A 72089-nucleotide genomic window follows, 5' to 3' on the forward strand; every position below is an offset into this window, starting at 1 on the left:
CTTACTCTGGCTAGTTCACTAGAAGCGATACGCCATTATTTGTTGACCTTAAGACTTTCACAGTACTCCTGCCGGGAGCTGCTCGAGTTTGCCGTTGGAATTCGCCTGTTGACGAGGCATTTGGCTACCTTAAGAGAGTCATAGATACTCCTGCCACTTGCTCCTCGTTTTACCACAGTCGCATCTACAAGCTTACTCTGGCTAGTTCACCAGGAGCGATACGCCATTATTTGTTGACCTTAAGACTTTCACAGTACTCCTTCCGGGAGCTCCTCGGGTTTGCCGATGTAATTCGCCTTTTGACGAGTCATTTGGCAACCCTAAGAGAGTCATAGTTACTCCTGCCACTTGCTCCCCATTTTACCACAGTCACATCTACAAGCTTACTCTGGCTAGTTCACCAGAAGCGATACGCCATTATTTGTTGACCTTAAGACTTTCACAGTACTCCTTCCGGGAGCTGCTCGAGTTTGCCGTTGGAATTCGCCTGTTGACGAGGCATTTGGATACCTTAAGAGAGTCATAGTTACTCCTGCCACTTGCTCCTCGTTTTACCACAGTCGCATCTACAAGCTTACTCTGTCTAGTTCACCAGGAGCGATACGCCATTATTTGTTGACCTTAAGACTTTCACAGTACTCCTTCCGGGAGCTCCTCGGGTTTGCCGATGTAATTCGCCTTTTGACGAGTCATTTGGCAACCCTAAGAGAGTCATAGTTACTCCTGCCACTTGCTCCCCATTTTACCACAGTCACATCTACAAGCTTACTCTGGCTAGTTCACCAGAAGCGATACGCCATTATTTGTTGACCTTAAGACTTTCACAGTACTCCTGCCGGGAGCTGCTCGAGTTTGCCGTTGGAATTCGCCTGTTGACGAGGCATTTGGCTACCTTAAGAGAGTCATAGTTACTCCTGCCACTTGCTCCTCGTTTTACCACAGTCGCATCTACAAGCTTACTCTGGCTAGTTCACCAGGAGCGATACGCCATTATTTGTTGACCTTAAGGCTTTCACAGTACTCCTTCCGGGAGCTCACGAGTTTGCCGATGTAATTCGCCTTTTGACGAGTCATTTGGCAACCCTAAGAGAGTCATAGTTACTCCTGCCACTTGCTCCCCATTTTACCACAGTCACATCTACAAGCTTACTCTGGCTAGTTCACCAGAAGCGATACGCCATTATTTGTTGACCTTAAGACTTTCACAGTACTCCTGCCGGGAGCTGCTCGAGTTTGCCGTTGGAATTCGCCTGTTGACGAGGCATTTGGCTACCTTAAGAGAGTCATAGTTACTCCTGCCACTTGCTCCTCGTTTTACCACAGTCGCATCTACAAGCTTACTCTGGCTAGTTCACCAGGAGCGATACGCCATTATTTGTTGACCTTAAGGCTTTCACAGTACTCCTTCCGGGAGCTGCTCGAGTTTGCCGTTGCAATTCGCCTGTTGACGAGGCATTCGGTTACCTTAAGAGAGTCATAGTTACTCCTGCCACTTGCTCCTCGTTTTACCACAGTCGCATCTACAAGCTTACTCTGGCTAGTTCACCAGAAGCGATACGCCATTATTTGTTGACCTTAAGACTTTCACAGTACTCCTGCCGGGAGCTGCTCGAGTTTGCCGTTGGAATTCGCCTGTTGACGAGGCATTTGGCTACCTTAAGAGAGTCATAGTTACTCCTGCCACTTGCTCCTCGTTTTACCACAGTCGCATCTACAAGCTTACTCTGGCTAGTTCACCAGGAGCGATACGCCATTATTTGTTGACCTTAAGGCTTTCACAGTACTCCTTCCGGGAGCTCCTCGAGTTTGCCGATGTAATTCGCCTTTTGACGAGTCATTTGGCAACCCTAAGAGAGTCATAGTTACTCCTGCCACTTGCTCCCCATTTTACCACAGTCACATCTACAAGCTTACTCTGGCTAGTTCACCAGAAGCGATACGCCATTATTTGTTGACCTTAAGACTTTCACAGTACTCCTGCCGGGAGCTGCTCGAGTTTGCCGTTGGATTTCGCCTGTTGACGAGGCATTTGGCTACCTTAAGAGAGTCATAGTTACTCCTGCCACTTGCTCCTCGTTTTACCACAGTCGCATCTACAAGCTTACTCTGGCTAGTTCACCAGGAGCGATACGCCATTATTTGTTGACCTTAAGACTTTCACAGTACTCCTTCCGGGAGCTCCTCGGGTTTGCCGATGTAATTCGCCTTTTGAAGAGTCATTTGGCAACCCGAAGAGAGTCATAGTTACTCCTGCCACTTGCTCCCCATTTTACCACAGTCACATCTACAAGCTTACTCTGGCTAGTTCACCAGAGGCGATACGCCATTATTTGTTGACCTTAAGACTTTCACAGTACTCCTTCCGGGAGCTGCTCGAGTTTGCCGTTGGAATTCGCCTGTTGACGAGGCATTTGGATACCTTAAGAGAGTCATAGTTACTCCTGCCACTTGCTCCTCGTTTTACCACAGTCGCATCTACAAGCTTACTCTGGCTAGTTCACCAGGAGCGATACACCATTATTTGTTGACCTTAAGACTTTCACAGTACTCCTGCCGGGAGCTCCTCGGGTTTGCCGATGTAATTCGCCTTTTGACGAGTCATTTGGCAACCCTAAGAGAGTCATAGTTACTCCTGCCACTTGCTCCCCATTTTACCACAGTCACATCTACAAGCTTACTCTGGCTAGTTCACCAGAAGCGATACGCCATTATTTGTTGACCTTAAGACTTTCACAGTACTCCTGCCGGGAGCTGCTCGAGTTTGCCGTTGGAATTCGCCTGTTGACGAGGCATTTGGCTACCTTAAGAGAGTCATAGTTACTCCTGCCACTTGCTCCTCGTTTTACCACAGTCGCATCTACAAGCTTACTCTGGCTAGTTCACCAGGAGCGATACGCCATTATTTGTTGACCTTAAGGCTTTCACAGTACTCCTTCCGGGAGCTCCTCGAGTTTGCCGATGTAATTCGCCTTTTGACGAGTCATTTGGCAACCCTAAGAGAGTCATAGTTACTCCTGCCACTTGCTCCCCATTTTACCACAGTCGCATCTACAAGCTTACTCTGGCTAGTTCACCAGGAGCGATACGCCATTATTTGTTGACCTTAAGACTTTCACAGTTCTCCTTCCGGGAGCTCCTCGGGTTTGCCGATGTAATTCGCCTTTTGACGAGTCATTTGGCAACCCTAAGAGAGTCATAGTTACTCCTGCCACTTGCTCCCCATTTTACCTCAGTCACATCTACAAGCTTACTCTGGCTAGTTCACCAGAAGCGATACACCATTATTTGTTGACCTTAAGACTTTCACAGTACTCCTTCCGGGAGCTCCTCGAGAATGCCGATGTTTTTCGCCTGTTGACGAGGCATTTGGCTACCTTAAGAGAGTCATAGCTACTCCTGCCAGTTGCACCCCGTTTCACACAGTCACATCTACAAGCTTACTCTGGCTAGTTCACCAGGAGCGATACGCCATTATTTGTTGACCTTAAGGCTTTCACAGTACTCCTTCCGGGAGCTCCTCGAGTTTGCCGATGTAATTCGCCTTTTGACGAGTCATTTGGCAACCCTAAGAGAGTCATAGTTACTCCTGCCACTTGCTCCCCATTTTACCACAGTCACATCTACAAGCTTACTCTGGCTAGTTCACCAGAAGCGATACGCCATTATTTGTTGACCTTAAGACTTTCACAGTACTCCTGCCGGGAGCTGCTCGAGTTTGCCGTTGGAATTCGCCTGTTGACGAGGCATTTGGCTACCTTAAGAGAGTCATAGTTACTCCTGCCACTTGCTCCTCGTTTTACCACAGTCGCATCTACAAGCTTACTCTGGCTAGTTCACCAGGAGCGATACGCCATTATTTGTTGACCTTAAGACTTTCACAGTACTCCTTCCGGGAGCTCCTCGGGTTTGCCGATGTAATTCGCCTTTTGACGAGTCATTTGGCAACCCTAAGAGAGTCATAGTTACTCCTGCCACTTGCTCCCCATTTTACCACAGTCACATCTACAAGCTTACTCTGGCTAGTTCACCAGACCCTATACGCCATTATTTGTTGACCTTAAGACTTTCACAGTACTCCTTCCGGGAGCTGCTCGAGTTTGCCGTTGGAATTCGCCTGTTGACGAGGCATTTGGATACCTTAAGAGAGTCATAGTTACTCCTGCCACTTGCTCCTCGTTTTACCACAGTCGCATCTACAAGCTTACTCTGGCTAGTTCACCAGGAGCGATACGCCATTATTTGTTGACCTTAAGGCTTTCACAGTACTCCTTCCGGGAGCTCCTCGAGTTTGCCGATGTATTTCGCCTTTTGACGAGTCATTTGGCAACCCTAAGAGAGTCATAGTTACTCCTGCCACTTGCTCCCAATTTTACCACAGTCACATCTACAAGCTTACTCCGGCTAGTTCACCAGAAGCGATACGCCATTATTTGTTGACCTTAAGACTTTCACAGTACTCCTTCCGGGAGCTGCTCGAGTTTGCCGTTGGAATTCGCCTGTTGACGAGGCATTTGGCTACCTTAAGAGAGTCATAGTTACTCCTGCCACTTGCTCCTCGTTTTACCACAGTCGCATCTACAAGCTTACTCTGGCTAGTTCACCAGGAGCGATACGCCATTATTTGTTGACCTTAAGGCTTTCACAGTACTCCTTCCGGGAGCTCCTCGAGTTTGCCGATGTAATTCACCTTTTGACGAGTCATTTGGCAACCCTAAGAGAGTCATAGTTCCTCCTGCCACTTGCTCCCCATTTTACCACAGTCACATCTACAAGCTTACTCTGGCTAGTTCACCAGAAGCGATACGCCATTATTTGTTGACCTTAAGACTTTCACAGTACTCCTGCCGGGAGCTGCTCGAGTTTGCCGTTGGAATTCGCCTGTTGACGAGGCATTTGGCTACCTTAAGAGAGTCATAGTTACTCCTGCCACTTGCTCCTCGTTTTACCACAGTCGCATCTACAAGCTTACTCTGGCTAGTTCACCAGGAGCGATACGCCATTATTTGTTGACCTTAAGACTTTCACAGTACTCCTTCCGGGAGCTCCTCGGGTTTGCCGATGTAATTCGCCTTTTGACGAGTCATTTGGCAACCCTAAGAGAGTCATAGTTAATCCTGCCACTTGCTCCCCATTTTACCACAGTCACATCTACAAGCTTACTCTGGCTAGTTCACCAGAAGCGATACGCCATTATTTGTTGACCTTAAGACTTTCACAGTACTCCTTCCGGGAACTGCTCGAGTTTGCCGTTGGAATTCGCCTGTTGACGAGGCATTTGGATACCTTAAGAGAGTCATAGTTACTCCTGCCACTTGCTCCTCGTTTTACCACAGTCGCATCTACAAGCTTACTCTGGCTAGTTCACCAGGAGCGATACGCCATTATTTGTTGACCTTAAGACTTTCACAGTACTCCTTCCGGGAGCTCCTCGGGTTTGCCGATGTAATTCGCCTTTTGACGAGTCATTTGGCAACCCTAAGAGAGTCATAGTTACTCCTGCCACTTGCTCCCCATTTTACCACAGTCACATCTACAAGCTTACTCTGGCTAGTTCACCAGAAGCGATACGCCATTATTTGTTGACCTTAAGACTTTCACAGTACTCCTGCCGGGAGCTGCTCGAGTTTGCCGTTGGAATTCGCCTGTTGACGAGGCATTTGGCTACCTTAAGAGAGTCATAGTTACTCCTGCCACTTGCTCCTCGTTTTACCACAGTCGCATCTACAAGCTTACTCTGGCTAGTTCACCAGGAGCGATACGCCATTATTTGTTGACCTTAAGGCTTTCACAGTACTCCTTCCGGGAGCTCCTCGAGTTTGCCGATGTAATTCGCCTTTTGACGAGTCATTTGGCAACCCTAAGAGAGTCATAGTTACTCCTGCCACTTGCTCCCCATTTTATCACAGTCACATCTACAAGCTTACTCTGGCTAGTTCACCAGAAGCGATACGCCATTATTTGTTGACCTTAAGACTTTCACAGTACTCCTGCCGGGAGCTGCTCGAGTTTGCCGTTGGAATTCGCCTGTTGACGAGGCATTTGGCTACCTTAAGAGAGTCATAGTTACTCCTGCCACTTGCTCCTCGTTTTACCACAGTCGCATCTACAAGCTTACTCTGGCTAGTTCACCAGGAGCGATACGCCATTATTTGTTGACCTTAAGACTTTCACAGTACTCCTTCCGGGAGCTCCTCGGGTTTGCCGATGTAATTCGCCTTTTGACGAGTCATTTGGCAACCCTAAGAGAGTCATAGTTACTCCTGCCACTTGCTCCCCATTTTACCACAGTCACATCTACAAGCTTACTCTGGCTAGTTCACCAGAAGCGATACGCCATTATTTGTTGACCTTAAGACTTTCACAGTACTCCTTCCAGGAGCTGCTCGAGTTTGCCGTTGGAATTCGCCTGTTGACGAGGCATTTGGATACCTTAAGAGAGTCATAGTTACTCCTGCCACTTGCTCCTCGTTTTACCACAGTCGCATCTACAAGCTTACTCTGGCTAGTTCACCAGGAGCGATACGCCATTATTTGTTGACCTTAAGACTTTCACAGTACTCCTTCCGGGAGCTCCTCGGGTTTGCCGATGTAATTCGCCTTTTGACGAGTCATTTGGCAACCCTAAGAGAGTCATAGTTACTCCTGCCACTTGCTCCCCATTTTACCACAGTCACATCTACAAGCTTACTCTGGCTAGTTCACCAGAAGCGATACGCCATTATTTGTTGACCTTAAGACTTTCACAGTACTCCTGCCGGGAGCTGCTCGAGTTTGCCGTTGGAATTCGCCTGTTGACGAGGCATTTGGCTACCTTAAGAGAGTCATAGTTACTCCTGCCACTTGCTCCTCGTTTTACCACAGTCGCATCTACAAGCTTACTCTGGCTAGTTCACCAGGAGCGATACGCCATTATTTGTTGACCTTAAGGCTTTCACAGTACTCCTTCCGGGAGCTCCTCGAGTTTGCCGATGTAATTCACCTTTTGACGAGTCATTTGGCAACCCTAAGAGAGTCATAGTTCCTCCTGCCACTTGCTCCCCATTTTACCACAGTCACATCTACAAGCTTACTCTGGCTAGTTCACCAGAAGCGATACGCCATTATTTGTTGACCTTAAGACTTTCACAGTACTCCTGCCGCGAGCTGCTCGAGTTTGCCGTTGGAATTCGCCTGTTGACGAGGCATTTGGCTACCTTAAGAGAGTCATAGTTACTCCTGCCACTTGCTCCTCGTTTTACCACAGTCGCATCTACAAGCTTACTCTGGCTAGTTCACCAGGAGCGATACGCCATTATTTGTTGACCTTAAGACTTTCACAGTACTCCTTCCGGGAGCTCCTCGGGTTTGCCGATGTAATTCGCCTTTTGACGAGTCATTTGGCAACCCTAAGAGAGTCATAGTTAATCCTGCCACTTGCTCCCCATTTTACCACAGTCACATCTACAAGCTTACTCTGGCTAGTTCACCAGAAGCGATACGCCATTATTTGTTGACCTTAAGACTTTCACAGTACTCCTTCCGGGAGCTGCTCGAGTTTGCCGTTGGAATTCGCCTGTTGACGAGGCATTTGGATACCTTAAGAGAGTCATAGTTACTCCTGCCACTTGCTCCTCGTTTTACCACAGTCGCATCTACAAGCTTACTCTGGCTAGTTCACCAGGAGCGATACGCCATTATTTGTTGACCTTAAGACTTTCACAGTACTCCTGCCGGGAGCTCCTCGGGTTTGCCGATGTAATTCGCCTTTTGACGAGTCATTTGGCAACCCTAAGAGAGTCATAGTTACTCCTGCCACTTGCTCCCCATTTTACCACAGTCACATCTACAAGCTTACTCTGGCTAGTTCACCAGAAGCGATACGCCATTATTTGTTGACCTTAAGACTTTCACAGTACTCCTGCCGGGAGCTGCTCGAGTTTGCCGTTGGAATTCGCCTGTTGACGAGGCATTTGGCTACCTTAAGAGAGTCATAGTTACTCCTGCCACTTGCTCCTCGTTTTACCACAGTCGCATCTACAAGCTTACTCTGGCTAGTTCATCAGGAGCGATACGCCATTATTTGTTGACCTTAAGGCTTTCACAGTACTCCTTCCGGGAGCTCCTCGAGTTTGCCGATGTAATTCGCCTTTTGACGAGTCATTTGGCAACCCTAAGAGAGTCATAGTTACTCCTGCCACTTGCTCCCCATTTTATCACAGTCACATCTACAAGCTTACTCTGGCTAGTTCACCAGAAGCGATACGCCATTATTTGTTGACCTTAAGACTTTCACAGTACTCCTGCCGGGAGCTGCTCGAGTTTGCCGTTGGAATTCGCCTGTTGACGAGGCATTTGGCTACCTTAAGAGAGTCATAGTTACTCCTGCCACTTGCTCCTCGTTTTACCACAGTCGCATCTACAAGCTTACTCTGGCTAGTTCACCAGGAGCGATACGCCATTATTTGTTGACCTTAAGACTTTCACAGTACTCCTTCCGGGAGCTCCTCGGGTTTGCCGATGTAATTCGCCTTTTGACGAGTCATTTGGCAACCCTAAGAGAGTCATAGTTACTCCTGCCACTTGCTGCCCATTTTACCACAGTCACATCTACAAGCTTACTCTGGCTAGTTCACCAGAAGCGATACGCCATTATTTGTTGACCTTAAGACTTTCACAGTACTCCTGCCGGGAGCTGCTCGAGTTTGCCGTTGGAATTCGCCTGTTGACGAGGCATTTGGCTACCTTAAGAGAGTCATAGTTACTCCTGCCACTTGCTCCTCGTTTTACCACAGTCGCATCTACAAGCTTACTCTGGCTAGTTCACCAGGAGCGATACGCCATTATTTGTTGACCTTAAGACTTTCACAGTACTCCTTCCGGGAGACCCTCGGGTTTGCCGATGTAATTCGCCTTTTGACGAGTCATTTGGCAACCCTAAGAGAGTCATAGTTACTCCTGTCACTTGCTCCCCATTTTACCACAGTCACATCTACAAGCTTACTCTGGCTAGTTCACCAGAAGCGATACGCCATTATTTGTTGACCTTAAGACTTTCACAGTACTCCTTCCGGGAGCTGCTCGAGTTTGCCGTTGGAATTCGCCTGTTGACGAGGCATTTGGATACCTTAAGAGAGTCATAGTTACTCCTGCCACTTGCTCCTCGTTTTACCACAGTCGCATCTACAAGCTTACTCTGGCTAGTTCACCAGAAGCGATACGCCATTATTTGTTGACCTTAAGACTTTCACAGTACTCCTTCCGGGAGCTCCTCGGGTTTGCCGATGTAATTCGCCTTTTGACGAGTCATTTGGCAACCCTAAGAGAGTCATAGTTACTCCTGCCACTTGCTCCCCATTTTACCACAGTCACATCTACAAGCTTACTCTGGCTAGTTCACCAGAAGCGATACACCATTATTTGTTGACCTTAAGACTTTCACAGTACTCCTGCCGGGAGCTCCTCGAGAATGCCGATGTTTTTCGCCTGTTGACGAGGCATTTGGCTACCTTAAGAGAGTCATAGCTACTCCTGCCAGTTGCACCCCGTTTCACACAGTCACATCTACAAGCTTACTCTGGCCAGTTCACCAGGAGCGATACGCCATTATTTGTTGACCTTAAGGCTTTCACAGTACTCCTTCCGGGAGCTGCTCGAGTTTGCCATTGGAATTCGCCTGTTGACGAGGCATTTGGCTACCTTAAGAGAGTCATAGTTACTCCTGCCACTTGCTCCTCGTTTTACCACAGTCGCATCTACAAGCTTACTCTGGCTAGTTCACCAGGAGCGATACGCCATTATTTGTTGACCTTAAGACTTTCACAGTACTCCTTCCGGGAGCTCCTCGGGTTTGCCGATGTAATTCGCCTGTTGACGAGTCATTTGGCAACCCTAAGAGAGTCATAGTTACTCCTGCCACTTGCTCCCCATTTTACCACAGTCACATCTACAAGCTTACTCTGGCTAGTTCACCAGAAGCGATACGCCATTATTTGTTGACCTTAAGACTTTCACAGTACTCCTTCCGGGAGCTGCTCGAGTTTGCCGTTGGAATTCGCCTGTTGACGAGGCATTTGGATACCTTAAGAGAGTCATAGTTACTCCTGCCACTTGCTCCTCGTTTTACCACAGTCGCATCTACAAGCTTACTCTGGCTAGTTCACCAGGAGCGATACGCCATTATTTGTTGACCTTAAGACTTTCACAGTACTCCTTCCGGGAGCTCCTCGGGTTTGCCGATGTAATTCGCCTTTTGACGAGTCATTTGGCAACCCTAAGAGAGTCATAGTTACTCCTGCCACTTGCTCCCCATTTTACCACAGTCACATCTACAAGCTTACTCTGGCTAGTTCACCAGAAGCGATACGCCATTATTTGTTGACCTTAAGACTTTCACAGTACTCCTGCCGGGAGCTGCTCGAGTTTGCCGTTGGAATACGCCTGTTGACGAGGCATTTGGCTACCTTAAGAGAGTCATAGTTACTCCTGCCACTTGCTCCTCGTTTTACCACAGTCGCATCTACAAGCTTACTCTGGCTAGTTCACCAGGAGCGATACGCCATTATTTGTTGACCTTAAGGCTTTCACAGTACTCCTTCCGGGAGCTCCTCGAGTTTGCCGATGTAATTCGCCTTTTGACGAGTCATTTGGCAACCCTAAGAGAGTCATAGTTACTCCTGCCACTTGCTCCCCATTTTACCACAGTCACATCTACAAGCTTACTCTGGCTAGTTCACCAGAAGCGATACGCCATTATTTGTTGACCTTAAGACTTTCACAGTACTCCTGCCGGGAGCTGCTCGAGTTTGCCGTTGGAATTCGCCTGTTGACGAGGCATTTGGCTACCTTAAGAGAGTCATAGTTACTCCTGCCACTTGCTCCTCGTTTTACCACAGTCGCATCTACAAGCTTACTCTGGCTAGTTCACCAGGAGCGATACGCCATTATTTGTTGACCTTAAGGCTTTCACAGTACTCCTTCCGGGAGCTGCTCGAGTTTGCCGTTGCAATTCGCCTGTTGACGAGGCATTTGGCTACCTTAAGAGAGTCATAGTTACTCCTGCCACTTGCTCCTCGTTTTACCACAGTCGCATCTACAAGCTTACTCTGGCTAGTTCACCAGGAGCGATACGCCATTATTTGTTGACCTTAAGGCTTTCACAGTACTCCTTCCGGGAGCTCCTCGAGTTTGCCGATGTAATTCGCCTTTTGACGAGTCATTTGGCAACCCTAAGAGAGTCATAGTTACTCCTGCCACTTGCTCCCCATTTTACCACAGTCACATCTACAAGCTTACTCTGGCTAGTTCACCAGAAGCGATACGCCATTATTTGTTGACCTTAAGACTTTCACAGTACTCCTGCCGGGAGCCGCTCGAGTTTGCCGTTGGAATTCGCCTGTCGACGAGGCATTTGGCTACCTTAAGAGAGTCATAGTTACTCCTGCCACTTGCTCCTCGTTTTACCACAGTCCAATCTACAAGCTTACTCTGGCTAGTTCACCAGGAGCGATACGCCATTATTTGTTGACCTTAAGACTTTCACAGTACTCCTTCCGGGAGCTGCTCGAGTTTGCCGTTGGAATTCGCCTGTTGACGAGGCATTTGGCTACCTTAAGAGAGTCATAGTTACTCCTGCCACTTGCTCCTCGTTTTACCACAGTCACATCTACAAGCTTACTCTGGCTAGTTCACCAGGAGCGATACGCCATTATTTGTTGACCTTAAGACTTTCACAGTACTCCTTCCGGGAGCTCCTCGGGTTTGCCGATGTAATTCGCCTTTTGACGAGTCATTTGGCAACCCTAAGAGAGTCATAGTTACTCCTGCCACTTGCTCCCCATTTTACCACAGTCACATCTACAAGCTTACTCTGGCTAGTTCAGCAGAAGCGATACGCCATTATTTGTTGACCTTAAGACTTTCACAGTACTCCTGCCGGGAGCTGCTCGAGTTTGCCGTTGGAATTCGCCTGTTGACGAGGCATTTGGCTACCTTAAGAGAGTCATAGTTACTCCTGCCACTTGCTCCTCGTTTTACCACAGTCGCATCTACAAGCTTACTCTGGCTAGTTCACCAGATGCGATACGCCATTATTTGTTGACCTTAAGACTTTCACAGTACTCCTTCCGGGAGCTCCTCGGGTTTGCCGATGTAATTCGCCTTTTGACGAGTCATTTGGCAACCCTAAGAGAGTCATAGTTACTCCTGCCACTTGCTCCCCATTTTACCACAGTCACATCTACAAGCTTACTCTGGCTAGTTCACCAGAAGCGATACACCATTATTTGTTGACCTTAAGACTTTCACAGTACTCCTGCCGGGAGCTCCTCGAGAATGCCGATGTTTTTCGCCTGTTGACGAGGCATTTGGCTACCTTAAGAGAGTCATAGTTACCCCTGCCAGTTGCACCCCGTTTCACACAGTCACATCTACAAGCTTACTCTGGCCAGTTCACCAGGAGCGATACGCCATTATTTGTTGACCTTAAGGCTTTCACAGTACTCCTTCCAGGAGCTCCTCGAGTTTGCCGTTGGAATTCGCCTGTTGACAAGGAATTTGGCTACCTTAAGAGAGTCATAGTTACTCCTGCCACTTGCTCCTCGTTTTACCACAGTCGCATCTACAAGCTTACTCTGGCTAGTTCACCAGGAGCGATACGCCATTATTTGTTGACCTTAAGGCTTTCACAGTACTCCTGCCGGGAGCTGCTCGAGTTTGCCGTTGGAATTCGCCTGTTGACGAGGCATTTGGCTACCTTAAGAGAGTCATAGTTACTCCTGCCACTTGCTCCTCGTTTTACCACAGTCGCATCTACAAGCTTACTCTGGCTAGTTCACCAGAAGCGATACGCCATTATTTGTTGACCTTAAGACTTTCACAGTACTCCTTCCGGGAGACCCTCGGGTTTGCCGATGTAATTCGCCTTTTGACGAGTCATTTGGCAACCCTAAGAGAGTCATAGTTACTCCTGTCACTTGCTCCCCATTTTACCACAGTCACATCTACAAGCTTACTCTGGCTAGTTCACCAGAAGCGATACGCCATTATTTGTTGACCTTAAGACTTTCACAGTACTCCTTCCGGGAGCTGCTCGAGTTTGCCGTTGGAATTCGCCTGTTGACGAGGCATTTGGATACCTTAAGAGAGTCATAGTTACTCCTGCCACTTGCTCCTCGTTTTACCACAGTCGCATCTACAAGCTTACTCTGGCTAGTTCACCAGAAGCGATACGCCATTATTTGTTGACCTTAAGACTTTCACAGTACTCCTTCCGGGAGCTCCTCGGGTATGCCGATGTAATTCGCCTTTTGACGAGTCATTTGGCAACCCTAAGACAGTCATAGTTACTCCTGCCACTTGCTCCCCATTTTACCACAGTCACATCTACAAGCTTACTCTGGCTAGTTCACCAGAAGCGATACACCATTATTTGTTGACCTTAAGACTTTCACAGTACTCCTGCCGGGAGCTCCTCGAGAATGCCGATGTTTTTCGCCTGTTGACGAGGCATTTGGCTACCTTAAGAGAGTCATAGTTACTCCTGCCAGTTGCACCCCATTTCACACAGTCACATCTACAAGCTTACTCTGGCCAGTTCACCAGGAGCGATACGCCATTATTTGTTGACCTTAAGGCTTTCACAGTACTCCTTCCGGGAGCTGCTCGAGTTTGCCGTTGGAATTCGCCTGTTGACGAGGCATTTGGCTACCTTAAGAGAGTCATAGTTACTCCTGCCACTTGCTCCTCGTTTTACCACAGTCGCATCTACAAGCTTACTCTGGCTAGTTCACCAGGAGCGATACGCCATTATTTGTTGACCTTAAGACTTTCACAGTAATCCTTCCCGGAGACCCTCGGGTTTGCCGATGTAATTCGCCTTTTGACGAGTCATTTGGCAACCCTAAGAGAGTCATAGTTACTCCTGTCACTTGCTCCCCATTTTACCACAGTCACATCTACAAGCTTACTCTGGCTAGTTCACCAGAAGCGATACGCCATTATTTGTTGACCTTAAGACTTTCACAGTACTCCTTCCGGGAGCTGCTCGAGTTTGCCGTTGGAATTCGCCTGTTGACGAGGCATTTGGATACCTTAAGAGAGTCATAGTTACTCCTGCCACTTGCTCCTCGTTTTACCACAGTCGCATCTACAAGCTTACTCTGGCTAGTTCACCAGAAGCGATACGCCATTATTTGTTGACCTTAAGACTTTCACAGTACTCCTTCCGGGAGCTCCTCGGGTTTGCCGATGTAATTCGCCTTTTGACGAGTCATTTGGCAACCCTAAGAGAGTCATAGTTACTCCTGCCACTTGCTCCCCATTTTACCAAGGTCACATCTACAAGCTTACTCTGGCTAGTTCACCAGAAGCGATACACCATTATTTGTTGACCTTAAGACTTTCACAGTACTCCTGCCGGGAGCTCCTCGAGAATGCCGATGTTTTTCGCCTGTTGACGAGGCATTTGGCTACCTTAAGAGAGTCATAGTTACTCCTGCCAGTTGCACCCCGTTTCACACAGTCACATCTACAAGCTTACTCTGGCCAGTTCACCAGGAGCGATACGCCATTATTTGTTGACCTTAAGGCTTTCACAGTACTCCTTCCGGGAGCTGCTCGAGTTTGCCATTGGAATTCGCCTGTTGACGAGGCATTTGGCTACCTTAAGAGAGTCATAGTTACTCCTGCCACTTGCTCCTCGTTTTACCACAGTCGCATCTACAAGCTTACTCTGGCTAGTTCACCAGGAGCGATACGCCATTATTTGTTGACCTTAAGGCTTTCACAGTACTCCTTCCGGGAGCTCCTCGAGTTTGCCGATGTAATTCACCTTTTGACGAGTCATTTGGCAACCCTAAGAGAGTCATAGTTCCTCCTGCCACTTGCTCCCCATTTTACCACAGTCACATCTACAAGCTTACTCTGGCTAGTTCACCAGAAGCGATACGCCATTATTTGTTGACCTTAAGACTTTCACAGTACTCCTGCCGGGAGCTGCTCGAGTTTGCCGTTGGAATTCGCCTGTTGACGAGGCATTTGGCTACCTTAAGAGAGTCATAGTTACTCCTGCCACTTGCTCCTCGTTTTACCACAGTCGCATCTACAAGCTTACTCTGGCTAGTTCACCAGAAGCGATACGCCATTATTTGTTGACCTTAAGACTTTCACAGTACTCCTTCCGGGAGCTCCTCGGGTTTGCCGATGTAATTCGCCTTTTGACGAGTCATTTGGCAACCCTAAGAGAGTCATAGTTACTCCTGCCACTTGCTCCCCATTTTACCACAGTCACATCTACAAGCTTACTCTGGCTAGTTCACCAGAAGCGATACGCCATTATTTGTTGACCTTAAGACTTTCACAGTACTCCTTCCGGGAGCTGCTCGAGTTTGCCGTTGGAATTCGCCTGTTGACGAGGCATTTGGATACCTTAAGAGAGTCATAGTTACTCCTGCCACTTGCTCCTCGTTTTACCACAGTCGCATCTACAAGCTTACTCTGGCTAGTTCACCAGGAGCGATACGCCATTATTTGTTGACCTTAAGACTTTCACAGTACTCCTTCCGGGAGCTCCTCGGGTTTGCCGATGTAATTCGCCTTTTGACGAGTCATTTGGCAACCCTAAGAGAGTCATAGTTACTCCTGCCACTTGCTCCCCATTTTACCACAGTCACATCTACAAGCTTACTCTGGCTAGTTCACCAGAAGCGATACGCCATTATTTGTTGACCTTAAGACTTTCACAGTACTCCTGCCGGGAGCTGCTCGAGTTTGCCGTTGGAATTCGCCTGTTGACGAGGCATTTGGCTACCTTAAGAGAGTCATAGTTACTCCTGCCACTTGCTCCTCGTTTTACCACAGTCGCATCTACAAGCTTACTCTGGCTAGTTCACCAGGAGCGATACGCCATTATTTGTTGACCTTAAGGCTTTCACAGTACTCCTTCCGGGAGCTCCTCGAGTTTGCCGATGTAATTCGCCTTTTGACGAGTCATTTGGCAACCCTAAGAGAGTCATAGTTACTCCTGCCACTTGCTCCCCATTTTACCACAGTCACATCTACAAGCTTACTCTGGCTAGTTCACCAGAAGCGATACGCCATTATTTGTTGACCTTAAGACTTTCACAGTACTCCTGCCGGGAGCTGCTCGAGTTTGCCGTTGGAATTCGCCTGTTGACGAGGCATTTGGCTACCTTAAGAGAGTCATAGTTACTCCTGCCACTTGCTCCTCGTTTTACCACAGTCGCATCTACAAGCTTACTCTGGCTAGTTCACCAGGAGCGATACGCCACTATTTGTTGACCTTAAGGCTTTCACAGTACTCCTTCCGGGAGCTGCTCGAGTTTGCCGTTGCAATTCGCCTGTTGACGAGGCATTTGGCTACCTTAAGAGAGTCATAGTTACTCCTGCCACTTGCTCCTCGTTTTACCACAGTCGCATCTACAAGCTTACTCTGGCTAGTTCACCAGAAGCGATACGCCATTATTTGTTGACCTTAAGACTTTCACAGTACTCCTGCCGGGAGCTGCTCGAGTTTGCCGTTGGAATTCGCCTGTTGACGAGGCATTTGGCTACCTTAAGAGAGTCATAGTTACTCCTGCCACTTGCTCCTCGTTTTACCACAGTCGCATCTACAAGCTTACTCTGGCTAGTTCACCAGGAGCGATACGCCATTATTTGTTGACCTTAAGGCTTTCACAGTACTCCTTCCGGGAGCTCCTCGGGTATGCCGATGTAATTCGCCTTTTGACGAGTCATTTGGCAACCCTAAGACAGTCCTAGTTACTCCTGCCACTTGCTCCCCATTTTACCACAGTCACATCTACAAGCTTACTCTGGCTAGTTCACCAGAAGCGATACGCCATTATTTGTTGACCTTAAGACTTTCACAGTACTCCTGCCGGGAGCCGCTCGAGTTTGCCGTTGGAATTCGCCTGTCGACGAGGCATTTGGCTACCTTAAGAGAGTCATAGTTACTCCTGCCACTTGCTCCTCGTTTTACCACAGTCGCATCTACAAGCTTACTCTGGCTAGTTCACCAGGAGCGATACGCCATTATTTGTTGACCTTAAGACTTTCACAGTACTCCTTCCGGGAGCTGCTCGAGTTTGCCGTTGGAATTCGCCTGTTGACGAGGCATTTGGCTACCTTAAGAGAGTCATAGTTACTCCTGCCACTTGCTCCTCGTTTTACCACAGTCACATCTACAAGCTTACTCTAGCTAGTTCACCAGAAGCGATACGCCATTATTTGTTGACCTTAAGACTTTCACAGTACTCCTGCCGGGAGCTCCTCGAGTTTGCCGTTGGAATTCGCCTGTTGACGAGGCATTTGGCTACCTTAAGAGAGTCATAGTTACTCCTGCCACTTGCTCCTCGTTTTACCACAGTCGCATCTACAAGCTTACTCTGGCTAGTTCACCAGGAGCGATACGCCATTATTTGTTGACCTTAAGGCTTTCACAGTACTCCTTCCGGGAGCTCCTCGAGTTTGCCGTTGGAATTCGCCTGTTGACGAGGCATTTGGCTACCTTAAGAGAGTCATAGTTACTCCTGCCACTTGCTCCTCGTTTTACCTCAGTCGCATCTACAAGCTTACTCTGGCTAGTTCACCAGAAGCGATACGCCATTATTTGTTGACCTTAAGACATTCACAGTACTCCTTCCGGGAGCTCCTCGGGTTTGCCGATGTAATTCGCCTTTTGACGAGTCATTTGGCAACCCTAAGACAGTCATAGTTACTCCTGCCACTTGCTCCCCATTTTACCACAGTCACATCTACAAGCTTACTCTGGCTAGTTCACCAGAAGCGATACACCATTATTTGTTGACCTTAAGACTTTCACAGTACTCCTGCCGGGAGCTCCTCGAGAATGCCGATGTTTTTCGCCTGTTGACGAGGCATTTGGCTACCTTAAGAGAGTCATAGCTACTCCTGCCAGTTGCACCCCGTTTCACACAGTCACATCTACAAGCTTACTCTGGCCAGTTCACCAGGAGCGATACGCCATTATTTGTTGACCTTAAGGCTTTCACAGTACTCCTTCCGGGAGCTGCTCGAGTTTGCCATTGGAATTCGCCTGTTGACGAGGCATTTGGCTACCTTAAGAGAGTCATAGTTACTCCTGCCACTTGCTCCTCGTTTTACCACAGTCGCATCTACAAGCTTACTCTGGCTAGTTCACCAGGAGCGATACGCCATTATTTGTTGACCTTAAGACTTTCACAGTACTCCTTCCGGGAGCTCCTCGGGTTTGCCGATGTAATTCGCCTGTTGACGAGTCATTTGGCAACCCTAAGAGAGTCATAGTTACTCCTGCCACTTGCTCCCCATTTTACCACAGTCACATCTACAAGCTTACTCTGGCTAGTTCACCAGAAGCGATACGCCATTATTTGTTGACCTTAAGACTTTCACAGTACTCCTTCCGGGAGCTGCTCGAGTTTGCCGTTGGAATTCGCCTGTTGACGAGGCATTTGGATACCTTAAGAGAGTCATAGTTACTCCTGCCACTTGCTCCTCGTTTTACCACAGTCGCATCTACAAGCTTACTCTGGCTAGTTCACCAGGAGCGATACGCCATTATTTGTTGACCTTAAGACTTTCACAGTACTCCTTCCGGGAGCTCCTCGGGTTTGCCGATGTAATTCGCCTTTTGACGAGTCATTTGGCAACCCTAAGAGAGTCATAGTTACTCCTGCCACTTGCTCCCCATTTTACCACAGTCACATCTACAAGCTTACTCTGGCTAGTTCACCAGAAGCGATACGCCATTATTTGTTGACCTTAAGACTTTCACAGTACTCCTGCCGGGAGCTGCTCGAGTTTGCCGTTGGAATACGCCTGTTGACGAGGCATTTGGCTACCTTAAGAGAGTCATAGTTACTCCTGCCACTTGCTCCTCGTTTTACCACAGTCGCATCTACAAGCTTACTCTGGCTAGTTCACCAGGAGCGATACGCCATTATTTGTTGACCTTAAGGCTTTCACAGTACTCCTTCCGGGAGCTCCTCGAGTTTGCCGATGTAATTCGCCTTTTGACGAGTCATTTGGCAACCCTAAGAGAGTCATAGTTACTCCTGCCACTTGCTCCCCATTTTACCACAGTCACATCTACAAGCTTACTCTGGCTAGTTCACCAGAAGCGATACGCCATTATTTGTTGACCTTAAGACTTTCACAGTACTCCTGCCGGGAGCTGCTCGAGTTTGCCGTTGGAATTCGCCTGTTGACGAGGCATTTGGCTACCTTAAGAGAGTCATAGTTACTCCTGCCACTTGCTCCTCGTTTTACCACAGTCGCATCTACAAGCTTACTCTGGCTAGTTCACCAGGAGCGATACGCCATTATTTGTTGACCTTAAGGCTTTCACAGTACTCCTTCCGGGAGCTGCTCGAGTTTGCCGTTGCAATTCGCCTGTTGACGAGGCATTTGGCTACCTTAAGAGAGTCATAGTTACTCCTGCCACTTGCTCCTCGTTTTACCACAGTCGCATCTACAAGCTTACTCTGGCTAGTTCACCAGGAGCGATACGCCATTATTTGTTGACCTTAAGGCTTTCACAGTACTCCTTCCGGGAGCTCCTCGAGTTTGCCGATGTAATTCGCCTTTTGACGAGTCATTTGGCAACCCTAAGAGAGTCATAGTTACTCCTGCCACTTGCTCCCCATTTTACCACAGTCACATCTACAAGCTTACTCTGGCTAGTTCACCAGAAGCGATACGCCATTATTTGTTGACCTTAAGACTTTCACAGTACTCCTGCCGGGAGCCGCTCGAGTTTGCCGTTTTAATTCGCCTGTCGACGAGGCATTTGGCTACCTTAAGAGAGTCATAGTTACTCCTGCCACTTGCTCCTCGTTTTACCACAGTCGCATCTACAAGCTTACTCTGGCTAGTTCACCAGGAGCGATACGCCATTATTTGTTGACCTTAAGACTTTCACAGTACTCCTTCCGGGAGCTGCTCGAGTTTGCCGTTGGAATTCGCCTGTTGACGAGGCATTTGGCTACCTTAAGAGAGTCATAGTTACTCCTGCCACTTGCTCCTCGTTTTACCACAGTCACATCTACAAGCTTACTCTGGCTAGTTCACCAGGAGCGATACGCCATTATTTGTTGACCTTAAGACTTTCACAGTACTCCTTCCGGGAGCTCCTCGGGTTTGCCGATGTAATTCGCCTTTTGACGAGTCATTTGGCAACCCTAAGAGAGTCATAGTTACTCCTGCCACTTGCTCCCCATTTTACCACAGTCACATCTACAAGCTTACTCTGGCTAGTTCAGCAGAAGCGATACGCCATTATTTGTTGACCTTAAGACTTTCACAGTACTCCTGCCGGGAGCTGCTCGAGTTTGCCGTTGGAATTCGCCTGTTGACGAGGCATTTGGCTACCTTAAGAGAGTCATAGTTACTCCTGCCACTTGCTCCTCGTTTTACCACAGTCGCATCTACAAGCTTACTCTGGCTAGTTCACCAGATGCGATACGCCATTATTTGTTGACCTTAAGACTTTCACAGTACTCCTTCCGGGAGCTCCTCGGGTTTGCCGATGTAATTCGCCTTTTGACGAGTCATTTGGCAACCCTAAGAGAGTCATAGTTACTCCTGCCACTTGCTCCCCATTTTACCACAGTCACATCTACAAGCTTACTCTGGCTAGTTCACCAGAAGCGATACACCATTATTTGTTGACCTTAAGACTTTCACAGTACTCCTGCCGGGAGCTCCTCGAGAATGCCGATGTTTTTCGCCTGTTGACGAGGCATTTGGCTACCTTAAGAGAGTCATAGTTACTCCTGCCAGTTGCACCCCGTTTCACACAGTCACATCTACAAGCTTACTCTGGCCAGTTCACCAGGAGCGATACGCCATTATTTGTTGACCTTAAGGCTTTCACAGTACTCCTTCCGGGAGCTCCTCGAGTTTGCCGTTGGAATTCGCCTGTTGACAAGGAATTTGGCTACCTTAAGAGAGTCATAGTTACTCCTGCCACTTGCTCCTCGTTTTACCACAGTCGCATCTACAAGCTTACTCTGGCTAGTTCACCAGGAGCGATACGCCATTATTTGTTGACCTTAAGGCTTTCACAGTACTCCTTCCGGGAGCTCCTCGAGTTTGCCGATGTAATTCGCCTTTTGACGAGTCATTTGGCAACCCTAAGAGAGTCATAGTTACTCCTGCCACTTGCTCCCCATTTTACCACAGTCACATTTACAAGCTTACTCTGGCTAGTTCACCAGAAGCGATACGCCATTATTTGTTGACCTTAAGACTTTCACAGTACTCCTGCCGGGAGCTGCTCGAGTTTGCCGTTGGAATTCGCCTGTTGACGAGGCATTTGGCTACCTTAAGAGAGTCATAGTTACTCCTGCCACTTGCTCCTCGTTTTACCACAGTCGCATCTACAAGCTTACTCTGGCTAGTTCACCAGGAGCGATACGCCATTATTTGTTGACCTTAAGACTTTCACAGTACTCCTGCCGGGAGCTGCTCGAGTTTGCCGTTGGAATTCGCCTGTTGACGAGGCATTTGGCTACCTTAAGAGAGTCATAGTTACTCCTGCCACTTGCTCCTCGTTTTACCACAGTCGCATCTACAAGCTTACTCTGGCTAGTTCACCAGAAGCGATACGCCATTATTTGTTGACCTTAAGACTTTCACAGTACTCCTTCCGGGAGACCCTCGGGTTTGCCGATGTAATTCGCCTTTTGACGAGTCATTTGGCAACCCTAAGAGAGTCATAGTTACTCCTGTCACTTGCTCCCCATTTTACCACAGTCACATCTACAAGCTTACTCTGGCTAGTTCACCAGAAGCGATACGCCATTATTTGTTGACCTTAAGACTTTCACAGTACTCCTTCCGGGAGCTGCTCGAGTTTGCCGTTGGAATTCGCCTGTTGACGAGGCATTTGGATACCTTAAGAGAGTCATAGTTACTCCTGCCACTTGCTCCTCGTTTTACCACAGTCGCATCTACAAGCTTACTCTGGCTAGTTCACCAGAAGCGATACGCCATTATTTGTTGACCTTAAGACTTTCACAGTACTCCTTCCGGGAGCTCCTCGGGTATGCCGATGTAATTCGCCTTTTGACGAGTCATTTGGCAACCCTAAGACAGTCATAGTTACTCCTGCCACTTGCTCCCCATTTTACCACAGTCACATCTACAAGCTTACTCTGGCTAGTTCACCAGAAGCGATACACCATTATTTGTTGACCTTAAGACTTTCACAGTACTCCTGCCGGGAGCTCCTCGAGAATGCCGATGTTTTTCGCCTGTTGACGAGGCATTTGGCTACCTTAAGAGAGTCATAGTTACTCCTGCCAGTTGCACCCCATTTCACACAGTCACATCTACAAGCTTACTCTGGCCAGTTCACCAGGAGCGATACGCCATTATTTGTTGACCTTAAGGCTTTCACAGTACTCCTTCCGGGAGCTGCTCGAGTTTGCCGTTGGAATTCGCCTGTTGACGAGGCATTTGGCTACCTTAAGAGAGTCATAGTTACTCCTGCCACTTGCTCCTCGTTTTACCACAGTCGCATCTACAAGCTTACTCTGGCTAGTTCACCAGGAGCGATACGCCATTATTTGTTGACCTTAAGACTTTCACAGTAATCCTTCCCGGAGACCCTCGGGTTTGCCGATGTAATTCGCCTTTTGACGAGTCATTTGGCAACCCTAAGAGAGTCATAGTTACTCCTGTCACTTGCTCCCCATTTTACCACAGTCACATCTACAAGCTTACTCTGGCTAGTTCACCAGAAGCGATACGCCATTATTTGTTGACCTTAAGACTTTCACAGTACTCCTTCCGGGAGCTGCTCGAGTTTGCCGTTGGAATTCGCCTGTTGACGAGGCATTTGGCTACCTTAAGAGAGTCATAGTTACTCCTGCCACTTGCTCCTCGTTTTACCACAGTCGCATCTACAAGCTTACTCTGGCTAGTTCACCAGGAGCGATACGCCATTATTTGTTGACCTTAAGACTTTCACAGTACTCCTTCCGGGAGCTCCTCGAGTTTGCCGATGTAATTCACCTTTTGACGAGTCATTTGGCAACCCTAAGAGAGTCATAGTTCCTCCTGCCACTTGCTCCCCATTTTACCACAGTCACATCTACAAGCTTACTCTGGCTAGTTCACCAGAAGCGATACGCCATTATTTGTTGACCTTAAGACTTTCACAGTACTCCTGCCGGGAGCTGCTCGAGTTTGCCGTTGGAATTCGCCTGTTGACGAGGCATTTGGCTACCTTAAGAGAGTCATAGTTACTCCTGCCACTTGCTCCTCGTTTTACCACAGTCGCATCTACAAGCTTACTCTGGCTAGTTCACCAGGAGCGATACGCCATTATTTGTTGACCTTAAGACTTTCACAGTACTCCTTCCGGGAGCTCCTCGGGTTTGCCGATGTAATTCGCCTTTTGACGAGTCATTTGGCAACCCTAAGAGAGTCATAGTTACTCCTGCCACTTGCTCCCCATTTTACCACAGTCACATCTACAAGCTTACTCTGGCTAGTTCACCAGAAGCGATACGCCATTATTTGTTGACCTTAAGACTTTCACAGTACTCCTTCCGGGAGCTGCTCGAGTTTGCCGTTGGAATTCGCCTGTTGACGAGGCATTTGGATACCTTAAGAGAGTCATAGTTACTCCTGCCACTTGCTCCTCGTTTTACCACAGTCGCATCTACAAGCTTACTCTGGCTAGTTCACCAGGAGCGATACGCCATTATTTGTTGACCTTAAGACTTTCACAGTACTCCTTCCGGGAGCTCCTCGGGTTTGCCGATGTAATTCGCCTTTTGACGAGTCATTTGGCAACCCTAAGAGAGTCATAGTTACTCCTGCCACTTGCTCCCCATTTTACCACAGTCACATCTACAAGCTTACTCTGGCTAGTTCACCAGAAGCGATACGCCATTATTTGTTGACCTTAAGACTTTCACAGTACTCCTGCCGGGAGCTGCTCGAGTTTGCCGTTGGAATTCGCCTGTTGACGAGGCATTTGGCTACCTTAAGAGAGTCATAGTTACTCCTGCCACTTGCTCCTCGTTTTACCACAGTCGCATCTACAAGCTTACTCTGGCTAGTTCACCAGGAGCGATACGCCATTATTTGTTGACCTTAAGGCTTTCACAGTACTCCTTCCGGGAGCTCCTCGAGTTTGCCGATGTAATTCGCCTTTTGACGAGTCATTTGGCAACCCTAAGAGAGTCATAGTTACTCCTGCCACTTGCTCCCCATTTTACCACAGTCACATCTACAAGCTTACTCTGGCTAGTTCACCAGAAGCGATACGCCATTATTTGTTGACCTTAAGACTTTCACAGTACTCCTGCCGGGAGCTGCTCGAGTTTGCCGTTGGAATTCGCCTGTTGACGAGGCATTTGGCTACCTTAAGAGAGTCATAGTTACTCCTGCCACTTGCTCCTCGTTTTACCACAGTCGCATCTACAAGCTTACTCTGGCTAGTTCACCAGGAGCGATACGCCACTATTTGTTGACCTTAAGGCTTTCACAGTACTCCTTCCGGGAGCTGCTCGAGTTTGCCGTTGCAATTCGCCTGTTGACGAGGCATTTGGCTACCTTAAGAGAGTCATAGTTACTCCTGCCACTTGCTCCTCGTTTTACCACAGTCGCATCTACAAGCTTACTCTGGCTAGTTCACCAGAAGCGATACGCCATTATTTGTTGACCTTAAGACTTTCACAGTACTCCTGCCGGGAGCTGCTCGAGTTTGCCGTTGGAATTCGCCTGTTGACGAGGCATTTGGCTACCTTAAGAGAGTCATAGTTACTCCTGCCACTTGCTCCTCGTTTTACCACAGTCGCATCTACAAGCTTACTCTGGCTAGTTCACCAGGAGCGATACGCCATTATTTGTTGACCTTAAGGCTTTCACAGTACTCCTTCCGGGAGCTCCTCGGGTATGCCGATGTAATTCGCCTTTTGACGAGTCATTTGGCAACCCTAAGACAGTCCTAGTTACTCCTGCCACTTGCTCCCCATTTTACCACAGTCACATCTACAAGCTTACTCTGGCTAGTTCACCAGAAGCGATACGCCATTATTTGTTGACCTTAAGACTTTCACAGTACTCCTGCCGGGAGCCGCTCGAGTTTGCCGTTGGAATTCGCCTGTCGACGAGGCATTTGGCTACCTTAAGAGAGTCATAGTTACTCCTGCCACTTGCTCCTCGTTTTACCACAGTCGCATCTACAAGCTTACTCTGGCTAGTTCACCAGGAGCGATACGCCATTATTTGTTGACCTTAAGACTTTCACAGTACTCCTTCCGGGAGCTGCTCGAGTTTGCCGTTGGAATTCGCCTGTTGACGAGGCATTTGGCTACCTTAAGAGAGTCATAGTTACTCCTGCCACTTGCTCCTCGTTTTACCACAGTCACATCTACAAGCTTACTCTAGCTAGTTCACCAGAAGCGATACGCCATTATTTGTTGACCTTAAGACTTTCACAGTACTCCTGCCGGGAGCTCCTCGAGTTTGCCGTTGGAATTCGCCTGTTGACGAGGCATTTGGCTACCTTAAGAGAGTCATAGTTACTCCTGCCACTTGCTCCTCGTTTTACCACAGTCGCATCTACAAGCTTACTCTGGCTAGTTCACCAGGAGCGATACGCCATTATTTGTTGACCTTAAGGCTTTCACAGTACTCCTTCCGGGAGCTCCTCGAGTTTGCCGTTGGAATTCGCCTGTTGACGAGGCATTTGGCTACCTTAAGAGAGTCATAGTTACTCCTGCCACTTGCTCCTCGTTTTACCTCAGTCGCATCTACAAGCTTACTCTGGCTAGTTCACCAGATGCGATACGCCATTATTTGTTGACCTTAAGACATTCACAGTACTCCTTCCGGGAGCTCCTCGGGTTTGCCGATGTAATTCGCCTTTTGACGAGTCATTTGGCAACCCTAAGACAGTCATAGTTACTCCTGCCACTTGCTCCCCATTTTACCACAGTCACATCTACAAGCTTACTCTGGCTAGTTCACCAGAAGCGATACACCATTATTTGTTGACCTTAAGACTTTCACAGTACTCCTGCCGGGAGCTCCTCGAGAATGCCGATGTTTTTCGCCTGTTGACGAGGCATTTGGCTACCTTAAGAGAGTCATAGTTACTCCTGCCAGTTGCACCCCGTTTCACACAGTCACATCTACAAGCTTACTCTGGCCAGTTCACCAGGAGCGATACGCCATTATTTGTTGACCTTAAGGCTTTCACAGTACTCCTTCCGGGAGCTCCTCGAGTTTGCCGTTGGAATTCGCCTGTTGACGAGGAATTTGGCTACCTTAAGAGAGTCATAGTTACTCCTGCCACTTGCTCCTCGTTTTACCACAGTCGCATCTACAAGCTTACTCTGGCTAGTTCACCAGGAGCGATACGCCATTATTTGTTGACCCTAAGACTTTCACAGTACTCCTTCCGGGAGACCCTCGGGTTTGCCGATGTAATTCGCCTTTTGACGAGTCATTTGGCAACCCTAAGAGAGTCATAGTTACTCCTGTCACTTGCTCCCCATTTTACCACAGTCACATCTACAAGCTTACTCTGGCTAGTTCACCAGAAGCGATACGCCATTATTTGTTGACCTTAAGACTTTCACAGTACTCCTTCCGGGAGCTGCTCGAGTTTGCCGTTGGAATTCGCCTGTTGACGAGGCATTTGGATACCTTAAGAGAGTCATAGTTACTCCTGCCACTTGCTCCTCGTTTTACCACAGTCGCATCTACAAGCTTACTCTGGCTAGTTCACCAGAAGCGATACGCCATTATTTGTTGACCTTAAGACTTTCACAGTACTCCTTCCGGGACCTCCTCGGGTTTGCCGATGTAATTCGCCTTTTGACGAGTCATTTGGCAACCCTAAGAGAGTCATAGTTACTCCTGCCACTTGCTCCCCATTTTACCACAGTCACATCTACAAGCTTACTCTGGCTAGTTCACCAGAAGCGATACACCATTATTTGTTGACCTTAAGACTTTCACAGTACTCCTGCCGGGAGCTCCTCGAGAATGCCGATGTTTTTCGCCTGTTGACGAGGCATTTGGCTACCTTAAGAGAGTCATAGTTACTCCTGCCAGTAGCACCCCGTTTCACACAGTCACATCTACAAGCTTACTCTGGCCAGTTCACCAGGAGCGATACGCCATTATTTGTTGACCTTAAGGCTTTCACAGTACTCCTTCCGGGAGCTCCTCGAGTTTGCCGTTGGAATTCGCCTGTTGACGAGGAATTTGGCTACCTTAAGAGAGTCATAGTTACTCCTGCCACTTGCTCCTCGTTTTACCACAGTCGCATCTACAAGCTTACTCTGGCTAGTTCACCAGGAGCGATACGCCATTATTTGTTGACCTTAAGGCTTTCACAGTACTCCTTCCGGGAGCTCCTCGAGTTTGCCGATGTAATTCGCCTTTTGACGAGTCATTTGGCAACCCTAAGAGAGTCATAGTTACTCCTGCCACTTGCTCCCCATTTTACCACAGTCACATTTACAAGCTTACTCTGGCTAGTTCACCAGAAGCGATACGCCATTATTTGTTGACCTTAAGACTTTCACAGTACTCCTGCCGGGAGCTGCTCGAGTTTGCCGTTGGAATTCGCCTGTTGACGAGGCATTTGGCTACCTTAAGAGAGTCATAGTTACTCCTGCCACTTGCTCCTCGTTTTACCACAGTCGCATCTACAAGCTTACTCTGGCTAGTTCACCAGGAGCGATACGCCATTATTTGTTGACCCTAAGACTTTCACAGTACTCCTTCCGGGAGACCCTCGGGTTTGCCGATGTAATTCGCCTTTTGACGAGTCATTTGGCAACCCTAAGAGAGTCATAGTTACTCCTGTCACTTGCTCCCCATTTTACCACAGTCACATCTACAAGCTTACTCTGGCTAGTTCACCAGAAGCGATACGCCATTATTTGTTGACCTTAAGACTTTCACAGTACTCCTTCCGGGAGCTGCTCGAGTTTGCCGTTGGAATTCGCCTGTTGACGAGGCATTTGGATACCTTAAGAGAGTCATAGTTACTCCTGCCACTTGCTCCTCGTTTTACCACAGTCGCATCTACAAGCTTACTCTGGCTAGTTCACCAGAAGCGATACGCCATTATTTGTTGACCTTAAGACTTTCACAGTACTCCTTCCGGGACCTCCTCGGGTTTGCCGATGTAATTCGCCTTTTGACGAGTCATTTGGCAACCCTAAGAGAGTCATAGTTACTCCTGCCACTTGCTCCCCATTTTACCACAGTCACATCTACAAGCTTACTCTGGCTAGTTCACCAGAAGCGATACACCATTATTTGTTGACCTTAAGACTTTCACAGTACTCCTGCCGGGAGCTCCTCGAGAATGCCGATGTTTTTCGCCTGTTGACGAGGCATTTGGCTACCTTAAGAGAGTCATAGTTACTCCTGCCAGTAGCACCCCGTTTCACACAGTCACATCTACAAGCTTACTCTGGCCAGTTCACCAGGAGCGATACGCCATTATTTGTTGACCTTAAGGCTTTCACAGTACTCCTTCCGGGAGCTGCTCGAGTTTGCCGTTGGAATTCGCCTGTTGACGAGGCATTTGCCTACCTTAAGAGAGTCATAGTTACTCCTGCCACTTGCTCCTCGTTTTACCACAGTCGCATCTACAAGCTTACTCTGGCTAGTTCACCAGGAGCGATACGCCATTATTTGTTGACCTTAAGACTTTCACAGTACTCCTTCCGGGAGACCCTCGGGTTTGCCGATGTAATTCGCCTTTTGACGAGTCATTTGGCAACCCTAAGAGAGTCATAGTTACTCCTGTCACTTGCTCCCCATTTTACCACAGTCACATCTACAAGCTTACTCTGGCTAGTTCACCAGAAGCGATACGCCATTATTTGTTGACCTTAAGACTTTCACAGTACTCCTTCCGGGAGCTGCTCGAGTTTGCCGTTGGAATTCGCCTGTTGACGAGGCATTTGGATACCTTAAGAGAGTCATAGTTACTCCTGCCACTTGCTCCTCGTTTTACCACAGTCGCATCTACAAGCTTACTCTGGCTAGTTCACCAGAAGCGATACGCCATTATTTGTTGACCTTAAGACTTTCACAGTACTCCTTCCGGGAGCTCCTCGGGTTTGCCGATGTAATTCGCCTTTTGACGAGTCATTTGGCAACCCTAAGAGAGTCATAGTTACTCCTGCCACTTGCTCCCCATTTTACCACAGTCACATCTACAAGCTTACTCTGGCTAGTTCACCAGAAGCGATACACCATTATTTGTTGACCTTAAGACTTTCACAGTACTCCTGCCGGGAGCTCCTCGAGAATGCCGATGTTTTTCGCCTGTTGACGAGGCATTTGGCTACCTTAAGAGAGTCATAGTTACTCCTGCCAGTTGCACCCCGTTTCACACAGTCACATCTACAAGCTTACTCTGGCCAGTTCACCAGGAGCGATACGCCATTATTTGTTGACCTTAAGGCTTTCACAGTACTCCTTCCGGGAGCTGCTCGAGTTTGCCATTGGAATTCGCCTGTTGACGAGGCATTTGGCTACCTTAAGAGAGTCATAGTTACTCCTGCCACTTGCTCCTCGTTTTACCACAGTCGCATCTACAAGCTTACTCTGGCTAGTTCACCAGGAGCGATACGCCATTATTTGTTGACCTTAAGGCTTTCACAGTACTCCTTCCGGGAGCTCCTCGAGTTTGCCGATGTAAATCACCTTTTGACGAGTCATTTGGCAACCCTAAGAGAGTCATAGTTCCTCCTGCCACTTGCTCCCCATTTTACCACAGTCACATCTACAAGCTTACTCTGGCTAGTTCACCAGAAGCGATACGCCATTATTTGTTGACCTTAAGACTTTCACAGTACTCCTGCCGGGAGCTGCTCGAGTTTGCCGTTGGAATTCGCCTGTTGACGAGGCATTTGGCTACCTTAAGAGAGTCATAGTTACTCCTGCCACTTGCTCCTCGTTTTACCACAGTCGCATCTACAAGCTTACTCTGGCTAGTTCACCAGGAGCGATACGCCATTATTTGTTGACCTTAAGACTTTCACAGTACTCCTTCCGGGAGCTCCTCGGGTTTGCCGATGTAATTCGCCTTTTGACGAGTCATTTGGCAACCCTAAGAGAGTCATAGTTACTCCTGCCACTTGCTCCCCATTTTACCACAGTCACATCTACAAGCTTACTCTGGCTAGTTCACCAGAAGCGATACGCCATTATTTGTTGACCTTAAGACTTTCACAGTACTCCTTCCGGGAGCTGCTCGAGTTTGCCGTTGGAATTCGCCTGTTGACGAGGCATTTGGATACCTTAAGAGAGTCATAGTTACTCCTGCCACTTGCTCCTCGTTTTACCACAGTCGCATCTACAAGCTTACTCTGGCTAGTTCACCAGGAGCGATACGCCATTATTTGTTGACCTTAAGACTTTCACAGTACTCCTTCCGGGAGCTCCTCGGGTTTGCCGATGTAATTCGCCTTTTGACGAGTCATTTGGCAACCCTAAGAGAGTCATAGTTACTCCTGCCACTTGCTCCCCATTTTACCACAGTCACATCTACAAGCTTACTCTGGCTAGTTCACCAGAAGCGATACGCCATTATTTGTTGACCTTAAGACTTTCACAGTACTCCTGCCGGGAGCTGCTCGAGTTTGCCGTTGGAATTCGCCTGTTGACGAGGCATTTGGCTACCTTAAGAGAGTCATAGTTACTCCTGCCACTTGCTCCTCGTTTTACCACAGTCGCATCTACAAGCTTACTCTGGCTAGTTCACCAGGAGCGATACGCCATTATTTGTTGACCTTAAGGCTTTCACAGTACTCCTTCCGGGAGCTCCTCGAGTTTGCCGATGTAATTCGCCTTTTGACGAGTCATTTGGCAACCCTAAGAGAGTCATAGTTACTCCTGCCACTTGCTCCCCATTTTACCACAGTCACATCTACAAGCTTACTCTGGCTAGTTCACCAGAAGCGATACGCCATTATTTGTTGACCTTAAGACTTTCACAGTACTCCTGCCGGGAGCTGCTCGAGTTTGCCGTTGGAATTCGCCTGTTGACGAGGCATTTGGCTACCTTAAGAGAGTCATAGTTACTCCTGCCACTTGCTCCTCGTTTTACCACAGTCGCATCTACAAGCTTACTCTGGCTAGTTCACCAGGAGCGATACGCCATTATTTGTTGACCTTAAGGCTTTCACAGTACTCCTTCCGGGAGCTGCTCGAGTTTGCCGTTGCAATTCGCCTGTTGACGAGGCATTCGGCTACCTTACGAGAGTCATAGTTACTCCTGCCACTTGCTCCTCGTTTTACCACAGTCGCATCTACAAGCTTACTCTGGCTAGTTCACCAGAAGCGATACGCCATTATTTGTTGACCTTAAGACTTTCACAGTACTCCTGCCGGGAGCTGCTCGAGTTTGCCGTTGGAATTCGCCTGTTGACGAGGCATTTGGCTACCTTAAGAGAGTCATAGTTACTCCTGCCACTTGCTCCTCGTTTTACCACAGTCGCATCTACAAGCTTACTCTGGCTAGTTCACCAGGAGCGATACGCCATTATTTGTTGACCTTAAGGCTTTCACAGTACTCCTTCCGGGAGCTCCTCGAGTTTGCCGATGTAATTCGCCTGTTGACGAGGCATTCGGCTACCTTACGAGAGTCATAGTTACTCCTGCCACTTGCTCCTCGTTTTACCACAGTCGCATCTACAAGCTTACTCTGGCTAGTTCACCAGAAGCGATACGCCATTATTTGTTGACCTTAAGACTTTCACAGTACTCCTGCCGGGAGCTGCTCGAGTTTGCCGTTGGAATTCGCCTGTTGACGAGGCATTTGGCTACCTTAAGAGAGTCATAGTTACTCCTGCCACTTGCTCCTCGTTTTACCACAGTCGCATCTACAAGCTTACTCTGGCTAGTTCACCAGGAGCGATACGCCATTATTTGTTGACCTTAAGACTTTCACAGTACTCCTTCCGGGAGCTCCTCGGGTTTGCCGATGTAATTCGCCTTTTGACGAGTCATTTGGCAACCCGAAGAGAGTCATAGTTACTCCTGCCACTTGCTCCCCATTTTACCACAGTCACATCTACAAGCTTACTCTGGCTAGTTCACCAGAGGCGATACGCCATTATTTGTTGACCTTAAGACTTTCACAGTACTCCTTCCGGGAGCTGCTCGAGTTTGCCGTTGGAATTCGCCTGTTGACGAGGCATTTGGATACCTTAAGAGAGTCATAGTTACTCCTGCCACTTGCTCCTCGTTTTACCACAGTCGCATCTACAAGCTTACTCTGGCTAGTTCACCAGGAGCGATACGCCATTATTTGTTGACCTTAAGACTTTCACAGTACTCCTTCCGGGAGCTCCTCGGGTTTGCCGATGTAATTCGCCTTTTGACGAGTCATTTGGCAACCCTAAGAGAGTCATAGTTACTCCTGCCACTTGCTCCCCATTTTACCACAGTCACATCTACAAGCTTACTCTGGCTAGTTCACCAGAAGCGATACGCCATTATTTGTTGACCTTAAGACTTTCACAGTATTCCTGCCGGGAGCTGCTCGAGTTTGCCGTTGGAATTCGCCTGTTGACGAGGCATTTGGCTACCTTAAGAGAGTCATAGTTACTCCTGCCACTTGCTCCTCGTTTTACCACAGTCGCATCTACAAGCTTACTCTGGCTAGTTCACCAGGAGCGATACGCCATTATTTGTTGACCTTAAGGCTTTCACAGTACTCCTTCCGGGAGCTCCTCGAGTTTGCCGATGTAATTCTACTTTTGACGAGTCATTTGGCAACCCTAAGAGAGTCATAGTTACTCCTGCCACTTGCTCCCCATTTTACCACAGTCGCATCTACAAGCTTACTCTGGCTAGTTCACCAGGAGCGATACGCCATTATTTGTTGACCTTAAGACTTTCACAGTACTCCTTCCGGGAGCTCCTCGGGTTTGCCGATGTAATTCGCCTTTTGACGAGTCATTTGGCAACCCTAAGAGAGTCATAGTTACTCCTGCCACTTGCTCCCCATTTTACCTCAGTCACATCTACAAGCTTACTCTGGCTAGTTCACCAGAAGCGATACACCATTATTTGTTGACCTTAAGACTTTCACAGTACTCCTGCCGGGAGCTCCTCGAGAATGCCGATGTTTTTCGCCTGTTGACGAGGCATTTGGCTACCTTAAGAGAGTCATAGTTACTCCTGCCAGTTGCACCCCGTTTCACACAGTCACATCTACAAGCTTACTCTGGCCAGTTCACCAGGAGCGATACGCCATTATTTGTTGACCTTAAGGCTTTCACAGTACTCCTTCCGGGAGCTGCTCGAGTTTGCCGTTGGAATTCGCCTGTTGACGAGGAATTTGGCTACCTTAAGAGAGTCATAGTTACTCCTGCCACTTGCTCCTCGTTTTACCACAGTCGCATCTACAAGCTTACTCTGGCTAGTTCACCAGGAGCGATACGCCATTATTTGTTGACCTTAAGGCTTTCACAGTACTCCTTCCGGGAGCTCTTCGAGTTTGCCGATGTAATTCGCCTTTTGACGAGTCATTTGGCAACCCTAAGAGAGTCATAGTTACTCCTGCCACTTGCTCCCCATTTTACCACAGTCACATCTACAAGCTTACTCTGGCTAGTTCACCAGAAGCGATACGCCATTATTTGTTGACCTTAAGACTTTCACAGTACTCCTGCCGGGAGCTGCTCGAGTTTGCCGTTGGAATTCGCCTGTTGACGAGGCATTTGGCTACCTTAAGAGAGTCATAGTTACTCCTGCCACTTGCTCCTCGTTTTACCACAGTCGCATCTACAAGCTTACTCTGGCTAGTTCACCAGGAGCGATACGCCATTATTTGTTGACCTTAAGGCTTTCACAGTACTCCTTCCGGGAGCTCCTCGAGTTTGCCGATGTAATTCGCCTTTTGACGAGTCATTTGGCAACCCTAAGAGAGTCATAGTTACTCCTGCCACTTGCTCCCCATTTTACCACAGTCACATCTACAAGCTTACTCTGGCTAGTTCACCAGAAGCGATACGCCATTATTTGTTGAGCTTAAGACTTTCACAGTACTCCTGCCGGGAGCTGCTCGAGTTTGCCGTTGGAATTCGCCTGTTGACGAGGCATTTGGCTACCTTAAGAGAGTCATAGTTACTCCTGCCACTTGCTCCTCGTTTTACCACAGTCGCATCTACAAGCTTACTCTGGCTAGTTCACCAGGAGCGATACGCCATTATTTGTTGACCTTAAGACTTTCACAGTACTCCTTCCGGGAGCTCCTCGGGTTTGCCGATGTAATTCGCCTTTTGACGAGTCATTTGGCAACCCTAAGAGAGTTATAGTTACTCCTGCCACTTGCTCCCCATTTTACCACAGTCACATCTACAAGCTTACTCTGGCTAGTTCACCAGAACCTATACGCCATTATTTGTTGACCTTAAGACTTTCACAGTACTCCTTCCGGGAGCTGCTCGAGTTTGCCGTTGGAATTCGCCTGTTGACGAGGCATTTGGCTACCTTAAGAGAGTCATAGTTACTCCTGCCACTTGCTCCTCGTTTTACCACAGTCGCATCTACAAGCTTACTCTGGCTAGTTCACCAGGAGCGATACGCCATTATTTGTTGACCTTAAGGCTTTCACAGTACTCCTTCCGGGAGCTGCTCGAGTTTGCCGTTGCAATTCGCCTGTTGACGAGGCATTCGGCTACCTTACGAGAGTCATAGTTACTCCTGCCACTTGCTCCTCGTTTTACCACAGTCGCATCTACAAGCTTACTCTGGCTAGTTCACCAGAAGCGATACGCCATTATTTGTTGACCTTAAGACTTTCACAGTACTCCTGCCGGGAGCTGCTCGAGTTTGCCGTTGGAATTCGCCTGTTGACGAGGCATTTGGCTACCTTAAGAGAGTCATAGTTACTCCTGCCACTTGCTCCTCGTTTTACCACAGTCGCATCTACAAGCTTACTCTGGCTAGTTCACCAGGAGCGATACGCCATTATTTGTTGACCTTAAGACTTTCACAGTACTCCTTCCGGGAGCTCCTCGGGTTTGCCGATGTAATTCGCCTTTTGACGAGTCATTTGGCAACCCTAAGAGAGTCATAGTTAATCCTGCCACTTGCTCCCCATTTTACCACAGTCACATCTACAAGCTTACTCTGGCTAGTTCACCAGAAGCGATACGCCATTATTTGTTGACCTTAAGACTTTCACAGTACTCCTTCCGGGAGCTGCTCGAGTTTGCCGTTGGAATTCGCCTGTTGACGAGGCATTTGGATACCTTAAGAGAGTCATAGTTACTCCTGCCACTTGCTCCTCGTTTTACCACAGTCGCATCTACAAGCTTACTCAGGCTAGTTCACCAGGAGCGATACGCCATTATTTGTTGACCTTAAGACTTTCACAGTACTCCTTCCGGGAGCTCCTCGGGTTTGCCGATGTAATTCGCCTTTTGACGAGTCATTTGGCAACCCTAAGAGAGTCATAGTTACTCCTGCCACTTGCTCCCCATTTTACCACAGTCACATCTACAAGCTTACTCTGGCTAGTTCACCAAAAGCGATACGCCATTATTTGTTGACCTTAAGACTTTCACAGTACTCCTGCCGGGAGCTGCTCGAGTTTGCCGTTGTAATTCGCCTGTTGACGAGGCATTTGGCTACCTTAAGAGAGTCATAGTTACTCCTGCCACTTGCTCCTCGTTTTACCACAGTCGCATCTACAAGCTTACTCTGGCTAGTTCACCAGGAGCGATACGCCATTATTTGTTGACCTTAAGGCTTTCACAGTACTCCTTCCGGGAGCTCCTCGAGTTTGCCGATGTAATTCGCCTTTTGACGAGTCATTTGGCAACCCTAAGAGAGTCATAGTTACTCCAGCCACTTGCTCCCCATTTTATCACAGTCACATCTACAAGCTTACTCTGGCTAGTTCACCAGAAGCGATACGCCATTATTTGTTGACCTTAAGACTTTCACAGTACTCCTGCCGGGAGCTGCTCGAGTTTGCCGTTGGAATTCGCCTGTTGACGAGGCATTTGGCTACCTTAAGAGAGTCATAGTTACTCCTGCCACTTGCTCCTCGTTTTACCACAGTCGCATCTACAAGCTTACTCTGGCTAGTTCACCAGGAGCGATACGCCATTATTTGTTGACCTTAAGACTTTCACAGTACTCCTTCCGGGAGCTCCTCGTGTTTGCCGATGTAATTCGCCTTTTGACGAGTCATTTGGCAACCCTAAGAGAGTCATAGTTACTCCTGCCACTAGCTCCCCATTTTACCACAGTCACATCTACAAACTTACTCTGGCTAGTTCACCAGAAGCGATACGCCATTATTTGTTGACCTTAAGACTTTCACAGTACTCCTTCCGGGAGCTGCTCGAGTTTGCCGTTGGAATTCGCCTGTTGACGAGGCATTTGGATACCTTAAGAGAGTCATAGTTACTCCTGCCACTTGCTCCTCGTTTTACCACAGTCGCATCTACAAGCTTACTCTGGCTAGTTCACCAGGAGCGATACGCCATTATTTGTTGACCTTAAGACTTTCACAGTACTCCTTCCGGGAGCTCCTCGGGTTTGCCGATGTAATTCGCCTTTTGACGAGTCATTTGGCAACCCTAAGAGAGTCATAGTTACTCCTGCCACTTGCTCCCCATTTTACCACAGTCACATCTACAAGCTTACTCTGGCTAGTTCACCAGAACCTATACGCCATTATTTGTTGACCTTAAGACTTTCACAGTACTCCTTCCGGGAGCTGCTCGAGTTTGCCGTTGGAATTCGCCTGTTGACGAGGCATTTGGATACCTTAAGAGAGTCATAGTTACTCCTGCCACTTGCTCCTCGTTTTACCACAGTCGCATCTACAAGCTTACTCTGGCTAGTTCACCAGGAGCGATACGCCATTATTTGTTGACCTTAAGGCTTTCACAGTACTCCTTCCGGGAGCTCCTCGAGTTTGCCGATGTATTTCGCCTTTTGACGAGTCATTTGGCAACCCTAAGAGAGTCATAGTTACTCCTGCCACTTGCTCCCAATTTTACCACAGTCACATCTACAAGCTTACTCTGGCTAGTTCACCAGAAGCGATACGCCATTATTTGTTGACCTTAAGACTTTCACAGTACTCCTGCCGGGAGCTGCTCGAGTTTGCCGTTGGAATTCGCCTGTTGACGAGGCATTTGGCTACCTTAAGAGAGTCATAGTTACTCCTGCCACTTGCTCCTCGTTTTACCACAGTCGCATCTACAAGCTTACTCTGGCTAGTTCACCAGGAGCGATACGCCATTATTTGTTGACCTTAAGGCTTTCACAGTACTCCTTCCGGGAGCTCCTCGGGTTTGCCGATGTAATTCGCCTTTTGACGAGTCATTTGGCAACCCTAAGAGAGTCATAGTTACTCCTGCCACTTGCTCCCCATTTTACCACAGTCACATCTACAAGCTTACTCTGGCTAGTTCACCAGAAGCGATACGCCATTATTTGTTGACCTTAAGACTTTCACAGTACTCCTGCCGGGAGCTGCTCGAGTTTGCCGTTGGAATTCGCCTGTTGACGAGGCATTTGGCTACCTTAAGAGAGTCATAGTTACTCCTGCCACTTGCTCCTCGTTTTACCACAGTCGCATCTACAAGCTTACTCTGGCTAGTTCACCAGGAGCGATACGCCATTATTTGTTGACCTTAAGGCTTTCACAGTACTCCTTCCGGGAGCTCCTCGAGTTTGCCGATGTAATTCGCCTTTTGACGAGTCATTTGGCAACCCTAAGAGAGTCATAGTTACTCCTGCCACTTGCTCCCCATTTTATCACAGTCACATCTACAAGCTTACTCTGGCTAGTTCACCAGAAGCGATACGCCATTATTTGTTGACCTTAAGACTTTCACAGTACTCCTGCCGGGAGCTGCTCGAGTTTGCCGTTGGAATTCGCCTGTTGACGAGGCATTTGGCTACCTTAAGAGAGTCATAGTTACTCCTGCCACTTGCTCCTCGTTTTACCACAGTCGCATCTACAAGCTTACTCTGGCTAGTTCACCAGGAGCGATACGCCATTATTTGTTGACCTTAAGACTTTCACAGTACTCCTTCCGGGAGCTCCTCGGGTTTGCCGATGTAATTCGCCTTTTGACGAGTCATTTGGCAACCCTAAGAGAGTCATAGTTACTCCTGCCACTTGCTCCCCATTTTACCACAGTCACATCTACAAGCTTACTCTGGCTAGTTCACCAGAAGCGATACGCCATTATTTGTTGACCTTAAGACTTTCACAGTACTCCTGCCGGGAGCTGCTCGAGTTTGCCGTTGGAATTCGCCTGTTGACGAGGCATTTGGCTACCTTAAGAGAGTCATAGTTACTCCTGCCACTTGCTCCTCGTTTTACCACAGTCGCATCTACAAGCTTACTCTGGCTAGTTCACCAGGAGCGATACGCCATTATTTGTTGACCTTAAGGCTTTCACAGTACTCCTTCCGGGAGCTCCTCGAGTTTGCCGATGTAATTCGCCTTTTGACGAGTCATTTGGCAACCCTAAGAGAGTCATAGTTACTCCTGCCACTTGCTCCCCATTTTACCACAGTCGCATCTACAAGCTTACTCTGGCTAGTTCACCAGGAGCGATACGCCATTATTTGTTGACCTTAAGACTTTCACAGTACTCCTTCCGGGAGCTCCTCGTGTTTGCCGATGTAATTCGCCTTTTGACGAGTCATTTGGCAACCCTAAGAGAGTCATAGTTACTCCTGCCACTTGCTCCCCATTTTACCTCAGTCACATCTACAAGCTTACTCTGGCTAGTTCACCAGAAGCGATACACCATTATTTGTTGACCTTAAGACTTTCACAGTACTCCTGCCGGGAGCTCCTCGAGAATGCCGATGTTTTTCGCCTGTTGACGAGGCATTTGGCTACCTTAAGAGAGTCATAGTTACTCCTGCCAGTTGCACCCCGTTTCACACAGTCACATCTACAAGCTTACTCTGGCCAGTTCACCAGGAGCGATACGCCATTATTTGTTGACCTTAAGGCTTTCACAGTACTCCTTCCGGGAGCTGCTCGAGTTTGCCGTTGGAATTCGCCTGTTGACGAGGCATTTGGCTACCTTAAGAGAGTCATAGTTACTCCTGCCACTTGCTCCTCGTTTTACCACAGTCGCATCTACAAGCTTACTCTGGCTAGTTCACCAGGAGCGATACGCCATTATTTGTTGACCTTAAGGCTTTCACAGTACTCCTTCCGGGAGCTCCTTGAGTTTGCCGATGTAATTCGCCTTTTGACGAGTCATTTGGCAACCCTAAGAGAGTCATAGTTACTCCTGCCACTTGCTCCCCATTTTACCACAGTCACATCTACAAGCTTACTCTGGCTAGTTCACCAGAAGCGATACGCCATTATTTGTTGACCTTAAGACTTTCACAGTACTCCTGCCGGGAGCTGCTCGAGTTTGCCGTTGGAATTCGCCTGTTGACGAGGCATTTGGCTACCTTAAGAGAGTCATAGTTACTCCTGCCACTTGCTCCTCGTTTTACCACAGTCGCATCTACAAGCTTACTCTGGCTAGTTCACCAGGAGCGATACGCCATTATTTGTTGACCTTAAGGCTTTCACAGTACTCCTTCCGGGAGCTCCTCGAGTTTGCCGATGTAATTCGCCTTTTGACGAGTCATTTGGCAACCCTAAGAGAGTCATAGTTACTCCTGCCACTTGCTCCCCATTTTACCACAGTCACATCTACAAGCTTACTCTGGCTAGTTCACCAGAAGCGATACGCCATTCTTTGTTGACCTTAAGACTTTCACAGTACTCCTGCCGGGAGCTGCTCGAGTTTGCCGTTGGAATTCGCCTGTTGACGAGGCATTTGGCTACCTTAAGAGAGTCATAGTTACTCCTGCCACTTGCTCCTCGTTTTACCACAGTCGCATCTACAAGCTTACTCTGGCTAGTTCACCAGGAGCGATACGCCATTATTTGTTGACCTTAAGACTTTCACAGTACTCCTTCCGGGAGCTCCTCGGGTTTGCCGATGTAATTCGCCTTTTGACGAGTCATTTGGCAACCCTAAGAGAGTCATAGTTACTCCTGCCACTTGCTCCCCATTTTACCACAGTCACATTTACAAGCTTACTCTGGCTAGTTCACCAGAAGCGATACGCCATTATTTGTTGACCTTAAGACTTTCACAGTACTCCTTCCGGGAGCTGCTCGAGTTTGCCGTTGGAATTCGCCTGTTGACGAGGCATTTGGATACCTTAAGAGAGTCATAGTTACTCCTGCCACTTGCTCCTCGTTTTACCACAGTCGCATCTACAAGCTTACTCTGGCTAGTTCACCAGGAGCGATACGCCATTATTTGTTGACCTTAAGACTTTCACAGTACTCCTTCCGGGAGCTCCTCGGGTTTGCCGATGTAATTCGCCTTTTGACGAGTCATTTGGCAACCCTAAGAGAGTCATAGTTACTCCTGCCACTTGCTCCCCATTTTACCACAGTCACATCTACAAGCTTACTCTGGCTAGTTCACCAGAACCGATACACCATTATTTGTTGACCTTAAGACTTTCACAGTACTCCTGCCGGGAGCTCCTCGAGAATGCCGATGTTTTTCGCCTGTTGACAAGGCATTTGGCTACCTTAAGAGAGTCATAGTTACTCCTGCCAGTTGCACCCCGTTTCACACAGTCACATCTACAAGCTTACTCTGGCCAGTTCACCAGGAGCGATACGCCATTATTTGTTGACCTTAAGGCTTTCACAGTACTCCTTCCGGGAGCTGCTCGAGTTTGCCGTTGGAATTCGCCTGTTGACGAGGCATTTGGCTACCTTAAGAGAGTCATAGTTACTCCTGCCACTTGCTCCTCGTTTTACCACAGTCACATCTACAAGCTTACTCTAGCTAGTTCACCAGAAGCGATACGCCATTATTTGTTGACCTTAAGACTTTCACAGTACTCCTGCCGGGAGCTGCTCGAGTTTGCCGTTGGAATTCGCCTGTTGACGAGGCATTTGGCTACCTTAAGAGAGTCATAGTTACTCCTGCCACTTGCTCCTCGTTTTACCACAGTCGCATCTACAAGCTTACTCTGGCTAGTTCACCAGGAGCGATACGCCATTATTTGTTGACCTTAAGGCTTTCACAGTACTCCTTCCGGGAGCTCCTCGAGTTTGCCGATGTAATTCGCCTTTTGACGAGTCATTTGGCAACCCTAAGAGAGTCATAGTTACTCCTGCCACTTGCTCCCCATTTTACCACAGTCACATCTACAAGCTTACTCTGGCTAGTTCACCAGAAGCGATACGCCATTCTTTGTTGACCTTAAGACTTTCACAGTACTCCTGCCGGGAGCTGCTCGAGTTTGCCGTTGGAATTCGCCTGTTGACGAGGCATTTGGCTACCTTAAGAGAGTCATAGTTACTCCTGCCACTTGCTCCTCGTTTTACCACAGTCGCATCTACAAGCTTACTCTGGCTAGTTCACCAGGAGCGATACGCCATTATTTGTTGACCTTAAGACTTTCACAGTACTCCTTCTGGGAGCTCCTCGGGTTTGCCGATGTAATTCGCCTTTTGACGAGTCATTTGGCAACCCTAAGAGAGTCATAGTTACTCCTGCCACTTGCTCCCCATTTTACCACAGTCACATTTACAAGCTTACTCTGGCTAGTTCACCAGAAGCGATACGCCATTATTTGTTGACCTTAAGACTTTCACAGTACTCCTTCCGGGAGCTGCTCGAGTTTGCCGTTGGAATTCGCCTGTTGACGAGGCATTTGGATACCTTAAGAGAGTCATAGTTACTCCTGCCACTTGCTCCTCGTTTTACCACAGTCGCATCTACAAGCTTACTCTGGCTAGTTCACCAGGAGCGATACGCCATTATTTGTTGACCTTAAGACTTTCACAGTACTCCTTCCGGGAGCTCCTCGGGTTTGCCGATGTAATTCGCCTTTTGACGAGTCATTTGGCAACCCTAAGAGAGTCATAGTTACTCCTGCCACTTGCTCCCCATTTTACCACAGTCACATCTACAAGCTTACTCTGGCTAGTTCACCAGAAGCGATACACCATTATTTGTTGACCTTAAGACTTTCACAGTACTCCTGCCGGGAGCTCCTCGAGAATGCCGATGTTTTTCGCCTGTTGACAAGGCATTTGGCTACCTTAAGAGAGTCATAGTTACTCCTGCCAGTTGCACCCCGTTTCACACAGTCACATCTACAAGCTTACTCTGGCCAGTTCACCAGGAGCGATACGCCATTATTTGTTGACCTTAAGGCTTTCACAGTACTCCTTCCGGGAGCTGCTCGAGTTTGCCGTTGGAATTCGCCTGTTGACGAGGCATTTGGCTACCTTAAGAGAGTCATAGTTACTCCTGCCACTTGCTCCTCGTTTTACCACAGTCACATCTACAAGCTTACTCTAGCTAGTTCACCAGAAGCGATACGCCATTATTTGTTGACCTTAAGACTTTCACAGTACTCCTGCCGGGAGCTGCTCGAGTTTGCCGTTGGAATTCGCCTGTTGACGAGGCATTTGGCTACCTTAAGAGAGTCATAGTTACTCCTGCCACTTGCTCCTCGTTTTACCACAGTCGCGTCTACAAGCTTACTCTGGCTAGTTCACCAGGAGCGATACGCCATTATTTGTTGACCTTAAGGCTTTCACAGTACTCCTTCCGGGAGCTCCTCGAGTTTGCCGATGTAATTCGCCTTTTGACGAGTCATTTGGCAACCCTAAGAGAGTCATAGTTACTCCTGCCACTTGCTCCCCATTTTACCACAGTCACATCTACAAGCTTACTCTGGCTAGTTCACCAGAAGCGATACGCCATTATTTGTTGACCTTAAGACTTTCACAGTACTCCTGCCGGGAGCTGCTCGAGTTTGCCGTTGGAATTCGCCTGTTGACGAGGCAATTGGCTACCTTAAGAGAGTCATAGTTACTCCTGCCACTTGCTCCTCGTTTTACCACAGTCGCATCTACAAGCTTACTCTGGCTAGTTCACCAGGAGCGATACGCCATTATTTGTTGACCTTAAGGCTTTCACAGTACTCCTTCCGGGAGCTCCTCGAGTTTGCCGATGTAATTCGCCTTTTGACGAGTCATTTGGCAACCCTAAGAGAGTCATAGTTACTCCTGCCACTTGCTCCCCATTTTACCACAGTCACATCTACAAGCTTACTCTGGCTAGTTCACCAGAAGCGATACGCCATTATTTGTTGACCTTAAGACTTTCACAGTACTCCTGCCGGGAGCTGCTCGAGTTTGCCGTTGGAATTCGCCTGTTGACGAGGCATTTGGCTACCTTAAGAGAGTCATAGTTACTCCTGCCACTTGCTCCTCGTTTTACCACAGTCGCATCTACAAGCTTACTCTGGCTAGTTCACCAGGAGCGATACGCCATTATTTGTTGACCTTAAGACTTTCACAGTACTCCTTCCGGGAGCTCCTCGGGTTTGCCGATGTAATTCGCCTTTTGACGAGTCATTTGGCAACCCTAAGAGAGTCATAGTTACTCCTGCCACTTGCTCCCCATTTTACCACAGTCACATCTACAAGCTTACTCTGGCTAGTTCACCAGAACCTATACGCCATTATTTGTTGACCTTAAGGCTTTCACAGTACTCCTTCCGGGAGCTCCTCGAGTTTGCCGTTGGAATTCGCCTGTTGACGAGGCATTTGGCTACCTTAAGAGAGTCATAGTTACTCCTGCCACTTGCTCCTCGTTTTACCACAGTCGCATCTACAAGCTTACTCTGGCTAGTTCACCAGATGCGATACGCCATTATTTGTTGACCTTAAGACTTTCACAGTACTCCTTCCGGGAGCTCCTCGGGTTTGCCGATGTAATTCGCCTTTTGACGAGTCATTTGGCAACCCTAAGAGAGTCATAGTTACTCCTGCCACTTGCTCCCCATTTTACCACAGTCACATCTACAAGCTTACTCTGGCTAGTTCACCAGCAGCGATACACCATTATTTGTTGACCTTAAGACTTTCACAGTACTCCTGCCGGGAGCTCCTCGAGAATGCCGATGTTTTTCGCCTGTTGACGAGGCATTTGGCTACCTTAAGAGAGTCATAGTTACTCCTGCCACTTGCTCCTCGTTTTACCACAGTCGCATCTACAAGCTTACTCTGGCTAGTTCACCAGGAGCGATACGCCATTATTTGTTGACCTTAAGACTTTCACAGTACTCCTTCCGGGAGCTCCTCGGGTTTGCCGATGTAATTCGCCTTTTGACGAGTCATTTGGCAACCCTAAGAGAGTCATAGTTACTCCTGCCACTTGCTCCCCATTTTACCACAGTCACATCTACAAGCTTACTCTGGCTAGTTCACCAGAAGCGATACGCCATTATTTGTTGACCTTCAGACTTTCACAGTACTCCTTCCGGGAGCTGCTCGAGTTTGCCGTTGGAATTCGCCTGTTGACGAGGCATTTGGATACCTTAAGAGAGTCATAGTTACTCCTGCCACTTGCTCCTCGTTTTACCACAGTCGCATCTACAAGCTTACTCTGGCTAGTTCACCAGGAGCGATACGCCATTATTTGTTGACCTTAAGGCTTTCACAGTACTCCTTCCGGGAGCTCCTCGAGTTTGCCGATGTAATTCGCCTTTTGACGAGTCATTTGGCAACCCTAAGAGAGTCATAGTTACTCCTGCCACTTGCTCCCCATTTTACCACAGTCACATCTACAAGCTTACTCTGGCTAGTTCACCAGAAGCGATACGCCATTATTTGTTGACCTTAAGACTTTCACAGTACTCCTGCCGGGAGCTGCTCGAGTTTGCCGTTGGAATTCGCCTGTTGACGAGGCATTTGGCTACCTTAAGAGAGTCATAGTTACTCCTGCCACTTGCTCCTCGTTTTACCACAGTCGCATCTACAAGCTTACTCTGGCTAGTTCACCAGGAGCGATACGCCATTATTTGTTGACCTTAAGGCTTTCACAGTACTCCTTCCGGGAGCTCCTCGAGTTTGCCGATGTAATTCGCCTTTTGACGAGTCATTTGGCAACCCTAAGAGAGTCATAGTTACTCCTGCCACTTGCTCCCCATTTTACCACAGTCACATCTACAAGCTTACTCTGGCTAGTTCACCAGAAGCGATACGCCATTCTTTGTTGACCTTAAGACTTTCACAGTACTCCTGCCGGGAGCTGCTCGAGTTTGCCGTTGGAATTCGCCTGTTGACGAGGCATTTGGCTACCTTAAGAGAGTCATAGTTACTCCTGCCACTTGCTCCTCGTTTTACCACAGTCGCATCTACAAGCTTACTCTGGCTAGTTCACCAGGAGCGATACGCCATTATTTGTTGACCTTAAGACTTTCACAGTACTCCTTCCGGGAGCTCCTCGGGTTTGCCGATGTAATTCGCCTTTTGACGAGTCATTTGGCAACCCTAAGAGAGTCATAGTTACTCCTGCCACTTGCTCCCCATTTTACCACAGTCACATTTACAAGCTTACTCTGGCTAGTTCACCAGAACCTATACGCCATTATTTGTTGACCTTAAGACTTTCACAGTACTCCTTCCGGGAGCTGCTCGAGTTTGCCGTTGGAATTCGCCTGTTGACGAGGCATTTGGATACCTTAAGAGAGTCATAGTTACTCCTGCCACTTGCTCCTCGTTTTACCACAGTCGCATCTACAAGCTTACTCTGGCTAGTTCACCAGGAGCGATACGCCATTATTTGTTGACCTTAAGACTTTCACAGTACTCCTTCCGGGAGCTCCTCGGGTTTGCCGATGTAATTCGCCTTTTGACGAGTCATTTGGCAACCCTAAGAGAGTCATAGTTACTCCTGCCACTTGCTCCCCATTTTACCACAGTCACATCTACAAGCTTACTCTGGCTAGTTCACCAGAAGCGATACGCCATTATTTGTTGACCTTAAGACTTTCACAGTACTCCTGCCGGGAGCTGCTCGAGTTTGCCGTTGGAATTCGCCTGTTGACGAGGCATTTGGCTACCTTAAGAGAGTCATAGTTACTCCTGCCACTTGCTCCTCGTTTTACCACAGTCGCATCTACAAGCTTACTCTGGCTAGTTCACCAGGAGCGATACGCCATTATTTGTTGACCTTAAGACTTTCACAGTACTCCTTCCGGGAGCTCCTCGGGTTTGCCGATGTAATTCGCCTTTTGACGAGTCATTTGGCAACCCTAAGAGAGTCATAGTTACTCCTGCCACTTGCTCCCCATTTTACCACAGTCACATCTACAAGCTTACTCTGGCTAGTTCACCAGAACCTATACGCCATTATTTGTTGACCTTAAGGCTTTCACAGTACTCCTTCCGGGAGCTCCTCGAGTTTGCCGTTGGAATTCGCCTGTTGACGAGGCATTTGGCTACCTTAAGAGAGTCATAGTTACTCCTGCCACTTGCTCCTCGTTTTACCACAGTCGCATCTACAAGCTTACTCTGGCTAGTTCACCAGATGCGATACGCCATTATTTGTTGACCTTAAGACTTTCACAGTACTCCTTCCGGGAGCTCCTCGGGTTTGCCGATGTAATTCGCCTTTTGACGAGTCATTTGGCAACCCTAAGAGAGTCATAGTTACTCCTGCCACTTGCTCCCCATTTTACCACAGTCACATCTACAAGCTTACTCTGGCTAGTTCACCAGCAGCCATACACCATTATTTGTTGACCTTAAGACTTTCACAGTACTCCTGCCGGGAGCTCCTCGAGAATGCCGATGTTTTTCGCCTGTTGACGAGGCATTTGGCTACCTTAAGAGAGTCATAGTTACTCCTGCCACTTGCTCCTCGTTTTACCACAGTCGCATCTACAAGCTTACTCTGGCTAGTTCACCAGAAGCGATACGCCATTATTTGTTGACCTTAAGACTTTCACAGTACTCCTTCCGGGAGCTGCTCGAGTTTGCCGTTGGAATTCGCCTGTTGACGAGGCATTTGGCTACCTTAAGAGAGTCATAGTTACTCCTGCCACTTGCTCCTCGTTTTACCACAGTCGCATCTACAAGCTTACTCTGGCTAGTTCACCAGGAGCGATACGCCATTATTTGTTGACCTTAAGACTTTCACAGTACTCCTTCCGGGAGCTCCTCGGGTTTGCCGATGTAATTCGCCTTTTGACGAGTCATTTGGCAACCCTAAGAGAGTCATAGTTACTCCTGCCACTTGCTCCCCATTTTACCACAGTCACATCTACAAGCTTACTCTGGCTAGTTCACCAGAAGCGATACGCCATTATTTGTTGACCTTAAGACTTTCACAGTACTCCTGCCGGGAGCTGCTCGAGTTTGCCGTTGGAATTCGCCTGTTGACGAGGCATTTGGCTACCTTAAGAGAGTCATAGTTACTCCTGCCACTTGCTCCTCGTTTTACCACAGTCGCATCTACAAGCTTACTCTGGCTAGTTCACCAGGAGCGATACGCCATTATTTGTTGACCTTAAGACTTTCACAGTACTCCTTCCGGGAGCTCCTCGGGTTTGCCGATGTAATTCGCCTTTTGACGAGTCATTTGGCAACCCTAAGAGAGTCATAGTTACTCCTGCCACTTGCTCCCCATTTTACCACAGTCACATCTACAAGCTTACTCTGGCTAGTTCACCAGAACCTATACGCCATTATTTGTTGACCTTAAGGCTTTCACAGTACTCCTTCCGGGAGCTCCTCGAGTTTGCCGTTGGAATTCGCCTGTTGACGAGGCATTTGGCTACCTTAAGAGAGTCATAGTTACTCCTGCCACTTGCTCCTCGTTTTACCACAGTCGCATCTACAAGCTTACTCTGGCTAGTTCACCAGATGCGATACGCCATTATTTGTTGACCTTAAGACTTTCACAGTACTCCTTCCGGGAGCTCCTCGGGTTTGCCGATGTAATTCGCCTTTTGACGAGTCATTTGGCAACCCTAAGAGAGTCATAGTTACTCCTGCCACTTGCTCCCCATTTTACCACAGTCACATCTACAAGCTTACTCTGGCTAGTTCACCAGCAGCGATACACCATTATTTGTTGACCTTAAGACTTTCACAGTACTCCTGCCGGGAGCTCCTCGAGAATGCCGATGTTTTTCGCCTGTTGACGAGGCATTTGGCTACCTTAAGAGAGTCATAGTTACTCCTGCCACTTGCTCCTCGTTTTACCACAGTCGCATCTACAAGCTTACTCTGGCTAGTTCACCAGGAGCGATACGCCATTATTTGTTGACCTTAAGACTTTCACAGTACTCCTTCCGGGAGCTCCTCGGGTTTGCCGATGTAATTCGCCTTTTGACGAGTCATTTGGCAACCCTAAGAGAGTCATAGTTACTCCTGCCACTTGCTCCCCATTTTACCACAGTCACATCTACAAGCTTACTCTGGCTAGTTCACCAGAAGCGATACGCCATTATTTGTTGACCTTCAGACTTTCACAGTACTCCTTCCGGGAGCTGCTCGAGTTTGCCGTTGGAATTCGCCTGTTGACGAGGCATTTGGATACCTTAAGAGAGTCATAGTTACTCCTGCCACTTGCTCCTCGTTTTACCACAGTCGCATCTACAAGCTTACTCTGGCTAGTTCACCAGGAGCGATACGCCATTATTTGTTGACCTTAAGGCTTTCACAGTACTCCTTCCGGGAGCTCCTCGAGTTTGCCGATGTAATTCGCCTTTTGACGAGTCATTTGGCAACCCTAAGAGAGTCATAGTTACTCCTGCCACTTGCTCCCCATTTTACCACAGTCACATCTACAAGCTTACTCTGGCTAGTTCACCAGAAGCGATACGCCATTATTTGTTGACCTTAAGACTTTCACAGTACTCCTGCCGGGAGCTGCTCGAGTTTGCCGTTGGAATTCGCCTGTTGACGAGGCATTTGGCTACCTTAAGAGAGTCATAGTTACTCCTGCCACTTGCTCCTCGTTTTACCACAGTCGCATCTACAAGCTTACTCTGGCTAGTTCACCAGGAGCGATACGCCATTATTTGTTGACCTTAAGGCTTTCACAGTACTCCTTCCGGGAGCTCCTCGAGTTTGCCGATGTAATTCGCCTTTTGACGAGTCATTTGGCAACCCTAAGAGAGTCATAGTTACTCCTGCCACTTGCTCCCCATTTTACCACAGTCACATCTACAAGCTTACTCTGGCTAGTTCACCAGAAGCGATACGCCATTCTTTGTTGACCTTAAGACTTTCACAGTACTCCTGCCGGGAGCTGCTCGAGTTTGCCGTTGGAATTCGCCTGTTGACGAGGCATTTGGCTACCTTAAGAGAGTCATAGTTACTCCTGCCACTTGCTCCTCGTTTTACCACAGTCGCATCTACAAGCTTACTCTGGCTAGTTCACCAGGAGCGATACGCCATTATTTGTTGACCTTAAGACTTTCACAGTACTCCTTCCGGGAGCTCCTCGGGTTTGCCGATGTAATTCGCCTTTTGACGAGTCATTTGGCAACCCTAAGAGAGTCATAGTTACTCCTGCCACTTGCTCCCCATTTTACCACAGTCACATTTACAAGCTTACTCTGGCTAGTTCACCAGAACCTATACGCCATTATTTGTTGACCTTAAGACTTTCACAGTACTCCTTCCGGGAGCTGCTCGAGTTTGCCGTTGGAATTCGCCTGTTGACGAGGCATTTGGATACCTTAAGAGAGTCATAGTTACTCCTGCCACTTGCTCCTCGTTTTACCACAGTCGCATCTACAAGCTTACTCTGGCTAGTTCACCAGGAGCGATACGCCATTATTTGTTGACCTTAAGACTTTCACAGTACTCCTTCCGGGAGCTCCTCGGGTTTGCCGATGTAATTCGCCTTTTGACGAGTCATTTGGCAACCCTAAGAGAGTCATAGTTACTCCTGCCACTTGCTCCCCATTTTACCACAGTCACATCTACAAGCTTACTCTGGCTAGTTCACCAGAAGCGATACGCCATTATTTGTTGACCTTAAGACTTTCACAGTACTCCTGCCGGGAGCTGCTCGAGTTTGCCGTTGGAATTCGCCTGTTGACGAGGCATTTGGCTACCTTAAGAGAGTCATAGTTACTCCTGCCACTTGCTCCTCGTTTTACCACAGTCGCATCTACAAGCTTACTCTGGCTAGTTCACCAGGAGCGATACGCCATTATTTGTTGACCTTAAGACTTTCACAGTACTCCTTCCGGGAGCTCCTCGGGTTTGCCGATGTAATTCGCCTTTTGACGAGTCATTTGGCAACCCTAAGAGAGTCATAGTTACTCCTGCCACTTGCTCCCCATTTTACCACAGTCACATCTACAAGCTTACTCTGGCTAGTTCACCAGAACCTATACGCCATTATTTGTTGACCTTAAGGCTTTCACAGTACTCCTTCCGGGAGCTCCTCGAGTTTGCCGTTGGAATTCGCCTGTTGACGAGGCATTTGGCTACCTTAAGAGAGTCATAGTTACTCCTGCCACTTGCTCCTCGTTTTACCACAGTCGCATCTACAAGCTTACTCTGGCTAGTTCACCAGATGCGATACGCCATTATTTGTTGACCTTAAGACTTTCACAGTACTCCTTCCGGGAGCTCCTCGGGTTTGCCGATGTAATTCGCCTTTTGACGAGTCATTTGGCAACCCTAAGAGAGTCATAGTTACTCCTGCCACTTGCTCCCCATTTTACCACAGTCACATCTACAAGCTTACTCTGGCTAGTTCACCAGCAGCCATACACCATTATTTGTTGACCTTAAGACTTTCACAGTACTCCTGCCGGGAGCTCCTCGAGAATGCCGATGTTTTTCGCCTGTTGACGAGGCATTTGGCTACCTTAAGAGAGTCATAGTTACTCCTGCCACTTGCTCCTCGTTTTACCACAGTCGCATCTACAAGCTTACTCTGGCTAGTTCACCAGAAGCGATACGCCATTATTTGTTGACCTTAAGACTTTCACAGTACTCCTTCCGGGAGCTGCTCGAGTTTGCCGTTGGAATTCGCCTGTTGACGAGGCATTTGGCTACCTTAAGAGAGTCATAGTTACTCCTGCCACTTGCTCCTCGTTTTACCACAGTCGCATCTACAAGCTTACTCTGGCTAGTTCACCAGGAGCGATACGCCATTATTTGTTGACCTTAAGACTTTCACAGTACTCCTTCCGGGAGCTCCTCGGGTTTGCCGATGTAATTCGCCTTTTGACGAGTCATTTGGCAACCCTAAGAGAGTCATAGTTACTCCTGCCACTTGCTCCCCATTTTACCACAGTCACATCTACAAGCTTACTCTGGCTAGTTCACCAGAAGCGATACGCCATTATTTGTTGACCTTAAGACTTTCACAGTACTCCTTCCGGGAGCTGCTCGAGTTTGCCGTTGGAATTCGCCTGTTGACGAGGCATTTGGATACCTTAAGAGAGTCATAGTTACTCCTGCCACTTGCTCCTCGTTTTACCACAGTCGCATCTACAAGCTTACTCTGGCTAGTTCACCAGGAGCGATACGCCATTATTTGTTGACCTTAAGGCTTTCACAGTACTCCTTCCGGGAGCTCCTCGAGTTTGCCGATGTAATTCGCCTTTTGACGAGTCATTTGGCAACCCTAAGAGAGTCATAGTTACTCCTGCCACTTGCTCCCCATTTTACCACAGTCACATCTACAAGCTTACTCTGGCTAGTTCACCAGAAGCGATACGCCATTATTTGTTGACCTTAAGACTTTCACAGTACTCCTGCCGGGAGCTGCTCGAGTTTGCCGTTGGAATTCGCCTGTTGACGAGGCATTTGGCTACCTTAAGAGAGTCATAGTTACTCCTGCCACTTGCTCCTCGTTTTACCACAGTCGCATCTACAAGCTTACTCTGGCTAGTTCACCAGGAGCGATACGCCATTATTTGTTGACCTTAAGGCTTTCACAGTACTCCTTCCGGGAGCTCCTCGAGTTTGCCGATGTAATTCGCCTTTTGACGAGTCATTTGGCAACCCTAAGAGAGTCATAGTTACTCCTGCCACTTGCTCCCCATTTTACCACAGTCACATCTACAAGCTTACTCTGGCTAGTTCACCAGAAGCGATACCCCATTCTTTGTTGACCTTAAGACTTTCACAGTACTCCTGCCGGGAGCTGCTCGAGTTTGCCGTTGGAATTCGCCTGTTGACGAGGCATTTGGCTACCTTAAGAGAGTCATAGTTACTCCTGCCACTTGCTCCTCGTTTTACCACAGTCGCATCTACAAGCTTACTCTGGCTAGTTCACCAGGAGCGATACGCCATTATTTGTTGACCTTAAGACTTTCACAGTACTCCTTCCGGGAGCTCCTCGGGTTTGCCGATGTAATTCGCCTTTTGACGAGTCATTTGGCAACCCTAAGAGAGTCATAGTTACTCCTGCCACTTGCTCCCCATTTTACCACAGTCACATTTACAAGCTTACTCTGGCTAGTTCACCAGAACCTATACGCCATTATTTGTTGACCTTAAGACTTTCACAGTACTCCTTCCGGGAGCTGCTCGAGTTTGCCGTTGGAATTCGCCTGTTGACGAGGCATTTGGATACCTTAAGAGAGTCATAGTTACTCCTGCCACTTGCTCCTCGTTTTACCACAGTCGCATCTACAAGCTTACTCTGGCTAGTTCACCAGGAGCGATACGCCATTATTTGTTGACCTTAAGACTTTCACAGTACTCCTTCCGGGAGCTCCTCGGGTTTGCCGATGTAATTCGCCTTTTGACGAGTCATTTGGCAACCCTAAGAGAGTCATAGTTACTCCTGCCACTTGCTCCCCATTTTACCACAGTCACATCTACAAGCTTACTCTGGCTAGTTCACCAGAAGCGATACACCATTATTTGTTGACCTTAAGACTTTCACAGTACTCCTGCCGGGAGCTCCTCGAGATTGCCGATGTTTTTCGCCTGTTGACAAGGCATTTGGCTACCTTAAGAGAGTCATAGTTACTCCTGCCAGTTGCACCCCGTTTCACACAGTCACATCTACAAGCTTACTCTGGCCAGTTCACCAGGAGCGATACGCCATTATTTGTTGACCTTAAGGCTTTCACAGTACTCCTTCCGGGAGCTGCTCGAGTTTGCCGTTGGAATTCGCCTGTTGACGAGGCATTTGGCTACCTTAAGAGAGTCATAGTTACTCCTGCCACTTGCTCCTCGTTTTACCACAGTCACATCTACAAGCTTACTCTAGCTAGTTCACCAGAAGCGATACGCCATTATTTGTTGACCTTAAGACTTTCACAGTACACCTGCCGGGAGCTGCTCGAGTTTGCCGTTGGAATTCGCCTGTTGACGAGGCATTTGGCTACCTTAAGAGAGTCATAGTTACTCCTGCCACTTGCTCCTCGTTTTACCACAGTCGCATCTACAAGCTTACTCTGGCTAGTTCACCAGGAGCGATACGCCATTATTTGTTGACCTTAAGGCTTTCACAGTACTCCTTCCGGGAGCTCCTCGAGTTTGCCGATGTAATTCGCCTTTTGACGAGTCATTTGGTAACCCTAAGAGAGTCATAGTTACTCCTGCCACTTGCTCCCCATTTTATCACAGTCACATCTACAAGCTTACTCTGGCTAGTTCACCAGAAGCGATACGCCATTATTTGTTGACCTTAAGACTTTCACAGTACTCCTGCCGGGAGCTGCTCGAGTTTGCCGTTGGAATTCGCCTGTTGACGAGGCATTTGGCTACCTTAAGAGAGTCATAGTTACTCCTGCCACTTGCTCCTCGTTTTACCACAGTCGCATCTACAAGCTTACTCTGGCTAGTTCACCAGGAGCGATACGCCATTATTTGTTGACCTTAAGACTTTCACAGTACTCCTTCCGGGAGCTCCTCGGGTTTGCCGATGTAATTCGCCTTTTGACGAGTCATTTGGCAACCCTAAGAGAGTCATAGTTACTCCTGCCACTAGCTCCCCATTTTACCACAGTCACATCTACAAACTTACTCTGGCTAGTTCACCAGAAGCGATACGCCATTATTTGTTGACCTTAAGACTTTCACAGTACTCCTTCCGGGAGCTGCTCGAGTTTGCCGTTGGAATTCGCCTGTTGACGAGGCATTTGGATACCTTAAGAGAGTCATAGTTACTCCTGCCACTTGCTCCTCGTTTTACCACAGTCGCATCTACAAGCTTACTCTGGCTAGTTCACCAGGAGCGATACGCCATTATTTGTTGACCTTAAGACTTTCACAGTACTCCTTCCGGGAGCTCCTCGGGTTTGCCGATGTAATTCGCCTTTTGACGAGTCATTTGGCAACCCTAAGAGAGTCATAGTTACTCCTGCCACTTGCTCCCCATTTTACCACAGTCACATCTACAAGCTTACTCTGGCTAGTTCACCAGAACCTATACGCCATTATTTGTTGACCTTAAGACTTTCACAGTACTCCTTCCGGGAGCTGCTCGAGTTTGCCGTTGGAATTCGCCTGTTGACGAGGCATTTGGATACCTTAAGAGAGTCATAGTTACTCCTGCCACTTGCTCCTCGTTTTACCACAGTCGCATCTACAAGCTTACTCTGGCTAGTTCACCAGGAGCGATACGCCATTATTTGTTGACCTTAAGGCTTTCACAGTACTCCTTCCGGGAGCTCCTCGAGTTTGCCGATGTATTTCGCCTTTTGACGAGTCATTTGGCAACCCTAAGAGAGTCATAGTTACTCCTGCCACTTGCTCCCAATTTTACCACAGTCACATCTACAAGCTTACTCTGGCTAGTTCACCAGAAGCGATACGCCATTATTTGTTGACCTTAAGACTTTCACAGTACTCCTGCCGGGAGCTGCTCGAGTTTGCCGTTGCAATTCGCCTGTTGACGAGGCATTTGGCTACCTTAAGAGAGTCATAGTTACTCCTGCCACTTGCTCCTCGTTTTACCACAGTCGCATCTACAAGCTTACTCTGGCTAGTTCACCAGGAGCGATACGCCATTATTTGTTGACCTTAAGGCTTTCACAGTACTCCTTCCGGGAGCTCCTCGAGTTTGCCGATGTAATTCACCTTTTGACGAGTCATTTGGCAACCCTAAGAGAGTCATAGTTCCTCCTGCCACTTGCTCCCCATTTTACCACAGTCACATCTACAAGCTTACTCTGGCTAGTTCACCAGAAGCGATACGCCATTATTTGTTGACCTTAAGACTTTCACAGTACTCCTGCCGGGAGCTGCTCGAGTTTGCCGTTGGAATTCGCCTGTTGACGAGGCATTTGGCTACCTTAAGAGAGTCATAGTTACTCCTGCCACTTGCTCCTCGTTTTACCACAGTCGCATCTACAAGCTTACTCTGGCTAGTTCACCAGGAGCGATACGCCATTATTTGTTGACCTTAAGACTTTCACAGTACTCCTTCCGGGAGCTCCTCGGGTTTGCCGATGTAATTCGCCTTTTGACGAGTCATTTGGCAACCCTAAGAGAGTCATAGTTAATCCTGCCACTTGCTCCCCATTTTACCACAGTCACATCTACAAGCTTACTCTGGCTAGTTCACCAGAAGCGATACGCCATTATTTGTTGACCTTAAGACTTTCACAGTACTCCTTCCGGGAGCTGCTCGAGTTTGCCGTTGGAATTCGCCTGTTGACGAGGCATTTGGATACCTTAAGAGAGTCATAGTTACTCCTGCCACTTGCTCCTCGTTTTACCACAGTCGCATCTACAAGCTTACTCTGGCTAGTTCACCAGGAGCGATACGCCATTATTTGTTGACCTTAAGACTTTCACAGTACTCCTTCCGGGAGCTCCTCGGGTTTGCCGATGTAATTCGCCTTTTGACGAGTCATTTGGCAACACTAAGAGAGTCATAGTTACTCCTGCCACTTGCTCCCCATTTTACCACAGTCACATCTACAAGCTTACTCTGGCTAGTTCACCAGAAGCGATATGCCATTATTTGTTGACCTTAAGACTTTCACAGTACTCCTGCCGGGAGCTCCTCGAGAATGCCGATGTTTTTCGCCTGTTGACGAGGCATTTGGCTACCTTAAGAGAGTCATAGTTACTCCTGCCACTTGCTCCTCGTTTTACCACAGTCGCATCTACAAGCTTACTCTGGCTAGTTCACCAGGAGCGATACGCCATTATTTGTTGACCTTAAGACTTTCACAGTACTCCTTCCGGGAGCTCCTCGGGTTTGCCGATGTAATTCGCCTTTTGACGAGTCATTTGGCAACCCTAAGAGAGTCATAGTTACTCCTGCCACTTGCTCCCCATTTTACCACAGTCACATCTACAAGCTTACTCTGGCTAGTTCACCAGAAGCGATACGCCATTATTTGTTGACCTTAAGACTTTCACAGTACTCCTTCCGGGAGCTGCTCGAGTTTGCCGTTGGAATTCGCCTGTTGACGAGGCATTTGGATACCTTAAGAGAGTCATAGTTACTCCTGCCACTTGCTCCTCGTTTTACCACAGTCGCATCTACAAGCTTACTCTGGCTAGTTCACCAGGAGCGATACGCCATTATTTGTTGACCTTAAGACTTTCACAGTACTCCTTCCGGGAGCTCCTCGGGTTTGCCGATGTAATTCGCCTTTTGACGAGTCATTTGGCAACCCTAAGAGAGTCATAGTTACTCCTGCCACTTGCTCCCCATTTTACCACAGTCACATTTACAAGCTTACTCTGGCTAGTTCACCAGAACCTATACGCCATTATTTGTTGACCTTAAGACTTTCACAGTACTCCTTCCGGGAGCTGCTCGAGTTTGCCGTTGGAATTCGCCTGTTGACGAGGCATTTGGATACCTTAAGAGAGTCATAGTTACTCCTGCCACTTGCTCCTCGTTTTACCACAGTCGCATCTACAAGCTTACTCTGGCTAGTTCACCAGGAGCGATACGCCATTATTTGTTGACCTTAAGACTTTCACAGTACTCCTTCCGGGAGCTCCTCGGGTTTGCCGATGTAATTCGCCTTTTGACGAGTCATTTGGCAACCCTAAGAGAGTCATAGTTACTCCTGCCACTTGCTCCCCATTTTACCACAGTCACATCTACAAGCTTACTCTGGCTAGTTCACCAGAAGCGATACACCATTATTTGTTGACCTTAAGACTTTCACAGTACTCCTGCCGGGAGCTCCTCGAGAATGCCGATGTTTTTCGCCTGTTGACAAGGCATTTGGCTACCTTAAGAGAGTCATAGTTGCTCCTGCCAGTTGCACCCCGTTTCACACAGTCACATCTACAAGCTTACTCTGGCCAGTTCACCAGGAGCGATACGCCATTATTTGTTGACCTTAAGGCTTTCACAGTACTCCTTCCGGGAGCTGCTCGAGTTTGCCGTTGGAATTCGCCTGTTGACGAGGCATTTGGCTACCTTAAGAGAGTCATAGTTACTCCTGCCACTTGCTCCTCGTTTTACCACAGTCACATCTACAAGCTTACTCTAGCTAGTTCACCAGAAGCGATACGCCATTATTTGTTGACCTTAAGACTTTCACAGTACTCCTGCCGGGAGCTGCTCGAGTTTGCCGTTGGAATTCGCCTGTTGACGAGGCATTTGGCTACCTTAAGAGAGTCATAGTTACTCCTGCCACTTGCTCCTCGTTTTACCACAGTCGCGTCTACAAGCTTACTCTGGCTAGTTCACCAGGAGCGATACGCCATTATTTGTTGACCTTAAGGCTTTCACAGTACTCCTTCCGGGAGCTCCTCGAGTTTGCCGATGTAATTCGCCTTTTGACGAGTCATTTGGCAACCCTAAGAGAGTCATAGTTACTCCTGCCACTTGCTCCCCATTTTACCACAGTCACATCTACAAGCTTACTCTGGCTAGTTCACCAGAAGCGATACGCCATTATTTGTTGACCTTAAGACTTTCACAGTACTCCTGCCGGGAGCTGCTCGAGTTTGCCGTTGGAATTCGCCTGTTGACGAGGCAATTGGCTACCTTAAGAGAGTCATAGTTACTCCTGCCACTTGCTCCTCGTTTTACCACAGTCGCAACTACAAGCTTACTCTGGCTAGTTCACCAGGAGCGATACGCCATTATTTGTTGACCTTAAGGCTTTCACAGTACTCCTTCCGGGAGCTCCTCGAGTTTGCCGATGTAATTCGCCTTTTGACGAGTCATTTGGCAACCCTAAGAGAGTCATAGTTACTCCTGCCACTTGCTCCCCATTTTACCACAGTCACATCTACAAGCTTACTCTGGCTAGTTCACCAGAAGCGATACGCCATTATTTGTTGACCTTAAGACTTTCACAGTACTCCTGCCGGGAGCTGCTCGAGTTTGCCGTTGGAATTCGCCTGTTGACGAGGCATTTGGCTACCTTAAGAGAGTCATAGTTACTCCTGCCACTTGCTCCTCGTTTTACCACAGTCGCATCTACAAGCTTACTCTGGCTAGTTCACCAGGAGCGATACGCCATTATTTGTTGACCTTAAGACTTTCACAGTACTCCTTCCGGGAGCTCCTCGGGTTTGCCGATGTAATTCGCCTTTTGACGAGTCATTTGGCAACCCTAAGAGAGTCATAGTTACTCCTGCCACTTGCTCCCCATTTTACCACAGTCACATCTACAAGCTTACTCTGGCTAGTTCACCAGAACCTATACGCCATTATTTGTTGACCTTAAGGCTTTCACAGTACTCCTTCCGGGAGCTCCTCGAGTTTGCCGTTGGAATTCGCCTGTTGACGAGGCATTTGGCTACCTTAAGAGAGTCATAGTTACTCCTGCCACTTGCTCCTCGTTTTACCACAGTCGCATCTACAAGCTTACTCTGGCTAGTTCACCAGATGCGATACGCCATTATTTGTTGACCTTAAGACTTTCACAGTACTCCTTCCGGGAGCTCCTCGGGTTTGCCGATGTAATTCGCCTTTTGACGAGTCATTTGGCAACCCTAAGAGAGTCATAGTTACTCCTGCCACTTGCTCCCCATATTACCACAGTCACATCTACAAGCTTACTCTGGCTAGTTCACCAGAAGCGATACACCATTATTTGTTGACCTTAAGACTTTCACAGTACTCCTGCCGGGAGCTCCTCGAGAATGCCGATGTTTTTCGCCTGTTGACGAGGCATTTGGCTACCTTAAGAGAGTCATAGTTACTCCTGCCAGTTGCACCCCGTTTCACACAGTCACATCTACAAGCTTACTCTGGCCAGTTCACCAGGAGCGATACGCCATTATTTGTTAACCTTAAGGCTTTCACAGTACTCCTTCCGGGAGCTGCTCGAGTTTGCCGTTGGAATTCGCCTGTTGACGAGGCATTTGGCTACCTTAAGAGAGTCATAGTTACTCCTGCCACTTGCTCCTCGTTTTACCACAGTCGCATCTACAAGCTTACTCTGGCTAGTTCACCAGGAGCGATACGCCATTATTTGTTGACCTTAAGGCTTTCACAGTACTCCTTCCGGGAGCTCCTCGAGTTTGCCGATGTAATTCGCCTTTTGACGAGTCATTTGGCAACCCCAAGAGAGTCATAGTTACTCCTGCCACTTGCTCCCCATTTTACCACAGTCACATCTACAAGCTTACTCTGGCTAGTTCACCAGAAGCGATACGCCATTATTTGTTGACCTTAAGACTTTCACAGTACTCCTGCCGGGAGCTGCTCGAGTTTGCCGTTGGAATTCGCCTGTTGACGAGGCATTTGGCTACCTTAAGAGAGTCATAGTTACTCCTGCCACTTGCTCCTCGTTTTACCACAGTCGCATCTACAAGCATACTCTGGCTAGTTCACCAGGAGCGATACGCCATTATTTGTTGACCTTAAGGCTTTCACAGTACTCCTTCCGGGAGCTGCTCGAGTTTGCCGTTGGAATTCGCCTGTTGACGAGGCATTTGGCTACCTTAAGAGAGTCATAGTTACTCCTGCCACTTGCTCCTCGTTTTACCACAGTCGCATCTACAAGCTTACTCTGGCTAGTTCACCAGGAGCGATACGCCATTATTTGTTGACCTTAAGACTTTCACAGTACTCCTTCCGGGAGCTCCTCGGGTTTGCCGATGTAATTCGCCTTTTGACGAGTCATTTGGCAACCCTAAGAGAGTCATAGTTACTCCTGCCACTTGCTCCCCATTTTACCACAGTCACATCTACAAGCTTACTCTGGCTAGTTCACCAGAAGCGATACACCATTATTTGTTGACCTTAAGACTTTCACAGTACTCCTGCCGGGAGCTCCTCGAGAATGCCGATGTTTTTCGCCTGTTGACAAGGCATTTGGCTACCTTAAGAGAGTCATAGTTACTCCTGCCAGTTGCACCCCGTTTCACACAGTCACATCTACAAGCTTACTCTGGCCAGTTCACCAGGAGCGATACACCATTATTTGTTGACCTTAAGACTTTCACAGTACTCCTGCCGGGAGCTCCTCGAGAATGCCGATGTTTTTCGCCTGTTGACGAGGCATTTGGCTACCTTAAGAGAGTCATAGTTACTCCTACCAGTTGCACCCCGTTTCACACAGTCACATCTACAAGCTTACTCTGGCCAGTTCACCAGGAGCGATACGCCATTATTTGTTGACCTTAAGGCTTTCACAGTACTCCTTCCGGGAGCTCCTCGAGTTTGCCGATGTAATTCGCCTTTTGACGAGTCATTTGGCAACCCTAAGAGAGTCATAGTTACTCCTGCCACTTGCTCCCCATTTTACCACAGTCACATCTACAAGCTTACTCTGGCTAGTTCACCAGAAGCGATACGCCATTATTTGTTGACCTTAAGACTTTCACAGTACTCCTGCCGGGAGCTGCTCGAGTTTGCCGTTGGAATTCGCCTGTTGACGAGGCATTTGGCTACCTTAAGAGAGTCATAGTTACTCCTGCCACTTGCTCCTCGTTTTACCACAGTCGCATCTACAAGCATACTCTGGCTAGTTCACCAGGAGCGATACGCCATTATTTGTTGACCTTAAGGCTTTCACAGTACTCCTTCCGGGAGCTGCTCGAGTTTGCCGTTGGAATTCGCCTGTTGACGAGGCATTTGGCTACCTTAAGAGAGTCATAGTTACTCCTGCCACTTGCTCCCCATTTTACCACCGTCACATCTACAAGCTTACTCTGGCTAGTTCACCAGAAGCGATACACCATTATTTGTTGACCTTAAGACTTTCACAGTACTCCTGCCGGGAGCTCCTCGAGAATGCCGATGTTTTTCGCCTGTTGACGAGGCATTTGGCTACCTTAAGAGAGTCATAGTTACTCCTGCCAGTTGCACCCTGTTTCACACAGTCACATCTAGAAGCTTACTCTGGCCAGTTCACCAGGAGCGATACGCCGTTATTTGTTGACCTTAAGGCTTTCACAGTACTCCTTCCGGGAGCTGCTCGAGTTTGCCGTTGGAATTCGCCTGTTGACGAGGCATTTGGCTACCTTAAGAGAGTCATAGCTACTCCTGCCACTTGCTCCTCGTTTTACCACAGTCGCATCTACAAGCTTACTCTGGCTAGTTCACCAGGAGCGATACGCCATTATTTGTTGACCTTAAGGCTTTCACAGTACTCCTTCCGGGAGCTCCTCGAGTTTGCCGATGTAATTCGCCTTTTGACGAGTCATTTGGCAACCCTAGGAGAGTCATAGTTACTCCTGCCACTTGTTCCCCATTTACCACAGTCATATCTACAAGCTTACTCTGGCTAGTTCACCAGAAGCGATACGCCATTATTTGTTGACCTTAAGACTTTCACAGTACTCCTGCCGGGAGCTGCTCGAGTTTGCCGTTGGAATTCGCCTGTTGAAAAGGCATTTGGCTACCTTAAGAGAGTCATAGCTACTCCTGCCACTTGCTCCTCGTTTTACCACAGTCGCATCTACAAGCTTACTCTGGCTAGTTCACCAGGAGCGATACGCCATTATTTGTTGACCTTAAGGCTTTCACAGTACTCCTTCCGGGAGCTCCTCGAGTTTGCCGATGTAATTCGCCTTTTGACGAGTCATTTGGCAACCCTAAGAGAGTCATAGTTACTCCTGCCACTTGCTCCCCATTTTACCACAGTCACATCTACAAGCTTACTCTGGCTAGTTCACCAGAAGCGATACGCCATTATTTGTTGACCTTAAGACTTTCACAGTACTCCTGCCGGGAGCTGCTCGAGTTTGCCGTTGGAATTCGCCTGTTGACGAGGCATTTGGCTACCTTAAGAGAGTCATAGTTACTCCTGGCACTTGCTCCTCGTTTTACCACAGTCGCATCTACAAGCTTACTCTGGCTAGTTCACCAGGAGCGATACGCCATTATTTGTTGACCTTAAGGCTTTCACAGTACTCCTTCCGGGAGCTGCTCGAGTTTGCCGTTGCAATTCGCCTGTTGACGAGGCATTTGGCTACCTTAAGAGAGTCATAGTTACTCCTGCCACTTGCTCCTCGTTTTACCACAGTCGCATCTACAAGCTTACTCTGGCTAGTTCACCAGGAGCGATACGCCATTATTTGTTGACCTTAAGACTTTCACAGTACTCCTTCCGGGAGCTCCTCGGGTTTGCCGATGTAATTCGCCTTTTGACGAGTCATTTGGCAACCCTAAGAGAGTCATAGTTACTCCTGCCACTTGCTCCCCATTTTACCACAGTCACATCTAGAAGCTTACTCTGGCTAGTTCACCAGAAGCGATACACCATTATTTGTTGACCTTAAGACTTTCACAGTACTCCTGCCGGGAGCTCCTCGAGAATGCCGATGTTTTTCGCCTGTTGACGAGGCATTTGGCTACCTTAAGAGAGTCATAGTTACTCCTGCCAGTTGCACCCCGTTTCACACAGTCATATCTAGAAGCTTACTCTGGCCAGTTCACCAGGAGCGATACGCCATTATTTGTTGACCTTAAGGCTTTCACAGTACTCCTTCCGGGAGCTGCTCGAGTTTGCCGTTGGAATTCGCCTGTTGACGAGGCATTTGGCTACCTTAAGAGAGTCATAGTTACTCCTGCCACTTGCTCCTCGTTTTACCACAGTCGCATCTACAAGCTTACTCTGGCTAGTTCACCAGGAGCGATACGCCATTATTTGTTGACCTTAAGGCTTTCACAGTACTCCTTCCGGGAGCTCCTCGAGTTTGCCGATGTAATTCGCCTTTTGACGAGTCATTTGGCAACCCTAGGAGAGTCATAGTTACTCCTGCCACTTGTTCCCCATTTTACCACAGTCGCATCTACAAGCTTACCCTGGCTAGTTCACCAGGAGCGATACGCCATTATTTGTTGACCTTAAGGCTTTCACAGTACTCCTTCCGGGAGCTGCTCGAGTTTGCCGTTGCAATTCGCCTGTTGACGAGGCATTTGGCTACCTTAAGAGAGTCATAGTTACTCCTGCCACTTGCTCCTCGTTTTACCACAGTCGCATCTACAAGCTTACTCTGGCTAGTTCACCAGGAGCGATACGCCATTATTTGTTGACCTTAAGACTTTCGCAGTACTCCTTCCGGGAGCTCCTCGGGTTTGCCGATGTAATTCGCCTTTTGACGAGTCATTTGGCAACCCTAAGAGAGTCATAGTTACTCCTGCCACTTGCTCCCCATTTTACCACAGTCACATCTAGAAGCTTACTCTGGCTAGTTCACCAGGAGCGATACGCCATTATTTGTTGACCTTAAGGCTTTCACAGTACTCCTTCCGGGAGCTGCTCGAGTTTGCCGTTGGAATTCGCCTGTTGACGAGGCATTTGGCTACCTTAAGAGAGTCATAGTTACTCCTGCCACTTGCTCCTCGTTTTACCACAGTCGCATCTACAAGCTTACTCTGGCTAGTTCACCAGGAGCGATACGCCATTATTTGTTGACCTTAAGACTTTCACAGTACTCCTTCCGGGAGCTCCTCGGGTTTGCCGATGTAATTCGCCTTTTGACGAGTCATTTGGCAACCCTAAGAGAGTCATAGTTACTCCTGCCACTTGCTCCCCATTTTACCACAGTCACATCTACAAGCTTACTCTGGCTAGTTCACCAGAAGCGATACACCATTATTTGTTGACCTTAAGACTTTCACAGTACTCCTGCCGGGAGCTCCTCGAGAATGCCGATGTTTTTCGCCTGTTGACGAGGCATTTGGCTACCTTAAGAGAGTCATAGTTACTCCTGCCAGTTGCACCCCGTTTCACACAGTCACATCTACAAGCTTACTCTGGCCAGTTCACCAGGAGCGATACACCATTATTTGTTGACCTTAAGACTTTCACAGTACTCCTGCCGGGAGCTCCTCGAGAATGCCGATGTTTTTCGCCTGTTGACGAGGCATTTGGCTACCTTAAGAGAGTCATAGTTACTCCTGCCAGTTGCACCCCGTTTCACACAGTCACATCTACAAGCTTACTCTGGCCAGTTCACCAGGAGCGATACGCCATTATTTGTTGACCTTAAGGCTTTCACAGTACTCCTTCCGGGAGCTCCTCGAGTTTGCCGATGTAATTCGCCTTTTGACGAGTCATTTGGCAACCCTAAGAGAGTCATAGTTACTCCTGCCACTTGCTCCCCATTTTACCACAGTCACATCTACAAGCTTACTCTGGCTAGTTCACCAGAAGCGATACGCCATTATTTGTTGACCTTAAGACTTTCACAGTACTCCTGCCGGGAGCTGCTCGAGTTTGCCGTTGGAATTCGCCTGTTGACGAGGCATTTGGCTACCTTAAGAGAGTCATAGTTACTCCTGCCACTTGCTCCTCGTTTTACCACAGTCGCATCTACAAGCATACTCTGGCTAGTTCACCAGGAGCGATACGCCATTATTTGTTGACCTTAAGGCTTTCACAGTACTCCTTCCGGGAGCTGCTCGAGTTTGCCGTTGGAATTCGCCTGTTGACGAGGCATTTGGCTACCTTAAGAGAGTCATAGTTACTCCTGCCACTTGCTCCTCGTTTTACCACAGTCGCATCTACAAGCTTACTCTGGCTAGTTCACCAGGAGCGATACGCCATTATTTGTTGACCTTAAGACTATCACAGTACTCCTTCCGGGAGCTCCTCGGGTTTGCCGATGTAATTCGCCTTTTGACGAGTCATTTGGCAACCCTAAGAGAGTCATAGTTACTCCTGCCACTTGCTCCCCATTTTACCACAGTCACATCTACAAGCTTACTCTGGCTAGTTCACCAGAAGCGATACACCATTATTTGTTGACCTTAAGACTTTAACAGTACTCCTGCCGGGAGCTCCTCGAGAATGCCGATGTTTTTCGCCTGTTGACGAGGCATTTGGCTACCTTAAGAGAGTCATAGTTACTCCTGCCAGTTGCACCCCGTTTCACACAGTCACATCTAGAAGCTTACTCTGGCCAGTTCACCAGGAGCGATACGCCATTATTTGTTGACCTTAAGGCTTTCACAGTACTCCTTCCGGGAGCTGCTCGAGTTTGCCGTTGGAATTCGCCTGTTGACGAGGCATTTGGCTACCTTAAGAGAGTCATAGTTACTCCTGCCACTTGCTCCTCGTTTTACCACAGTCGCATCTACAAGCTTACTCTGGCTAGTTCACCAGGAGCGATACGCCATTATTTGTTGACCTTAAGGCTTTCACAGTACTCCTTCCGGGAGCTCCTCGAGTTTGTCGATGTAATTCGCCTTTTGACGAGTCATTTGGCAACCCTAGGAGAGTCATAGTTACTGCTGCCACTTGTTCCCCATTTTACCACAGTCATATCTACAAGCTTACTCTGGCTAGTTCACCAGAAGCGATACGCCATTATTTGTTGACCTTAAGGCTTTCACAGTACTCCTGCCGGGAGCTGCTCGAGTTTGCCGTTGGAATTCGCCTGTTGACGAGGCATTTGGCTACCTTAAGAGAGTCATAGCTACTCCTGCCACTTGCTCCTCGTTTTACCACAGTCGCATCTACAAGCTTACTCTGGCTAGTTCACCAGAAGCGATACGCCATTATTTGTTGACCTTAAGACTTTCACAGTACTCCTGCCGGGAGCTGCTCGAGTTTGCCGTTGGAATTCGCCTGTTGACGAGGCATTTGGCTACCTTAAGAGAGTCATAGTTACTCCTGCCACTTGCTCCTCGTTTTACCACAGTCGCATCTACAAGCTTACTCTGGCTAGTTCACCAGGAGCGATACGCCATTATTTGTTGACCTTAAGGCTTTCACAGTACTCCTTCCGGGAGCTGCTCGAGTTTGCCGTTGCAATTCGCCTGTTGACGAGGCATTTGGCTACCTTAAGAGAGTCATAGTTACTCCTGCCACTTGCTCCTCGTTTTACCACAGTCGCATCTACAAGCTTACTCTGGCTAGTTCACCAGGAGCGATACGCCATTATTTGTTGACCTTAAGACTTTCACAGTACTCCTTCCGGGAGCTCCTCGGGTTTGCCGATGTAATTCGCCTTTTGACGAGTCATTTGGCAACCCTAAGAGAGTCATAGTTACTCCTGCCACTTGCTCCCCATTTTACCACAGTCACATCTAGAAGCTTACTCTGGCTAGTTCACCAGAAGCGATACACCATTATTTGTTGACCTTAAGACTTTCACAGTACTCCTGCCGGGAGCTCCTCGAGAATGCCGATGTTTTTCGCCTGTTGACGAGGCATTTGGCTACCTTAAGAGAGTCATAGTTACTCCTGCCAGTTGCACCCCGTTTCACACAGTCATATCTAGAAGCTTACTCTGGCCAGTTCACCAGGAGCGATACGCCATTATTTGTTGACCTTAAGGCTTTCACAGTACTCCTTCCGGGAGCTGCTCGAGTTTGCCGTTGGAATTCGCCTGTTGACGAGGCATTTGGCTACCTTAAGAGAGTCATAGTTACTCCTGCCACTTGCTCCTCGTTTTACCACAGTCGCATCTACAAGCTTACTCTGGCTAGTTCACCAGGAGCGATACGCCATTATTTGTTGACCTTAAGGCTTTCACAGTACTCCTTCCGGGAGCTCCTCGAGTTTGCCGATGTAATTCGCCTTTTGACGAGTCATTTGGCAACCCTAGGAGAGTCATAGTTACTCCTGCCACTTGTTCCCCATTTTACCACAGTCGCATCTACAAGCTTACCCTGGCTAGTTCACCAGGAGCGATACGCCATTATTTGTTGACCTTAAGGCTTTCACAGTACTCCTTCCGGGAGCTGCTCGAGTTTGCCGTTGCAATTCGCCTGTTGACGAGGCATTTGGCTACCTTAAGAGAGTCATAGTTACTCCTGCCACTTGCTCCTCGTTTTACCACAGTCGCATCTACAAGCTTACTCTGGCTAGTTCACCAGGAGCGATACGCCATTATTTGTTGACCTTAAGACTTTCACAGTACTCCTTCCGGGAGCTCCTCGGGTTTGCCGATGTAATTCGCCTTTTGACGAGTCATTTGGCAACCCTAAGAGAGTCATAGTTACTCCTGCCACTTGCTCCCCATTTTACCACAGTCACATCTAGAAGCTTACTCTGGCTAGTTCACCAGGAGCGATACGCCATTATTTGTTGACCTTAAGGCTTTCACAGTACTCATTCCGGGAGCTGCTCGAGTTTGCCGTTGGAATTCGCCTGTTGACGAGGCATTTGGCTACCTTAAGAGAGTCATAGTTACTCCTGCCACTTGCTCCTCGTTTTACCACAGTCGCATCTACAAGCTTACTCTGGCTAGTTCACCAGGAGCGATACGCCATTATTTGTTGACCTTAAGACTATCACAGTACTCCTTCCGGGAGCTCCTCGGGTTTGCCGATGTAATTCGCCTTTTGACGAGTCATTTGGCAACCCTAAGAGAGTCATAGTTACTCCTGCCACTTGCTCCCCATTTTACCACAGTCACATCTACAAGCTTACTCTGGCTAGTTCACCAGAAGCGATACACCATTATTTGTTGACCTTAAGACTTTCACAGTACTCCTGCCGGGAGCTCCTCGAGAATGCCGATGTTTTTCGCCTGTTGACGAGGCATTTGGCTACCTTAAGAGAGTCATAGTTACTCCTGCCAGTTGCACCCCGTTTCACACAGTCACATCTAGAAGCTTACTCTGGCCAGTTCACCAGGAGCGATACGCCATTATTTGTTGACCTTAAGGCTTTCACAGTACTCCTTCCGGGAGCTGCTCGAGTTTGCCGTTGGAATTCGCCTGTTGACGAGGCATTTGGCTACCTTAAGAGAGTCATAGTTACTCCTGCCACTTGCTCCTCGTTTTACCACAGTCGCATCTACAAGCTTACTCTGGCTAGTTCACCAGGAGCGATACGCCATTATTTGTTGACCTTAAGGCTTTCACAGTACTCCTTCCGGGAGCTCCTCGAGTTTGTCGATGTAATTCGCCTTTTGACGAGTCATTTGGCAACCCTAGGAGAGTCATAGTTACTGCTGCCACTTGTTCCCCATTTTACCACAGTCATATCTACAAGCTTACTCTGGCTAGTTCACCAGAAGCGATACGCCATTATTTGTTGACCTTAAGACTTTCACAGTACTCCTGCCGGGAGCTGCTCGAGTTTGCCGTTGGAATTCGCCTGTTGACGAGGCATTTGGCTACCTTAAGAGAGTCATAGCTACTCCTGCCACTTGCTCCTCGTTTTACCACAGTCGCATCTACAAGCTTACTCTGGCTAGTTCACCAGGAGCGATACGCCATTATTTGTTGACCTTAAGGCTTTCACAGTACTCCTTCCGGGAGCTCCTCGAGTTTGCCGATGTAATTCGCCTTTTGACGAGTCATTTGGCAACCCTAAGAGAGTCATAGTTACTCCTGCCACTTGCTCCCCATTTTACCACAGTCACATCTACAAGCTTACTCTGGCTAGTTCACCAGAAGCGATACGCCATTATTTGTTGACCTTAAGACTTTCACAGTACTCCTGCCGGGAGCTGCTCGAGTTTGCCGTTGGAATTCGCCTGTTGACGAGGCATTTGGCTACCTTAAGAGAGTCATAGTTACTCCTGCCACTTGCTCCTCGTTTTACCACAGTCGCATCTACAAGCATACTCTGGCTAGTTCACCAGGAGCGATACGCCATTATTTGTTGACCTTAAGGCTTTCACAGTACTCCTTCCGGGAGCTGCTCGAGTTTGCCGTTGGAATTCGCCTGTTGACGAGGCATTTGGCTACCTTAAGAGAGTCATAGTTACTCCTGCCACTTGCTCCTCGTTTTACCACAGTCGCATCTACAAGCTTACTCTGGCTAGTTCACCAGGAGCGATACGCCATTATTTGTTGACCTTAAGACTATCACAGTACTCCTTCCGGGAGCTCCTCGGGTTTGCCGATGTAATTCGCCTTTTGACGAGTCATTTGGCAACCCTAAGAGAGTCATAGTTACTCCTGCCACTTGCTCCCCATTTTACCACAGTCACATCTACAAGCTTACTCTGGCTAGTTCACCAGAAGCGATACACCATTATTTGTTGACCTTAAGACTTTCACAGTACTCCTGCCGGGAGCTCCTCGAGAATGCCGATGTTTTTCGCCTGTTGACGAGGCATTTGGCTACCTTAAGAGAGTCATAGTTACTCCTGCCAGTTGCACCCCGTTTCACACAGTCACATCTAGAAGCTTACTCTGGCCAGTTCACCAGGAGCGATACGCCATTATTTGTTGACCTTAAGGCTTTCACAGTACTCCTTCCGGGAGCTGCTCGAGTTTGCCGTTGGAATTCGCCTGTTGACGAGGCATTTGGCTACCTTAAGAGAGTCATAGTTACTCCTGCCACTTGCTCCTCGTTTTACCACAGTCGCATCTACAAGCTTACTCTGGCTAGTTCACCAGGAGCGATACGCCATTATTTGTTGACCTTAAGGCTTTCACAGTACTCCTTCCGGGAGCTCCTCGAGTTTGCCGATGTAATTCGCCTTTTGACGAGTCATTTGGCAACCCTAAGAGAGTCATAGTTACTCCTGCCACTTGCTCCCCATTTTACCACAGTCACATCTACAAGCTTACTCTGGCTAGTTCACCAGAAGCGATACGCCATTATTTGTTGACCTTAAGACTTTCACAGTACTCCTGCCGGGAGCTGCTCGAGTTTGCCGTTGGAATTCGCCTGTTGACGAGGCATTTGGCTACCTTAAGAGAGTCATAGTTACTCCTGCCACTTGCTCCTCGTTTTACCACAGTCGCATCTACAAGCTTACTCTGGCTAGTTCACCAGGAGCGATACGCCATTATTTGTTGACCTTAAGGCTTTCACAGTACTCCTTCCGGGAGCTGCTCGAGTTTGCCGTTGCAATTCGCCTGTTGACGAGGCATTTGGCTACCTTAAGAGAGTCATAGTTACTCCTGCCACTTGCTCCTCGTTTTACCACAGTCGCATCTACAAGCTTACTCTGGCTAGTTCACCAGGAGCGATACGCCATTATTTGTTGACCTTAAGACTTTCACAGTACACCTTCCGGGAGCTCCTCGGGTTTGCCGATGTAATTCGCCTTTTGACGAGTCATTTGGCAACCCTAAGAGAGTCATAGTTACTCCTGCCACTTGCTCCCCATTTTACCACAGTCACATCTACAAGCTTACTCTGGCTAGTTCACCAGAAGCGATACACCATTATTTGTTGACCTTAAGACTTTCACAGTACTCCTGCTGGGAGCTCCTCGAGAATGCCGATGTTTTTCGCCTGTTGACGAGGCATTTGGCTACCTTAAGAGAGTCATAGTTACTCCTGCCAGTTGCACCCCGTTTCACACAGTCACATCTAGAAGCTTACTCTGGCCAGTTCACCAGGAGCGATACGCCATTATTTGTTGACCTTAAGGCTTTCACAGTACTCCTTCCGGGAGCTGCTCGAGTTTGCCGTTGGAATTCGCCTGTTGACGAGGCATTTGGCTACCTTAAGAGAGTCATAGTTACTCCTGCCACTTGCTCCTCGTTTTACCACAGTCGCATCTACAAGCTTACTCTGGCTAGTTCACCAGGAGCGATACGCCATTATTTGTTGACCTTAAGGCTTTCACAGTACTCCTTCCGGGAGCTCCTCGAGTTTGCCGATGTAATTCGCCTTTTGACGAGTCATTTGGCAACCCTAGGAGAGTCATAGTTACTCCTGCCACTTGGTCCCCATTTTACCACAGTCATATCTACAAGCTTACTCTGGCTAGTTCACCAGAAGCGATACGCCATTATTTGTTGACCTTAAGGCTTTCACAGTACTCCTGCCGGGAGCTGCTCGAGTTTGCCGTTGGAATTCGCCTGTTGACGAGGCATTTGGCTACCTTAAGAGAGTCATAGCTACTCCTGCCACTTGCTCCTCGTTTTACCACAGTCGCATCTACAAGCTTACTCTGGCTAGTTCACCAGGAGCGATACGCCATTATTTGTTGACCTTAAGGCTTTCACAGTACTCCTTCCGGGAGCTCCTCGAGTTTGCCGATGTAATTCGCCTTTTGACGAGTCATTTGGCAACCCTAAGAGAGTCATAGTTACTCCTGCCACTTGCTCCCCATTTTACCACAGTCACATCTACAAGCTTACTCTGGCTAGTTCACCAGAAGCGATACGCCATTATTTGTTGACCTTAAGACTTTCACAGTACTCCTGCCGGGAGCTGCTCGAGTTTGCCGTTGGAATTCGCCTGTTGACGAGGCATTTGGCTACCTTAAGAGAGTCATAGTTACTCCTGCCACTTGCTCCTCGTTTTAGCACAGTCGCATCTACAAGCTTACTCTGGCTAGTTCACCAGGAGCGATACGCCATTATTTGTTGACCTTAAGGCTTTCACAGTACTCCTTCCGGGAGCTGCTCGAGTTTGCCGTTGCAATTCGCCTGTTGACGAGGCATTTGGCTACCTTAAGAGAGTCATAGTTACTCCTGCCACTTGCTCCTCGTTTTACCACAGTCGCATCTACAAGCTTACTCTGGCTAGTTCACCAGAAGCGATACGCCATTATTTGTTGACCTTAAGACATTCACAGTACTCCTGCCGGGAGCTCCTCGAGTTTGCCGTTGGAATTCGCCTGTTGACGAGGCATTTGGCTACCTTAAGAGAGTCATAGTTACTCCTGCCACTTGCTCCTCGTTTTAGCACAGTCGCATCTACAAGCTTACTCTGGCTAGTTCACCAGGAGCGATACGCCATTATTTGTTGACCTTAAGGCTTTCACAGTACTCCTTCCGGGAGCTGCTCGAGTTTGCCGTTGGAATTCGCCTGTTGACGAGGCATTTGGCTACCTTAAGAGAGTCATAGTTACTCCTGCCACTTGCTCCTCGTTTTACCACAGTCGCATCTACAAGCTTACTCTGGCTAGTTCACCAGGAGCGATACGCCATTATTTGTTGACCTTAAGACTTTCACAGTACTCCTTCCGGGAGCTCCTCGGGTTTGCCGATGTAATTCGCCTTTTGACG

This window comes from Schistocerca nitens, chromosome 6 (genome assembly GCF_023898315.1).
Source record: "Schistocerca nitens isolate TAMUIC-IGC-003100 chromosome 6, iqSchNite1.1, whole genome shotgun sequence".
Taxonomy (NCBI): Eukaryota; Metazoa; Arthropoda; class Insecta; order Orthoptera; family Acrididae; genus Schistocerca; species Schistocerca nitens.